The 60,948-nt window shown below is 37.9% G+C and overlaps 4 protein-coding genes across 7 annotated transcripts; all 4 read right to left on the bottom strand.

The window, feature by feature from the left end:
- Positions 1-635: 635 nt before the first annotated feature.
- On the bottom strand, positions 636-3,054 carry LOC143610928 (uncharacterized). Its single transcript, XM_077085273.1, has 11 exons — positions 2,701-3,054; positions 2,488-2,586; positions 2,136-2,252; positions 1,968-2,051; positions 1,758-1,876; positions 1,563-1,664; positions 1,326-1,442; positions 1,172-1,237; positions 987-1,053; positions 849-902; positions 636-764 (listed from the first exon to the last, which is right to left on the bottom strand). The coding sequence occupies exons 1-11, from the start codon at positions 2,758-2,760 to the stop codon at positions 636-638; spliced, it is 1,014 nt and encodes a 337-aa protein (XP_076941388.1). The 5' UTR covers positions 2,761-3,054.
- A 2,274-nt stretch (positions 3,055-5,328) lies between these two features.
- On the bottom strand, positions 5,329-13,321 carry LOC143612691 (katanin p80 WD40 repeat-containing subunit B1 homolog KTN80.1-like). Of its 4 annotated transcripts, XM_077086629.1 has the most exons (19): positions 13,248-13,321; positions 10,364-10,494; positions 9,828-9,945; positions 9,423-9,649; positions 9,247-9,349; positions 9,043-9,113; positions 8,882-8,956; positions 8,653-8,796; positions 8,373-8,535; positions 7,867-8,280; positions 7,732-7,788; positions 7,412-7,656; positions 6,806-7,228; positions 6,599-6,730; positions 6,380-6,454; positions 6,182-6,294; positions 5,924-6,040; positions 5,775-5,843; positions 5,329-5,696 (listed from the first exon to the last, which is right to left on the bottom strand). In XM_077086629.1, the coding sequence occupies exons 1-19, from the start codon at positions 13,270-13,272 to the stop codon at positions 5,636-5,638; spliced, it is 2,763 nt and encodes a 920-aa protein (XP_076942744.1). In that variant the 5' UTR covers positions 13,273-13,321; the 3' UTR covers positions 5,329-5,635. The 4 variants fall into 4 exon arrangements, with proteins under 4 accessions (XP_076942744.1, XP_076942739.1, XP_076942732.1 ...); XM_077086624.1 differs by having other exon boundaries at positions 6,806-7,656; positions 7,867-8,274; XM_077086617.1 differs by having other exon boundaries at positions 6,599-6,724; positions 6,806-7,656.
- Positions 13,322-32,776: 19,455 nt separating this feature from the next.
- LOC143612720 (E3 ubiquitin-protein ligase JMJ24-like) lies at positions 32,777-37,336 on the bottom strand. The gene is made up of 13 exons (XM_077086637.1): positions 36,730-37,336; positions 36,441-36,583; positions 36,262-36,361; positions 36,066-36,198; positions 35,924-35,978; positions 35,215-35,839; positions 34,793-35,122; positions 34,375-34,707; positions 34,219-34,291; positions 34,035-34,120; positions 33,720-33,839; positions 33,566-33,636; positions 32,777-33,118 (listed from the first exon to the last, which is right to left on the bottom strand). Exons 1-13 carry the CDS (start codon positions 37,237-37,239, stop codon positions 33,022-33,024), a joined length of 2,676 nt encoding a protein of 891 aa, XP_076942752.1. The 5' UTR covers positions 37,240-37,336; the 3' UTR covers positions 32,777-33,021.
- A 4,751-nt stretch (positions 37,337-42,087) lies between these two features.
- On the bottom strand, positions 42,088-49,098 carry LOC143611948 (protein STRUBBELIG-RECEPTOR FAMILY 3-like). Its single transcript, XM_077086046.1, has 16 exons — positions 48,987-49,098; positions 47,092-47,221; positions 46,930-47,001; positions 46,790-46,855; positions 46,624-46,695; positions 46,485-46,556; positions 46,329-46,400; positions 45,999-46,064; positions 45,840-45,905; positions 45,408-45,760; positions 44,534-44,865; positions 43,578-43,849; positions 43,359-43,497; positions 43,148-43,269; positions 42,769-42,925; positions 42,088-42,211 (listed from the first exon to the last, which is right to left on the bottom strand). Exons 1-16 carry the CDS (start codon positions 49,096-49,098, stop codon positions 42,137-42,139), a joined length of 2,178 nt encoding a protein of 725 aa, XP_076942161.1. The 3' UTR covers positions 42,088-42,136.
- Positions 49,099-60,948: the final 11,850 nt, after the last annotated feature.

Raw genomic sequence — 60,948 nt, forward strand, 5'->3', positions numbered from 1 at the left:
ATGGCGAAGTATAGCGAGGGCCAGGGGTGCCCCGCCCCCCTGTTTTTTTACGCAGTAGTGTAAATTTACACGTTTTTCACCCGAAATTTGTTATATGTAGTGTAAAGTTAGCTGTTTTCGACCGAAAATTTGAGTCCCCCCCCCGGCGGTTGTTAGTCCAAGCTTCGCCACTGGGCCAACGGGTTGGATTTAAAATCCTTTTTAAAGTGTATTCATATGCTTGCAAATTCCTATTGGATTATCTTTGTTCAATAATATATCTTTGAAATCATAATTTTAAAACCAAATTATAAATTTTGAAAATAGGTTGACCGGTAAATCCAACCGTTACTCAACCTGCTCGACAGATCCAGTTTTCCACCTCTAGTAAATAATATAAAGATGGAAAGGGAGTTGGAGGAAAGCAAAAGAGGAATACCTTAGTTATATTGACTTCATGTGAAGTCTGCAACAAGAATTTAAACATTGTTAGAAATTAACTTGCTGTAAAGACAATTAACTATATTCTTTTTCAAAATTCGGTTTCTGTTGGTTATTATGCAAAAGCCAAAAATCAATATAGTGTATAATGTAAATGCGAAGAAACATATTGCTTGAACAATTTTAGTTCAAAATTGTTCATTTGCACATTAACATTAAGTCAATAGTGAATATAAGCGAGTATAAGAAAGACGATACACCTTATTAGCAGATGGCCCGCCTAATGTCTGTCTTCCCTGATGTAACACATATTCACTATCGACAATTCCCACATTTCTCATCCCCTAAAATAAGCAAAAAGATTAGTCCAAGTATTGATGGATCAATAAATGTTTAAACTTGTTTATCAACCCGAATATAGAATTTACTTGTGCACAATAACCGAGTTTCATATCCATTCCCCATCCGTGCACCAGGTCATTCTGGAAATACATGAAGAAAGTTATAGATGGCCATAAAATGATAACATATAAATAAATATTAAATAATTAAATAATAAAAGTAACCTGAATAAGATGCCAAGCACAATGCCATGCAGCTCTGGAGAACACGGGAACCATCCCTTCTACAAATCTTAAAATTAAACAAAGACGAAAAACATTTTCAAACAGATTACTAGTTATTGAACATTTTCATGAAGCATAGCTTAAAACAAACTTAAAAAATAACATATATCATATATGCGACTTACCCAGTACACGGTGGACCCTCGCTTGCACTTGTACATTTCACGGTACTTTTAGTGTCATAAACCCTTCTTTATATAAATAAGTATATGAGCATTAGTGTACCAAATGAAATGAAGATGATATCATATATGAACTGACAATAATTATTTTGTTCACCTATGAAACTTTAGTTTTTTTTTCCGGACTGTGATCCGATGATGTATGTCTGTCGATTTTGAATCTAAAGCTGGTTGAGATATCTCCAGCCCTTCTTCTTTAACAATATTTAAATATCTGCATATATCAGAACTATATATTATAGCTGTGCTTCTTTGTTCTGAAATCCTATTATTATTAACGGTGTTCTTTCACCAAATAAGGTATCAGAGAATATAAACGGTAGATCAATTGTACTTTTTGGGGTTAAAATTCTGCACTCCTAGATCTTCATCCCAAAGGAATATATAATCATACAGAGAAACAGCAGCCGGATGTAAAAACCTTTTTGCAAACCACCTGAAGCACCATTAGATGCATTAATTAAGAAACTCATAATTTATGCGTGTTAGTTTCTACATGAAAAATGTGTTTGAAAAAACTGAACCTTACCACTTTGTTTGGTTATACGCTACGATATGTACCGCCTTTCTACTCCACTTGAGATCCCACCATCCGTCCATTTTCCCATCATAATGGAATAAAATAACTGTAAAATTTTCTTGAAGAAACTGAAAACACCAATGCTGGTTCAGTATTGTTCATGTGATGAATGAAAGCTATAGATTGAGTTATGAATATTACAATACTATCCTCGCATACCTTTTGAACAATGGTATTAACGTTTTGCTTCTGTTTCAAACCGACAGGCATTGCCAGCAAGTTATGAGAAGGGGAACGATTAGCCTGACATGTGATATCGCCAGATTTTCATGTAAGGTCAATTAAATATTTACATATAGCATATAGGACTAGAGTTTTGGCAGATACCTTTAGTTTTAGTTTTGAATTACTTGTTGACCATATCGGTTTTAATTCGAAGTCGGATTTATCTTCAATAATACCCGTGGGTAAGCCCTTCAAGCCTGTGTAAGATAATGGGAATACCTAGAGAATCACAAGGAAATCACATTAATTTCATGCCATAATAAAACCTAAACATAAAGCAGATAGATAATGCCATTCTTCTAAAAACAATGCCATAGTTCCCTTTTTGGCACATCAATCAGATTCTGAATTTATTTGTATTTTAAAATAAATTAAATCAATTTCCATAAAAATCAGATGACTGGCAAGCTGAATATAAATGCACTTAACGAACGTGTCACTAGCATTGCAATACCTTTGTTGAAAGCTGAAAATTTGTAGTTCTGTATGCAAAATACAGCATTATTGTACATAAAACTACCAAGAATGTTTTCTTCTTCGATCGACAAAGTCCCTGCATTTATTAAAGCTCTACATGATTAGAATCCATCTAGCAATTCCAATAATATATATCAACATTAATTTCACAAAGGAACAAACTCGAGATAGTATAGCAACATAAACTTACCCAATCATAACGGATGTGTCTTTTCCTTAAAAGATTCCTCCACGCTATAAACTTCCTCATAGACACCTCTTTTTGATGTATACTGTCTCATACCAAGCTGCATCCATCATCACAAATAAAGCAACTATTAAGCTCATGTGATTGTGAAGATAAGTCTACGACAAATGATTATTCAAAATAGGTATAATATTTAGTCGCACTCGATTTAGAATACATTTATACATCATTAACAGTAACTGGCTAAATCTGCAAAAGCATTAATAAAACTCGTATCACAGACGTCTTAAGATTTCACAATAAACAGGTGGTCATAGATTACTAAATTAAGACACTGGCCTTCTCTCACAAGCATTCAGAAATGACGCACAAACGGACACTTTGATTTCATGTAAACTGCATAAACAATATTATCACTTATATCATTACTTTGCATCCTAGTTCAATCTAGAAAAAAAAAAGGCAAGTTGATCAATAGTCAAACTTCAATATCCAGAGGCAAGACCACTATAGTAGCTAGGGGTGAGCAGTAATTGAACCATTAACCGGAACCGAACCAAACTAACCTAGTTTACTGAAAATCGGTTATCGGTTTCTTTTGCACCCTTGGTTAACCAAATATAACCGAACCATTCGTATTTTCAAACACTTCTAGTTTTTATGCCTCCAAATAAACCGGACCGAAAACCAATTGGTTAATAAACTAGTTAACTGATGACTTCGGTTTCAGTTGAGGCTAATAACCGTACCCGAAGCAACCCTTACGTGTGCACCAATAGTAGTTGCTACCAATGCTATTAAAGAACAAGATATAAGCTTATTACTACCAGGCTATATATCTACTATATGTACTCAACATGTAAAACTGTCAAATCAGAACCAATTACCTACACAGTATAATACACACACACACACATATATACATATATATGTATATGCACAGTACGAGGAATAAATTAGAGGCAAATTAACCTAATTGCAAAGTTATTACGTACGTCGTGTTCCGTATAATGAATTAAATAAATAATCTTATATCATAATATAATAACTCACCGCAAAATACATAAATCAACGATCACATTAATTCGCATATCAATCATCAATTTGTAGAATTATAAGGTACCTGAAGGAACACTGACCTCCGAGACTTGCTGACGTGTCTCTGTAGAAAACTTTATAATTCAGCAACTACGTGTAACGAATTCACCGGAGAATTAAACAAACTGACGATCGATTGTAATGATAATGATGATGATGATATCAGAGGCCGGAAATCAGTTGCTTTCGATGCGTGTTTTTGTTTTGAATTCTAGAGAGATTGAGAAACATCAAAGTGCGGAATTGCATGTGTTTTCATTCGTCGATGGGCGAGGCACGGCGAATGCATTATTTATTTATTTTTTTTAGAAAGGGGATTTTCATTTGTGTTTAGGAAACCGCGCTCTCCGATCGTTGTCTCACTTTGGATAGACTATGTTTTTTTAACTGGATTCACATAGACTTTAGAGTTTGGGTCCGGTTAAGACCATACCACCGGCTGCCACAAGAGCAGGACTTTTTAGCGTAATATACGGTGAGACAAAAACCCGAGTGGGCTCGGGATCCGAACTGACAACCTCGCAAGGGCTATCTCAAATCATTCATTGACAGGATCCACCCGAAGTGACACAAATTGAGATCCAACTTGAATCTCTACTAAAGAGTAAAGTATCAAAGTATTCCTAATACTAGGCTATAAGTGACGGATATAACTTATGATCATTTAATTTATATTGTTTAAGTGAACTCTAACTTTCACCTTGGTTGTGAATAGTAATACAACTCAAAAGGTTATTATTATAGGTTTTTGTTAGAACAAATATTTGTATCTATTGGTTTAAATGCATTACACCACATGTGATTTGTTATAGTAAAAGGTTTGTGGCAAAAGTTTCATTACCAATGTTAGGTTCAAAAAGTAAAGATGTAAGATGAGAGATCAAAAGTTTTATTATCAAAGTTGAGGGGTCAAAAAATAAATTTGTAAAATAAAAGTTAAGGGGTCAAAAATAAATATATAAAACAAAAGTTGAGGGTTTAGAAACGTATATATGCTAAACCTAAAGTTGACCAAATTATGACTATAATTAACTTAAGTATCAAGATTAATGATATAACTTAAGAACATTATAGATGCATTTTACACATGTGCTTGACAAAGAACCCTAAGGTAATAATTTTTTTTTTTTTTGTTTTGTATGCAATTCTTTTGTAAAAGCGTCAACAACAATAGATGAAGTCGAACAGTCAAGTCACCTCAATTGCCACTCTCCCTCTGGCCTCCCCTTTATCCTCTCCTAAAACCTTCCTCCTCCCAAAGTCATCCGAATTCCCAAACGTTTCTCCCTTCCACATACTCACTTTTTTCTCTCTTCTACGAGCAATACTTCCATTGTTATGGATGCTTTTAAGTGTTAATTTTTTAGAAAATTAAAGGACACAAATAAAACATGTTTCAATTAAATCACTTTAATTCAAAAAAGTTTCATGTTTATAAATAAACTTACAATAATAATACACTGATGATAAATTACAAGCATGTTTCTCATACTTATAAATACAAGTCAACTATAAAACCTTCTTGAACCATATTCTCAATTTTAAACAACACATTTCTCTTCCAGAATACAATATTTAGTATCAATTTTTCTTCTACTTTACATATCATAATCATCTACACATCTTTATTCACGGATACAAATTAAATATCACAATCATCATCAATTTACACAAAATATTACATACGCTATGATTATTTTAGCACGAACTCATGTTCCATCCGCACTGGCTTCCTTCGATCATCCCCAGGCCGGCATAACTTTTAGTTGCAGCCCCGACCCGAAGATGTTGTAAAATGAAAGAAGACCATTAAACAAAACTGTGAGGTGTTTAGAAGGAATTATGATTTTTGGAGAACCATATTTAGTTCTTGAGCACATCTTGCTGGCAAACCGCCTCGCCTACATAACAAAGATCATGGTGTTGAAGATTTTTAGATACCGTTAATATATCGTTAATCTAAAGAAAACATGTTTTACCTTGTAATATCGGGGAGACACTTGCGAATCTTCTGAAGCTGAACGTGACATTCATTGCAGCATTCAAGTCTGTCGTTATGTTTCAGAAGATCGTTAGTTGGTGTTTAAGAACTAAGAAACATTAAAAGAACGGAATCAACAAAAGATACCTTTTTTCTGCGTGAAGATCAATACCAACAGTTGGAGGTGCGGACACTGTAGAGCTGATTACGGGCCCAAAGACCGCCACAAGCTTTAATAACAGTTCCAGTGATACACTAATATGCCTGTGTGATCAGGAATTACTATTCAGAATCCAAAACCATGTTTTAAATTTTTTAAAATCCATTTGCGAATCACAGAATTTATATTATATTTTAATAAAAAATATATTAGTAACATATAGTGTGTGCGAATATAAACAATACCGCTCAGTTTTGCTATCCAGTAGATCTAAAAGCACCGGAAGCAAGGAAGAGAAGTGATCTAGTGTGAGGGACTCCATTTTCTCCATCAGGACATTGACCACATCTGCCTGAACCTGAAATGACAGTCAACATTCAGATTTCAGAACGTCAAACTTCAGGCGGTTAAAGTTTCACCAAAATCAAGCAATGAATACTTACAGCATGATCTGGCAACTTCCGCAAGGCGTTAATAGCACCCTTCGTGTCATTTTGCCCCCAAAAATGTCTTACCACCTAAAGAGCACAATAACATTAATCATGGTTCACAAATAACAGAGACTTTACATAGACGATTCTGAAAACGTTAATAAGAAACTTATGAAAGATGAATCATTGTTTGAAAGTAAAAAAAATATTCATGAACCAAATGGAAGCTACCTGGAGTTTTGTTAAGCGAGCCCGGAGGCTACTTACGAACACATCATGATTTTGCATCAAATCATCCGCCACGTCATCCTCCTTTTTAGACATCAAAACTCTCCCAGTAGTCTGTGGGCCATCATCCTGCAACTTGCCAACATTATAAAAAACTTTAATATCAGTTGAAACTAACAAGGTTGTTTTACATCCAAAGAAGAATGTTACCGCTAATAGAGATGATTTAGCTTTCTGAGAAATCATGCGAGTGGGAGGATCGTGTCTGGGGCCCACTACCACGGGTGAGGTTTTTGTTGTTCTTTCAGGTATCATGCGAGGGGAAGCATTGGATCGTTTTGTAACTAGCATTGGAGAAGGTCTGCCTCTTTCTTGCATTACGCGACGAGAACTCACAGATCTCTGCACGGATGAGACCTTACCTTTCTCAGGGAATAGCATACTAGGAGCGGTCCTAGGTCTCACAGGGGACGCACTAACTTCCTCAGATTTAATGGCCGGGCCCACATCACGTTTCGTTACCATCGGGGATGATTTAGCCTCGACTACCACATTAGACACCACATCAGGTGTCTTTATGGACATCTTGGGTGGCTTAGCTTCATGTTCTTCAGAAGCTAACACATCAGGCGTCTTTACTGACATCTGGGAGATTTTAGTTTCGGCTGTATTAAATGACTGATTTACCCTTATCGGCATCTTGGGGGGCTTAGCTTCAGGTTCTTCAGAAGTCACTGCATCAGGTGTCTTTACTGGTATCTGGGAGATTTTAGCTTCAGGAATTTCACTAGGGGCTGGATTAGATGACTGATTTACCCTTATGGGAATCTTGGGTGTTTTAGCTTCAGGTTCTTCGGAAGCCACCACATCAGGTGTCTTTACTGGCATCTGGGAGGATTTAGCTTCAGGTATGGCACAAGGTACTGCATTAAATGACTGATTTACCATCTTGGTAGGTATATCAGCGTTGGTATCAATGATTGGAGTTTCGTCAGTATTCAGTTTTTCTCTCTTTTCAAATCTCTCAACTAGACTGCGAGTCCTTCCATGCACAACTGCCACTGCATGATTGAAAAAAAATGGTGCACAATTATTATTTAGCTTACTTGAGCAACACCAATAAATTTGATGGCTACCTCCATTGACGTATTTAACAGGTTTCAACTCTTTGTTTGATTCAACAGACCTATCACCTGAAAAGAACAAAACTATTGCAAGTTAACATCACATGATTAAGGCTCTTATTTGCATGGTTAACATGTGAGTATTACGGTTTTCGTGTGGAAGTGTATCTGGAGATGAAGGCTTTTGAATCTCTTTTGTGACACATGTAGAGATCGAAGCTTTCTCATTGGAAGAATCAACAGCAGGAGCATCTGTTACAAGCCTTTTTTGAAAGTTTGCATGTGTAGCAGTATCTGATCCACTTTTTAATCCAGATTCAACAGTTAATGATATCCCTTCTATATCTAGTTTAGTAGTTGATGGCCTTCTCCTATGAGACGGTGGCTTAAGCGATACAGCAATGTTTTCCTGTTCATTGGTCATTGATTCTCTTGAAGCAAATTTGGCTGCAGGAATTGGTTTTTGGGTCGTCATATTATCAGTCTCTTTATTGATTTGTGGGATCATAACCGTCGGTAAAGACCCAGACTTTCTTGAAGAAACAGGTGTCATACCTGCAGCTTGACATGAAACCACTAATTACAGCCTTGCAGACTACCTGTTTGCCCCTCATCATCAAAGAAAACTAAAAAAGGCGAGCTAAATAACTTACTGTCCACGTATATATTCTTTATATCCTTTGTGTCGTCGTCTGACGACATGGCGGACCTTCTGGGACTCTCAATTCTCCCTTTTGAATCTTGTTGGAGATTTACTTTTGACTGCACACGGGTATTTTCCTCAGACAAGATGCTATGCGAATGTGGTTCGATAAGCTTCACAAACCAAAAATCACAAAAGATAATTAAAATTATATTAAGTAAAAAGAGTGTAACCACTAAAGAGTCTAACTTGAAACCAAGAAATCAAAATTCAGATCATGGGATAACTACCGAAGTGTCTGCCACCCAAACTGCAACAGCATTCTGATAATATGAGCATCCTAAAAGTTTTCCATCATCAATGCAGAGGTCACCTAATGTTGACCACCCCATATCAAGAGCATCATGACAAACAACCGGCTCCCATGAATATACCTGAAATTCAAAAGAGTGTTTACGTGTGGTGTGTACTGTATCTTTCTAGGAAGTAAAAATAAGCTTAACGGAAAAGTTTTAATACCTTTAAACTGCCATCTAACCCGCAAAAGAGAGTCCTCCCATCTGGATGGAAAGTAACTGCTCGTACGCCTGTTGCCTGAAAAATTAGAAGAGAATTATTACTTGAATAGCACATATATATAGAATATTAAGAATAAATAAGGGAAATGAAACAATTGGTACCTCAGGTCGAGTTGATCCAATCAATTCAAAGGTCTCCAAGTCCCAAAATTTAACAGTTTTGTCTGAAGAACCTGGAACAAGTTATGTATAAGTTAAGCAAAGTGATCATGGTCGGTTTTTTATTTTTGCTTCTTTATATGTTTCATGGTTCATATTAAAGAATGTTATCAAGTAAAAAAGTAAAACAAACAAAATTAAACATACCTGTTGCTAAAAGAAACTCAAGGGGATGAAAGTCCATTGATCGAATATGCCCTTCATGAAACTTGAACTCGTGTAAAAGTTTGCCAGCTGTTAAGTCCCATATCTGTCCAACAAGCAACGGTTAAAGCTTAACCATAATAATGATTCTTGGTGCTGAAATGACTGAAAGATCATACCTTTACAACATTGTCAAGTCCCCCTGACACCACCCAACGACCATCAGGACTAAATCTGATAGTACTAACTGCTCTTCTATGTCCTTTATATGTGTGAATACACCCTTTCTTTCTAATATCCCAGATCTTTAAATTAGTGTCCATGGAACCCGATGCAAAAAACTCACCGAAAGGATGAAATTCAAGAGCAGTACAATAGGATCGGTGTCCATTTAGTGTTCGAACCACTGCATTGCAAGAAAGTGTTAGAAATTAAGAAAATTTCATGTTTCAACAAGCATGTGTGTGGTATATATGTATATGTTTTTACATGACATCCTACATCTAAATGTAATTATATTATACAGTTCATTTCAATTAATGATATTAGCTTTCACGTAAGAGATAATCCATTAATCAACTTACCCTTTGTTTCTTCAAGATCCCAAAGTTTTATCACGCCAGAAGAAGCTCCAGCAGCTACTAAAACTTCTGTTGAGTCAAAAGCTACAGACTCAATAGGGCTTGTGTGGCCACTTAGACTCTGCATCACACCACAAAGAAAAACTATCATACTTCTAAAAGACTCATGACTTCATCACTTCATCCTATACTTACAAATAGGAATTGAAAGAAATATCCTATTTCAGCCATATTTATCTTAATGAATGTATAATATAAGGATTATATGAACAATGCCATAAATTATTTTAGTAAGTAGCTCATATGTCTACGTACTGAATGTCTTCAAACTTCACTGGAGTAATAGACCTTAAGACATAAATATAATTGATATCTTATAAGTTGTAACATTATAGTTAAAATGGTAGATTCTTGTACTAAGTTACCACTGCCTATAATTGAGTTGTTTGAAGGAAACTATATGCCGAATTTATAAATAAAGTAAGCATGAAATGTATACGCAAACGGAACTGTTATAACTTCACAGTAAATTTACTAACCGTTGTAGCAGTTGGTTTCCCAATTGACCAAAGATTAACTTTCTCATCATCACCACCTGTAATGAAGTTTCGACGCGTCTTCTTCCCGATCTTTAGACAATTCACATTCGCTGTATGCGCCACAAATTCCTCTATATTTATTTTAGTCAAGAAATATAACGCATACACCGTAAACAAACTTTCAACCGCTATTAAACATTTCCATCCCTATATATCCCAACGAATTAACAAACACATTCAAAATCTCATAAGACGCCAACTAAGTTCAATTAATCCCAATTTTGGCCGGATTTGAAAATTGACTGACTAATTGACCAACAAGCCCAAAATTAATTAGTGGCATGGGGACTAGCGATTAATCGGGGATTAATCAGCGCCTAGTCGGGATTTTTACACACTGGCTTTAGAAATAGAGCTCGAAACGAGCCGAACTCGAGCTTTCTGTAAGGTAAACGAGCCGACACAGGCAATTAATCAACGTAGATAGTAAGTCTGTTCTAATTAACACACATTTAAAACTCAGATAATTTCCACAAAAAAATGCCAGGTTCAATTGTGTCTCTGTGTCTCTTACATTCTCAAAAGGTAGTCACAAGCAACTAATTAGCACACATTTAAAAACAAAGGCCATAAACAAGTTATAAGTCGGGCTCGAGCTTGAAAATTTACACACGAGCTGAATTCGAGCTTTAGAAATAGCGCTTGAAATGAACCGAGCGGACACAGGCAATTAATCAACATATATAGCATGTCTGTTCTATCTCAAGCATAAACTAAATAGCAATTACTAAAAATTAGGGCCATAAACTACCAAAGTGAGCCAAAAACACCACGAATTCTCAACAGAAATCAAATACTATTGCTATTGGTGTTGAATATGTATGCATCCTAAATCTTCACTAATCTAGCTCGAGCCAGCTTGTGAGCCTAAATAAGCCAATTATTAATAACATTTTTAACATATATCAATCTAATTATTATTATATATAAACTACACTTAAATATTTATAAAATAACTATTAAACAGAAAAGGAGTAGAGCTCGAGCTTGAAAATTTTCTCATGAGCCGAGTTCCAGCTTTAGAAATAGAGCTCGAAAAGAGCCGAGCTCGAGCTTCAGCTTGAGCTCTTTGTAAGTTAAACGAGTCAAGCTCAAGCTTAGTCGAGCTCGGGCTCGGCTCATTTATATCCTTCCACAGGCAATTAATCAACATAGATAGTAAGCCTGTTCTAATTAATTTCCAAAAAAAAAATGCCAGGTTCAATTCTGTAGCAGGCAACTAATTAACACACATTTAAATCATATATTATTAATATCAGTGTTTAATTTCTATATATCCCCAATCTTCTACAAAAGTAGCCACGGGCAATTAACCAACACATATAGCAAGTCTGTTCCATCTCTAGCACAAATTAAATAAAAATTACTCACTAGCCGAGCGCGAGCCTCAAAAATTACTCACGAGCCTAGTTCAAACTTTAGAAATAAAGCTCGAAATGAGCCGACCTCGAGCTAAGTTAAACAAGCCGATCTCGACCTTAAACAGGCAATTAATCAAACACATATAGTAAGTCTGTTCTTTCTCTAGCATAAACTAAACAAAAATCACTAAAAATTAGGGCCATAACCTACCAAATTAGACCAAAAACATCACAAATTCTCAACAGAAATCAAATGCTATTGCAATCGGTCGATGTTGAATGCGTATGTATCCCCAATCTTCAATAATCAAGCTCGAGCCAGCTCACGAGACTATTAGTTTATATAACATTTTTAACTTATATTTATCTAATAATTATTATATATAAACTACACTTAAATATTTATAAAATAACTACTAAACAGAAAACGAGCAGAGCTCGAGCTTGAACAATTACTCATGAGCCTAGTTCCAGCTCCAGCTTTAGAAATAGAGCTCAAAACGAGCCGACCTAGAACTAAGTTAAACGAGCCGAGCTCGACCTTACAGGAAGCTAATCAACATATATTGTAAGTCTTTTCTATCTCTGTCATAAATTAAATATAAATTACTAACAATTAAGGCCACAAACAAGCCGAGCTCGAGCTACCAAAAATTACTCACGAGCTGAGTTCCAGCTTCAGATATAGAGCTCGAAATGAGCCGAGCTCGAGCTACTAAATATTACTCACGAGCTGAGTTCCAGCTTCAGAAATAGAGCTCGAAATGAGCTGAGTCGAGCTTGAGCTCTCCGTAAGTTAAGCGAGCCGAGCTGGAGCCTAGTCGAGCTCAGGCGCAGCTCATTTACATCCTTACACAGGCAATTAATCATCAACATATATAGTAAGTCTGTTCTATCTATCTCTAGCATAAATTAAATAAAAACTACTAACAATTAAGGCCATAAACAAGCCGAGCTCGAGCTACAAAAAATTACTTACGAGCTGAAATCCAGCTTAAAAAATAGAGCTCGAAATGAGACGAGCTCGAGCTTGAGCTCTCTGTAAGTTAAGCGAGCCGAGCTGGAGCCTAGTCGAGCTCAGGCGCAGCTCATTTACATCCTTACACAGGCAATTAATTAACATATATATAGTAAATCTGTTCTATTCTATCTCTATCATAAATTAAATAAAAACTACTAACAATTAAGGCCATAAACAAGCCGAGCTCGAGCTACAAAAAATTACTCACGAGCAGAGTTCCAGCTTCAGAAATAGAGCACGAAATGAGATGGAGCCTAGTCGAGCTCAGGCGTAGCTCATTTACATCCTTACACAGGCAATTAATCAACATATATATAGTAAGTCTGTTCTATTCTATCTCTAACACAAATTAACCAAAAATAACTAATAATTAGGGCCATAAACAACCAAAATTAAGCCAAATTCATCACAAATTCACACCAGAAAGCAACAAAAAGGATACGCAACTTATATCCGCGTTTCGCCATCTCGAATCTCAATTGAAATAATTAGGTTTTCCGGTGTCGGTGCGGTGCTGAAGCTGCTGCTGCTACCGACGGTACATACATACACCTACACAATTATTATTATTATTATTATTCAATTAATGTGCGTAGATTCGCGAAATCGTTGATATACATATACATATACACTAGAGTCCAATACTGAATCAGAAAAGTAGTGAATCAGATTAACCGGTGAGAGATTGAATGAATCGGTTGCTTTTGCAGCGAGTTTTGTTTTGTTTGTTAGATATATGACGTGCGCACAACGTGTAGTGTGTGAGAGAGAAAGTCTTTAAACTTAAAAGAAAAGAAGAGCGTTGTCTAACGTCTTCACACCATGATTGACGTTAGATTTGGAATGACCAAATTACCCTTGGGTTTTCTTTTTCACTTCTTTTTTAACAGCGTTTTCTCTGAGCCTGAGTCCGTATGTGACGAGATTTTAAGTCTTTCTAGTTATTTGACGTTTTATGTTCGGCACATATATCCCTAATAGGTGGAAATCCTAACAATGGGTAAAACCGTCCTCCAACGCAGACGCTGATGCTCGAATGCTAGAAGAATCAACGATATATGGCAATTTAATTTTGACATGGTGAAAGTGTCCTTGGGTTTTTTTTTAAAAAAGCTTTTTCAGTTTATCTGTAATGAAATTTTGGTCGTTCTTAGTTATTTGACGCTTCAGATCCGACTCGAAAATCCTTCGTGGGCAAAAACCGAACAACTAGGTAAAACCCCCTCTCCAGCATAAACATCGAGGATAGAACCGGCAACCTCTCGTAAAAGAAGCAAGCGGGGTACCATTATGTCATAAGACACGTGGTAAATTGCCCTTGGGTTTTAATATGAAAAATGGCCATTTAACTATGATTTGTGGAAATAATCCTTGGGTTTTTAACAGTGTTTTTTTCGAGTCTATATGTGACGAGATTTCAACAATCACTCTCGGTTGTTTGACGGTTCGGGTCAAACTCAAAATTTCTAGTAGGCGGAAACCCAAAAACTGGTAAAACCGCCCTCCAACGTGTGTGTTAAAGTTTGAACTGACGACCTCTTTCAAAAGAAGCAACTGGCCTACCACGATGATATACCGACTCCGGTAAATAATTGTCCTTGGGTTTTAAATATCATTGATGGTGATTTAATTTTGAATTGACGAAATTGTCCTTCGGTTTCTTTAATGTGATGTTATGGTTTTAATTCCTGAGGTGTGAAATTGCGGATACATGTGATGTGGTCTTGCAGGGATTTTTCCATGGCTATAAAGAATCTTTGTAAAAATAATTGTTTTTTATATTATTTTTTAAAGTTGAATTGGTGTGAATCAAAATAATATTATCTAAATAATATTATTTTTCTTGTTGACTGAAGGCATGTTTAATGCTTAACTAAATTGTTCCATGGCTATAAAGTTCTTATTTCTTATTAATTAAATTGTTTATAACACGATAATGATATTTAAGACAGAACATTTTTTATAAACATAAGATTTCTCAAGCTTGTAAACAGTTTTAAACTTACGTTGAGCGTTACAATCATGTTTATCTTATTAGTATACGAGTGCTCATTAATTTGTATCCGTGGTCCTTTGTTTAGCTTCCTAGGTTTTATCTTTTTCGGTTAAAGAAAAACGAAAGCGGATTCATAGCTAAACCAAATTTGAGTTAGGTTTGGTTTCGGTTTTAAAATCTAAAAAGTCGATTTTATCTATTAACTCGGGTTAAAGTATTTCATAAAACCGAATATAATGAAATAATATTTATAGTGAACAAATCAATCTCCCATTATGTTACTAAGTTTATGAATTTGTGAAGAATTTTAAACATTTATTGTTTATTGGTTATTGTATTTTTTTTTCATATATTAGATAAGAAATGCAATATAAGAGATGCATGTGGAGTAGAAAAAAAAAACTTAAAAACAAGTAAATGGGCTTGTTGATGTAACCACTAAAAGCTAGTGGCAAGTATTTGTTCCACATAGTTTCTGTTATAGGTCATAAATACATGTCATATTTAGAATTTGTAAAATATATATGATGATGACATGTTACACATAACATCATTTTAATAAATCTTTTGTAGACATACATTTGAAAGATGTGGTTATATGTAAGGGTGAATGTCGAAAGAAATGATCTACATGATACAAGAAAAAAAAGTTCTCTGTTATATTTCATAAACCTCATTTTACAGTTGTCAATCAAGTGACATCGTATATTTTCGGACAACTAGATTATGTATTTTCAAACCAAAAATAAAAAAACAAAAAAAATAAAGTGAGGCGTTTTATAGTTGTTTACATTGTAAGTGTTTTCTTTAATCATAAATTGTATGTTATTATTAAAAGTGTGTCAAAGTTTACGGTGACCCGATTCAATGAAAAGGTCCATTTGAACATCCGAAAAAAACATAAACATGTTAACATGAGTAACAAAGTTCATTGATCCATGACGGATACACATGTATGTGTATTTTTCTATAATATAAATATAAATTACATAAATGATGAGGGTACACTAGTCTTTAGGGATTGAGTTTATACCAAATGGTTAGGCAGGTGTACTTTCTTTCTTGAGGAAGATTTGTTTACCATCCTAACTTGATTCATATGCCTTAAAAAGTAAAAACTACTCTTGTACAACATGAAGAGGTATGTACCCGCCTCAACACCGAGCAAGGCGGGTCAACCCACAAGATAAAGACATTATGAAGGCACAAAGCCAAAACCTATGCGCATGGCGCATACAAAACATGCTCAGGCATCATATGCCCAGGCACACATATGCTCGCGCATCACATCAGCGCGCGGCGCATATCACATGCTCGTGCATATCACATCTGCCCAGGCACACATATGCGCGCAGCGCATCAGCGCGCGGCGCATATCACATGCTCGTGCATATCACATCTGCGCATGAAATATCTGCGCGTGAGAATAAAGAGAAGACCTCGCGCATCCTCAGGATGGGCGCATATCACACGTGCACATAATCAACCTCGTCCTTATCCAAATCAGGATTAGGGCAACCTTGATTGTGCACGTCAGACAACCTTCCAGAAGGCATCTTTTTAAGGAGTAAGAATATGCTGATGTTGACAGCTGCCAAATGAAAGGTCGACAACTCAGCATGACACATGTGTTACCACGTGATTACAACCAACGAGAAAGCGCCAGGTGTCCCAGAGGACACGTGGCGCAGTGCGATTGGAGGAGGCCAACGAGGTTGAGCCCAATCAGTGGAAACCCTAGCACTATAAATACAGCATCAACTCCACTTTGATGGACACATTCATACTCAATCATTGACAGTTACAGGCAGTGATATCACATTCAATCATATTGAATTACATTCACTCACAGTCAGTTACATACAAACACACAGTCTCACAATCAGAGGGTATTCAGCTATTAAGCAATACTCTTGAGATTCTCTTACACACATTATCATCTTCTCCACAATATACTGATTCTCACGCCGGAGGGTTACCCCAAAGAGGACCCCTCTGTCCCTTTCTGAGGGGTAAGTAACGGCGCTGTTCATTTTGTAGGTGGAAGAACACGGATCCAGAAGAACCATCGGTGAAATAGTATAATCACACCCGAGGAAAGTAGATCTGCTACCAGCGAGTAGATCCACGTTTCTTAATCAGATCTCATCAGATCTACATAAAAAAAATCAATCACCATGGTTTCTGGCGTTCGCAACGTTGATCAAGCTCTGGAGGATATTGAACGTGAGGGTGTTAACGACGGACAACAGGTTCTGAGGGTTCCGCGTGATTCTACGCGTACCACCAGCAGCCGTCCCTTCGTCACAACCCCTCACGGCCAGACTGAAACTCCTCCAGACGATCTCATGTTACAAAATATGGCCGGCGCGAAACTGAAAGGACCAATGGGTCCAGAAGAAGAAACAAATGATCCGAATGAATGGCTCATAAACGAGCAGCGGCGTCTGATGGAAAAGTACAATGAAATGGTCAAACAGAAGAAGCTAGCCGACCAAACACAAAGGCAAGCGTTTGATAAGCAGACTACAAAAAGGCCGCGCGCGCCGGAAGAAGGACATTCTATTCACACTGCACACACTGAGTTCAGTGATGAAGAAGTGCATAGCATGAGGAAGACGCGGGATACTCATGCAGGAGGCTCACAGCTCCGCGCGCCTGTGAACATGGCGTCTGGAGCCAGAGCCGATCTGGATCTGCACATGCCGTACAGCCCACCAGTCAGAGGGCAAGTGGACGTAACCACACCCTACAGACCAGCCATCTTGGTAAAACACTCAAAGTTCACTGCGCGCATCGCGCAGGCTCCCATCCAGCACAAGACCAAGATGCCAAGTGGTTTGGGTAAGTATGACGGCACGACAGATCCAGACGATTTCTTGCAAGGTTTTTACAACACGGGAAACCTGGAGAGCTGGACGATGCCAACATGGTGTCATATGTTTGCTCGCTGCCTAACGGGCGCGGCGCGAGTATGGTTCGAGAGCTTGCCGACTGGGCAAATTGATGGGTTCGAGGAACTATTAGAAAAGTTCCAAGCCCACTTCGTACAGCAGCGCAGGCACACGCGCGATCCTGATGACATCATGCACTGCGTACGCAGGAATGATGAAACGATTGAAGATTACATCACTCGGTTCAATCAGGAGTCTCTGGCAATCGGAGGTATAACCGAGCAACTCCTGCGCGTGGCCTTTATACAAGGCGCGCGCAGTGATCAATTACGACGAGCTCTCGTAAGCAAAGATGGCATGCCCACCACGTGGGCCAAGTTAATGGAGGCATCGCGAGTTTTCGCGAGAAATGAAAAACAGATTGCCCAAGATAGGGCAAGAGAAAGAGCGCATCAGGCTGAATCACCGCGCAGCAAGGAGAAGAGGGCCAAACAGAACTCAGTATGGTCCAGGTTGCAGCCAACAAGTTTTTCGTCCGCAGAAAAGCAAGCGCAACCAAGCTCACCCCAGCCCCAAAAAGATGCTCGTAATCGCGGGGAGGGTGACAAGAGGGAGGGCGGCAGAGATCCTAGCAGACCTCTGCCAAGAATATGGACACCCCTCACTAAAACACCTTCACAGGTGTTAAGTACTGAGAATGTTCAATTCAAGCCCCCCAAGCAACTACACTACAAGGGACCGCAAAACAGTGGCAAATATTGTGAATTTCACAGGTCCCCGGGCCACAACACCGACGCATGCCATCATTTAAAGGATGCGATCGAGAAGGATGTAAAATCAGGCAGGCTGGCTCACTTGGTGAAAAACCAAAGAATAGAAGATGAGCAACCGGAAGGAGCCTCTGCCAGCAAGAAATACAAAAGAATCTGTGTGGCTGAGGGGGGACGACAAGGGCAGACGTCAAAAAAGAGAAGCGCGCAAATCCATGGAGATTGGCGCGAGCAGCAAGTCATCTTCCCAAGAATCAGGGGAGGCCCTTCAATAAGCAGTCCTCTCGTCATCATCACACACATTGCTCATTACGAAGTGTCAAAGGTCCTGGTGGACACTGGAAGCGAATCTGACATTATGTATGAGCAATGTTTCAGAAAGTTAGACCCGGCAGACCAAGCGCGGCTCGAAATTGTGAACGCACCAATCTGTGGTGTTTCAAATGAAATCATCCATCCCCTAGGCCAAATTCAGTTTGAACTAACTATGGGGGATGATGAGCATAAGTGAGCCGAAGTTGTCAACTTCTTGGTCTTGCCCACCACGTCATGCCACAATATGATCCTGGGTAGGGGAACGATTGCCCAATTTAATGCTGTACCGTCGCCAGCGCACGGCGCATTGGGGTTCCCTACACCAACAGGCGTAACATTTGTTTACCGCGATCATTTGTGCGCAGTGACAAGTACGCCGCGGGAAGGGAGAATGAAACTTCCAATGGCGGACAATGCGCCAGAGAAGTGGATTTTAAACCCAAAATTCCCAGAGCAAACGGTCACAATTGGCGCTACCATTTCAGACGAAACGAGATTGAGAATGAAAAGGTTGCTCACAAAATACACGTCGGTTTTCGCGTGGCAGCACTCCGATATGACGGGGGTCCCGCGAGACCTGGCGCAACATTCTCTTAACACGTTCAAGTCGGTGGAGCCAATTGCTCAGAAAAAGAGAATCATGGGGGATGAAAAGGCGAAGGCCATGAATGAGCAAGTGGAGGACCTGTTGCGCGCAAACATCATCCGCCCGATCCGATACCAGACGTGGGTAGCCAATCCTGTGATGGTAAAGAAAAGCAACGGGTCATGGAGGATGTGTATTGACTTCAAGGACCTCAACAAAGCATGTCCGAAAGACTGTTACCCCCTCCCAAACATCGACGCAAAGGTGGACTCCGTGGCGCCATTCAAGCTCAAATGTTTCCTGGATGCCTACAAAGGCTATCACCAGATTCAAATGGCACCACAAGACGAAGACAAGACGGCCTTCAGGACCGACAAGGGTGTTTTTTGTTACACAAAAATGCCCTTTGGTCTAAAAAATGCGGGCGCCACCTATCAGAGACTTATGGATTCGGTTTTCAGTGAACAAATCGGAAGAAATCTAGAAGTCTATGTTGATGATTTGGTGATCAAGAGCAGGGAGGAGAGACAAATGCTCAAAGACATCGAGGAAACTCTTCAGCGCCTAACGGAAGTTAACATGAAGCTCAACCCGAGCAAATGTACTTTCGGCGCGGAAGAGGGGAAATTTCTTGGTGTAATGGTCACTAAGGATGGTTTCAAGGTGAACCCTGAAAAGGTGGAAGCCATCCTTGACATGCCTTCACCATCCACCATGAAAGAGGTTCAGAAGCTGAATGGTAGACTGGTGTCAATCAACAGGTTCCTAGCGAACCACGCCAGCAAATCTACTCCATTCGTCAACACTTTGAGGAACTGCTTGAAGAAGAGCCAATTCAAGTGGACGCCTGAGGCTGAGCAAGCTTTCACTGAGATAAAAGAATGTCTCATAAAGCTGCCCGCGCTAACAGCTCCACTTCGTGGCGAAACCCTTACATTGTACCTGTCAGCTGGAGACCGCGCCATCGGCGCAGTATTATTGGTGGATCGCAAGGGGATCCAAACGCCAATATACTATGTGAGTCGGGTTCTGACAGACCCTGAGACGCGCTATTCCATCATGGAAAAGTTAGTTTTGTCACTAACACACGCGTCGCGCAAGCTCCATAGATACTTCAATGGTCATCCTATTGAAGTTCTGACTGGCTACAACATCCAGCAAGTCTTGCGACGTCCCGCGCTCTCCGGAAGGCTGACAAAGTGGGCGCTAGAATTAGGTGAACACACGATCACCTATAAGCCCCGTCCAGCAATAAAGGGTCAAGTTTTAGCGGATTTCATCACGGAAATCCCAGAGGGAAAGATCGAAGAAGCTCAGCGCGAGGTAGACCCTCCGCGAGCAAATGATGAAGAAGATGTTTGGAGGCTATTCACTGATGGGGCCTCCAACAACGAAGGGTCCGGCGCAGGCCTCAAACTGGTGGACCCTGATAATCATGAATATACTTATGCTATTAGGTTGGACTTCAAGAGTACCAACAATGAGGCTGAGTATGAAGCCTTGCTGGCTGGTCTGCGCATTGCGCGCAAGTTTGGGGTTAAAAGGCTAGAGGCCCATGTTGATTCTTACTTGGTAGCTGCTCAGGTCAACGGCCTATATGACGCCAAGGAGAACACAATGCCTCTATATCTAGAGCAGGCAAAAAAGCTCGTTGAGCAGTTTGACTTCTTCAGAATCATACACATCTCGCGCAGCGAAAACAAGTCCGCTGACGCGTTGAGTAAAATGGCGTCAACTAATTTTGATCACTTTGGCAAAGATGTCAGGGTGGAGGTAATGAGCAGCCCGTCAGTGCAAACGCAATCGGTCCTTGTAATTCATACAACCCCTTCATCCTGGATAACTCCAATAATGGAATTCCTGAAGGAGGGGAAGTTACCGGACGATCGCGCACAGGCGAGGAAGATAAGACACAAGGCGCAGAACTATGAACTACTTGAGGGTACATTATATCGACGCTCTTATCTTGGACCGCTCATGAAATGCCTGGATGCTGAAGAAGCAAGCTATGTGATTAGGGAGATTCACGAAGGAATCTGCGGAATACACGCTGGCCCACGCATGGTGGTTGCCAAGGCAATGAGCGCAGGCTACTATTGGCCAGGCATGTACTTGGATGCGCTAAAAGAAATCCAAAAATGCAAGGCATGTCAGAGCCACGCGCCAAACACCATGCGGCCAAAGAACAACTTGATTCCAGTGACCTCCGCATGGCCTTTCCACAAATGGGCCATTGATATTGTGGAGCCCCTGCCGCAAGCGCAAGGGCGAGTGAAATTTTTGGTAGTGGCGATAGACTATTTCACGAAATGGGTTGAGGCCAAGCCACTAGCAAAAATCACAGCTGAGGCGATGAAGCAATTTATCTGGAGCCACATCATTTGCCGTTTTGGCCTTCCTATGGAAATTGTGAGCGACAATGGCAAACAATTCACTGACAGGAAGATATCCAGCTGGCTCAAAGAATTGCACATCAACCAAATCTTCACTTCGGTCTACCACCCTCAAGGGAATGGCCAAGTGGAGCGCGCGAATCAAAGTTTGTTAAATGGGCTGAAGAAAAGGTTGGAGGGAGAATCCCATTCTTGGGTCGAAGAGTTACCTAATGTCCTGTGGGCGCACAGGACATTAAGCAAAACTAGCAATGGCGAATCCCCGTTCAGCCTAACCTATGGGACAGAGGCTATGATCCCAGCAGAAATTGGATGCCCATCCCATAGGGTACTCATGATGAGCAAGACTGATAACGAGCGCGAAAGAAGATTGGACCTCAACTTGCTTGAAGGACGCAGAGAAGCGGCTATCATCAATGAAGCCAAATACAAGAAAAAGCTAGAAAAATATTATAATCAGCGCGTTAAAGAATGCCACTTCAAGAAAAATGATTTTGTCCTTCGAAACAATGAAGCTAGCCGCGCGATAGCCCCAGGAAAAATGTCCCCCAATTGGGAGGGACCTTATCAAATTTCAGAAGATTTGGGGAAAGGCGCGTACACTTTAAAAGATTTGAATGGAAAAAAGATACCGCGCGCGTGGAACGCGGCACAGCTTAGAAAATGCTTCATGTAAAAGTTCAAATATGTAATCAAGGCTTTTAAGCCATCATGAATGATGATTCGCGCTATCTTTCAATATTTGTTCTATTACCTTTGCATACATGTTTCACACTTCCTTTATTAATTTGGAGCAATATGACAACACTATATTGACTTCAAAAACAAAATAAAACGAAGTCAAACATACATGCGCGAGCCTTAGCTCAAACGCGTTAACGAGTCTTAACTCTAAAACGTCAGGGCCTTAGCCCAAACCTACGAGCCTTAGCTCAAACACGTTAATGAGTCTTAACTCTAAAAACGTCAGGGCCTTAGCCCAAAACAAAGAGCCTTAGCTCAAAACACTCACAAACATCCATCTTACATCCCGCGCAGCCTGATCATAAAAATCCTTAAACACAACTAAGGCAAAGTACATGCCATATCATAGTTGTTAAGGTCTCAGGTCGAGGTCGCGCGAGGAATCATAGTGGATATCCGAGTAACACATGCTGACATGTAATGGCTAAAACTCATACTTCCATATAAAAACCGCGCGACAACGACGCGCAAAAAAAGGAATTGTGAAAAGTTAGCGCGCATGTCAGCATAAACAAGATACTGCGAAACCACTTACAAAATAGAACAAAGGTTAAGTGAATAATTTCCTTACAACCTTGTTCTTATTTTAACGTGCAAGCATATCTTATATCTATACAAACAAACATGAAGAGATGAATGGAAATGCGCAAGATGAGAAAAAGAGAAAACAAGTTTCATTCCATAGCATTGAAATTTACAAGTATGATGAGTTACAAATTACAAGTATAAAAAAATATATATATAAAATTTGATGAAGGGCTTCTCAAGTCTCCACGTCGACGTCAGCCGCTTCATCACCCTCATCATCTCCCTCAGCATCTGGCGCGGCCCGCTCCTCATCTCCGAACTGACCATAGTCAAGTTCTTCCTCCTCATTGGAGTCTTCTATCACGACGGTGTCAGGAGCAGGTTCTTTCGCAGCGCCAGAGCCGCTGGCAGGGGCAACATCCCCCGCGCCACCATCATCGCCACCAGCCCTCTCGCATTCATCGAGCAACTTCTTTAGCGCGCCGAGGTCGGGCTGGTCAGCAAGCGCAGCTATCTGCAAATCATTAGAAAAGTATTGAGTACAAAACACTTGGAAAATTAATCAAGAAAAACTCATTAAGGTCGACATACCTGCATAAGGATGGGGATGGGAGTATTCATGTACTTCTCCCCCACCGCGGCCATGTCCGCGCAGGCCGCGTCGCTCTTGTAAGGGTACTCGGATGGGTTCTTCTTCAACATGCCATATTCATACCCATCCGTAAACCCTTCAGCGCGACCCACCAAGCGCGCGGCAGCATTGCAGTCCATCACAAGGGCCTGAAACTCGGCGGAATATTTCATCGCCAAAGCGCAACGAGTCATGCCCTGTGACACCAGCCATTGGCGATCCTGCGCGAGGCCAGCAACAGACGTCTCGAGGGCAGGAACCTGGGAGTTTAATAACTCAACAGTTTCCTTGGTCTTTTTTAGCTCCTCTTTATCAGACGCTGATGCCGCCAAAATTTTTTCTTTCTCCGCCTGCGCAGCATCAAGTGCTTCCTGGCTGGACGCTGCCGTCGCCAAGGCCTCATCTCTATCGGCCTGCGCGGCCGCCAACTCCTTCTTCAGGCGCGCAACCTCGCTCTCCAGTGATGATTTCTCAGTGATACTCTGGACAATAGCTTGGTCACGCGCCTCAGCCTGCTGTTCCAAGACACGCACTCTCCGCGCGTACTTGGCAACTTCGGCCTCCGCCACCTGCTGCTTCTCCCGCGCAGCTTGGAGCTCATGCCCGCGCTTGATAAAGGCGGTGTTGGCACTTGCTCGGTTTTCGCTGAGCTCCGCCTGGAGTTTCTCAGCTCGTGCGCGAGCATCAGAAAGGTTCCAGGCGGCCACCTTAGCCTCTCGCTGGGCTTCCACAAGAGCATCGCGTACTTTAATATAATCACGACGAAGCTCCTGGGAGGCAGCAAAGAAAGCTGACCCAGCGAAAATATGGTCATTCAGCAAGTCCGCGCGGGTGCGCTCCTCCTGATACCTCCTTTCAGTAGAAGGCACGGCATGAGCCCAGAAGTCCTCGCATACGCCCATGGATTGGAAGGAACTGTCTTCATTAATATTCCATCTCGGGCGGTAAACGTGGTCACCTTCCTGCAAAACACAAGAAATGTTCTAAGTCATAAAACATACTTATATGGAGGTACGCGCAGCGGAGCAACAAATTAAAACATACCTGCGGGGATGAAGCAGAAAAGTCAGCGCCAGCCCCACCAGAAGTCTGCGCTGCGAACTCTTGTGGCATCGCAGGGCTGGCGCGGTCTCCCAAGGAGTCTTCAGCTTGAGCCCCCTCATCCTCCTCATCTTCTTCAATAGGCCTCTTCTCCTGTGACCTGGAGGGCTCCAAACCAGTCTCGCGGGGAGGGCTGCGTGTAGGAGGAGGCGAGGGAGGTCTCGACGCCGCCAGTTCGGCGCGCAATACGGTTTCCTGCTCCTTGGTAATCCCAATAAGGGGAGACTCAGCACTAGCAGGAGCAGGAGCAGAACCAGCGGCGCCGGCAACGGCGCCAGGAGTGTCACCAGCAACTTGTGCGCCAGCTACAACTCCTATGAACAAATCAACAAGGAAAAATGGTTTATGACTGAATCCAAAAGAAAAAATTCAGAAGACAAATGAGCAAAACATACCTTGGCGCAATTCTGTTCGCGCGGCGAACATCGCCATAAAGTTCATTCTACCCTTTTCAGAGGGTAGAACAGGGGACTTCGAAGCAGCCCCCGGCGCAGCCTCAGCACCTTGTGGCGCCTGCGGCTGAACTGCGACCGTTGCCGGTCCTGCAAACATTCAAAGGAGCAAAGGTTTAATAATAATTCAATCAGATGAAGATAAGCAAAGTATACCTGTCGCAGGCGCGGCACCGCTTCTCTCTTCAGCCGCGCGAACGGAGGAGGTGACGCCACCATACCTCAAGTGGACAGGAGGTCTGCCCACTCTCACAGGCAGGGAAGCTAAAGAAACCTTGGTGGTAAACACCTGGGTTTCCTTAGGTCCCTTCGTTTGAGCATGGGGATGAGCGACAGGGGTGTCATCTTTCTTCTGTTTCTTACTGGCCCCTGCGCCAGATTTCCCCTTAGCTTTGCGTTTTAGTAGGGGCGCCTCCTCTTCCTCCTCCTCCTCCTCCGCGAGCTCCAGCTCGTAGTTTTCGAGCGCATCTGCAAATACAAGCAACACAACTGTTAATAAACTTTGGTATTCTAAAGGAATAAGCATAAGTGCGAAGGCATACCAGGCGCGTCACTATCAAAGTCAAATTCCAGATCCACTGGGATGAACATGTCATCGAAGCGATCTGGGAAACCAACCTCCCCAGCGCCAAGCGCGACGGAGCCACCCTCCACTTGATCATCATAAGCGGCGTGGATATAATCCTTGGTGACTGCGCAAAAACAAGTCAAGTGATATCAGCAAAAGAATTATGTTCGCGCAGAAAAAGAAATAAAGCAATGAAATAAACTTACACAACCCGTCGACTTGGATAACGGGCTCAAGCGCGCTGTCAGCCCACAGCTTACTCATGCCGACCCCCACCAGCGCCTCCTCGCGAATTTTCTTGGCGGGGGATGGTTCGGCGATCAGTTTCTTAACCCAGGCGCCGGTTGGGTTCTTAATAACATCCGCATCCGCGGGCGCAGAATCGATCGCGCGCATCGTCATGCGGATGGGGATTACACCAGCCCTGATGTAGAAGAACCTCTCAGACCAGTCATGAAGGCTCTTGAATGACACGGTGCTGCACTTAACCTTCTGACTGCGAGGAATAAAGGAGATCCAAGAATCTTGGATCTTGGGCTTGTAAAAAAATTGAAAGCGCCGAGGGGTGGGCTCCTCGCGCTGTGATTTGCACATGAACTCGAAATGAGTCATGCGCACAAGTCCAAACGGATGGACTTGGGATATATGAATCCCGAAAAAACGTAACACCGCGCCTACAAACCTTGTCATCGGAAGACGAAGGTTGCAGTGGGTGAAAAAATGGGTGTACAACGAAATATAGCCGGCAGGCGGGTCCGCCGCCGTTTGCCCGGCCCCAGGCAACATGCAGCCAAACAGGGTGGGAAAACCCTGAGAGGCGATGAGGCTGTCGAGATCGGCCTGCCTCAATTTGCAGGGGATTTCATTCCACCTTTTGGTGGCCTTGGTCCTCCCTACTTCCTCCGATGTGGTCTCAACAACCCTCTTCCCCTTCCCCTTTTGCTTCAATGTCGACATCACCACAGATTTCACACGGCGTCTTCGAGAGGCAATAGAGGTGATTGAGGGGCTAGACGAGTCTGAACTATCAGACATACAACTGCAGCAGCAAATAATAGAAGTTTTGAAACGATGAAAACACTAAATTCAGAATATGAAAGGCAGAAACTCGAAAATTAGCAACAATGAAGATGAAGATAAAAAATTTCCTAAGGGCCTGCTTTTATAGGCCCAGGAGAGAGAAATGTGGCAACTGATCGGATTTCACGCGCCCCCACTCGCAGGTGCAAGCCAACGAGGGCGCGGCACGTGTCCCTAACACTGTTGAGGGGACATAAAAATGTAACCGACCTGCCACGGAGCAGAAACGCGCCCCCACTCGCAGGTGCAAACCAATGCGAGCGCAACACGTGTTCCAGACAGCTGTGCGAGGGGACATGAAAGGCAACTGTAGCACCTCGAGCACACGAAACGTCTGACACGTTTACGGCGCACGTCACCACCAACCAACCACGTGTTAGGACCCTTCGTTTCAACCAAATGGATAGAACTTCGCGCAACCATGGAAAAAACCAGGAAAACGACAAAACCCCATTAAAAGACCAAAATCAGTAAGTCTAATATCTATCTTACCGCGCTCGCGCGAGATAAGACACACATTAGACTGGGGGGGCTTGAAGAGGTATGTACCCGCCTCAACACCGAGCAAGGCGGGTCAACCCACAAGATAAAGACATTATGAAGGCACAAAGCCAAAACCTATGCGCATGGCGCATACAAAACATGCTCAGGCATCATATGCCCAGGCACACATATGCTCGCGCATCACATCAGCGCGCGGCGCATATCACATGCTCGTGCATATCACATCTGCCCAGGCACACATATGCGCGCAGCGCATCAGCGCGCGGCGCATATCACATGCTCGTGCATATCACATCTGCGCATGAAATATCTGCGCGTGAGAATAAAGAGAAGACCTCGCGCATCCTCAGGATGGGCGCATATCACACGTGCACATAATCAACCTCGTCCTTATCCAAATCAGGATTAGGGCAACCTTGATTGTGCACGTCAGACAACCTTCCAGAAGGCATCTTTTTAAGGAGTAAGAATATGCTGATGTTGACAGCTGCCAAATGAAAGGTCGACAACTCAGCATGACACATGTGTTACCACGTGATTACAACCAACGAGAAAGCGCCAGGTGTCCCAGAGGACACGTGGCGCAGTGCGATTGGAGGAGGCCAACGAGGTTGAGCCCAATCAGTGGAAACCCTAGCACTATAAATACAGCATCAACTCCACTTTGATGGACACATTCATACTCAATCATTGACAGTTACAGGCAGTGATATCACATTCAATCATATTGAATTACATTCACTCACAGTCAGTTACATACAAACACACAGTCTCACAATCAGAGGGTATTCAGCTATTAAGCAATACTCTTGAGATTCTCTTACACACATTATCATCTTCTCCACAATATACTGATTCTCACGCCGGAGGGTTACCCCAAAGAGGACCCCTCTGTCCCTTTCTGAGGGGTAAGTAACGGCGCTGTTCATTTTGTAGGTGGAAGAACACGGATCCAGAAGAACCATCGGTGAAATAGTATAATCACACCCGAGGAAAGTAGATCTGCTACCAGCGAGTAGATCCACGTTTCTTCACAACATGTGTATATGAATATGATTAATGATACCAAAAATAAAACTTCACATGCATGCTATAAAACAAATGCACATCAATTAAATAGTACATACATACTATAATAATTTTCTTTTAGAATTGTGAATTTCTGAATCATTATCGCTTGTGGGACTTGAACTATATTTAAGCAATTTCTTTAGTATTGTTGTCCGTAAGACTTTAACTTAATACTTCAAAACCCATGTGGTCCTAAGAGTGGTGGCAATCGTCACGCAACCCCGCTCATTATTTTTGGCAGCTAGATGGGAGGGGTGGTGTTCCCCCTCCTTCCCGACCCAAAATCCAACCCCCCATCCCATCCCGGTCGTCCTTCTCGTTGCTCCATTTTCTTCTTTGTTCGGCATGGCATCCGACACTACTCCCTGCGACAACTTAATTTCTCTCAGTACCACATGGATTGGGGCGGTGTTCCCACTCATACCGATTGGTACCGTCTTCCATGTTCCCGTCCATTGTCACCACCCTAAAGGCTTTGTCTTTACCACTTGACTATCAACCTCATTAGTATACTATATTAACTAGGATATAGCCCGTGTGATACACGGATGGTTAAAAAAATAAAACAAAATGGAAGGTTGTGAATCTATACCAATTAAGAGAAAGAGAATGCTAACATGAATTCATCCTAGTTGAGTTGGTAAACCACAAACATTTTAAAAAGCAAGGTCCTAAGTTCGATTCCCACTAACATATTTTTCATTTTATCATTCATGAAGAATAAATTGTAAAAATAGAAATTTATGGAGGGTCTAATTGTAGATTAGTAACCATATATCTTAATTGTTAATTTATTTTGAATTATTAATCTGAGTATAACCCTAACCTTTGAAAAAAGAATATTCTTCATAAAAATACATAAAATCTAGAGGCATGTTACTTTTGTTGTTGAGATTCTCTTCCTTTTGTCTAGGAGAAACCTTCACTGCAATATTATAAGTAAAAGAAATACTATTATTAAGTAAAAGACTTATTAATAACTTTTAAAAATATTAAATATTTCTTTATTAATAATAGTGCTTTTTCTAGAAAGGGATCATGGGAGCACAACCTGTCTCTTTGCCCTCTGTTTCCTCCTCAGCATTTTATTTTTGTTTAATCAAATAAATAAATACAAAACACATGTCAACAAGAAGCTAGCTAAAAACATCATCTTTTCGTTCACTAGAACCATAACTCTCTGTGATTTTTTTTTAAATTTATATTTTTTTTTTCATATTAATAAAATATGAAGTTTATTTTAAAAAAATAATCAAATATCAAAATTTGACCTACTATAAGAAAAAATCTTTGTACTTTACAAGCTAATTAATATATTTTTTCATTAAAAAATATATTAATAACATTTTTACATATGCAAATTGGTCATGCTTTTTAAAATGCATTTTGTATAATATGAATGAAGTAGTTTAAATTCGCACATAGTGTTACCATGGTAACACTTTACCCAATTTATCTAGTGATGAAAATTTTTTATTATGTATTAATGTACATTAACCAAAAATTAATTTTTTGAATTACAGATTTAACACTGCATCATCGCATCATCGCCATCACACACACCACGTAATCCACCCACGCCTGTGGACTGTGGTCCACGTGCCTGCGAGACAGTATTGCACAGTGTGGTTTTTCATTTTTTTATCATAGCAAACCATCGCGAATTTTCAAGGACCATAACCAATGATGTTATAACTCCCCTCATACATTTTATAGTAAATAAATAAATATTTCATACTAGATCTTGTTCAAGTAACGTGACTTATGTCTTTTGAAACTCACCGACATTTGTATTGTTTACTCACCAAACATACATTGAACCTAAATCCACACATGGGATCTAACTCCCCACATGTGGTCATCAAACCCCATCTCATGTTATGTCCAATAACATTTATAAAAAGCTAAGTTTTTAATATTGTGGTTAATAACTATATTATTAGATGGGTCATCATACTATTAATAAGTTATTTACACTAGAAAAAGAGAGCACCACACATGCATGGATTATATTAAAACTTATGTTTATGCATAGCCATCCAACAATGTTAATGATAAAAAAATATTATAAATTGGGTAAAATTGCTACTTAAATGTTTTTTTTTTTTGTTTTTTTTAATCTTGTGAGTTGTGCTGAATCATTAAGAGACTTCACCGATTTAGAGGTAGTCTCTAAATCATTCAACATGAAGATAAAGCCTGCCCATTAAAAGGTTTCATGAACCGTTACTAAACACACTCCAGCTCTAACCGATTTAGAGTTAGCTTCTTAATAAAATTATTAAAAGGGTGCCAAAAAGGAGGTGTAAGCCACTTTTATTCATTTGATGCATTGCATCAATAAACTATACTTATTGGCTCACTTTTCATACAGATTTTTGGAGGTTATTAGGTTTGTACACTTTTAGATACTACAATAATATTTTCTTTTAAAAAAAAGGTGAATGACCAAATGCCCATTTGGCTGGTCAATATTGACAAAATGTCTATTTGACTAACTAATTCCCATAATTTCCACTCTAAAACTCGTCACCCCGATAAATTTTTAACCAATACTCTACGGATTTTTAATGATATTCTTCCAGAAGCCCAAAAGATCTCGTCGGAAGCCAAAATAAATCTCGTTGGACGTCTAAATAATCCCATCAGCTCCGACGATTTAAAAGAAAAACAGCTCCCCGACAGTTTTATTACACTTGACAAAATCTGGTTGGTTAAAAATCCCATTGAGCACTGATTAAAAAATGATCGATCAACTAATTCTTGGGTGCACATTGTAAGAATTGTTTGTCGAATGAACATTTTGTCCGACTTTGACAGGTCAAATGAATATTTTTTATCTTTATCAGTAAAAAATATCTTCCATTACGACCAATCATTATTAAGGCCACCAACAACGAACGGATGCCAAGTCCAATCAGATTGGTTGCACAAACAGTTAGATTGTTAGAAGATACACAAGACCCACAACCCATATCTGATATGGGTACAAAATGCCTTCGCTTTTTCAATATTATGATCTATACTACACGTGCAATCACTTAGGAAGCGCTCATTTCACAGGATTCGTGAGAATTCAAAGAAATTGTAATTAAAATCCCATGGCGTGTTTCGTTGGAATTGGAATCTTAATTCCATTTTAATGTGTTCGGTTGTCAAAGAATTAGAATTGGAATTCAATTTCTTCAAATTCCTTTAAATAAAGGAATTTTAAATCTTTCCAAAATGTGAAAAAAATCAAGTAAATTCATTGGAATCTTTTCTCGAGTTTTTTTTTTTTTTTTTTTTTTTTTTTTTACTTTGTGCTTTTTTCGAACCAAGAATGGAATTGAATTTCAATTCCTTCAAATTCCAATTCTTATTGGAATGTTCAGATTCCATCTAATTCTTTTCGGTTCCAAATCCTATGCAAATTTTAATTTCAATTCCATTTCATTCCATTCTGTTGAATGAATGCACCTTTATGGAAATCAATTACCTTTTTGCTTGGATTTTGATTAGTGATAAATAGGGTGTGATCACGTAAACAGACGGCCCGATTTAAGCTTTATTACAGAAAGCTCGGCTAGTTTCAAACTTTATTAATAAAGCTTGAGCTTGATATGCGAGTAATTATTGAAGCTCGGGTGGGGTTCATCTCGCTAATAAACGTGCATATTTATATTGATTACTTTAAATATTTTAGTTATCCTTATCAATTTTGTATAATATATCATATATATTACTACTTATTTTTATCATAATGTGTAATAATTGTAAATGCGTACTTAATATATCAAATAACATTTACTAAGCATGTAGCCTTACAAGCCTAGTCGAGCTCGTTTATTGAATGAGCTTTAACAGTTCTTCAAAGTTCAGCTTCATTCTAGCTTTTAAACACCGCCGATAACTACAAAATACTGAATAAGTTACTTCACTTAGTTTAGAAAACTTTTATATTTCACAATAGTTTCGTTTCGCCTTATAAAAAACTAATGTTCAAAAGTAAAGTCTCAATTTGTACCTATATGTACTATATGGGGGCATTCAAAAGTAAAAAACTATGTAAAAATCTCTATATGTATCTATTGGTACGGCTTAAAAGCCCCACATGAGCCAAATTTCACATTCAATGCAATTAGGGCTCAGGCCCAGCCATTGTAATTTGAGTAATAAGTACCTCTATGTATTTACTAGTAGATTCGGATCAAATGACCACCATTCTACTCAATTGCAGAAAATGTTCTAAACCCACCCTAATAGCATAAGTGTTCGGTCTGAAATTGATTAAACCGAAGAGCTAGATTCAAATTCGGTTGAAACTGAAAACCAAACCAAATTCAAATTTGGTTATTCGCTCAGTTTGAACGTTACTGAATCCACTCCAGTTCGATTCATCCCAATAACAGTAAGAATTAAAAGTCGCTAACTCATAATGCATAAAGCGGTCTAAATTTAACAAAGCTCCTAAATGCTATAGACTATAGTTGAATCTTTCTGTCATATAAATACAAGACTTGCTGCAAAACATGTCAAAGTAGGCAAGAATATAGTTTATAATCATATATTTAGATTACACTTGCAGAATTAAAACCGCACGTTTAAGCACACGCCACCTGTCGCTTAGTCATCTTCTCGAGATTCATTGAAACCGTTTCCGTTAGGTTTGGATCTTCAAAAGCAAGCTCTGCACCAAACCTACAACAGAACAACGCCGAATGTCATTTTCGTTGTATTTGACGCATTCAAGAGTTGTACAATATTAAAGTCGGATTGGATTATCTTTAACTAGAATGAGATAAATTTCCTAAGATTCAGCAGCTCCTTTTAGTGGGCCCGATTTTATGGTGTAAAGAAAGTCAAGATGGGGCCCACCAAATGAAAAACGTATTACAGAAGTGAAAGTCTAGTAAGTAATATTAAGTTTCTTGGATATTCCTTTATAGATAGAATATCATTTCACTTTTATGAAAAAGGTGATAAGGCCCATATGTGCACTAATTATAAACTTTAAAGATAAAGCACTTATTTCTGATTAATGATTATTAAACAAAATGTGCTGTAAAGCATGAAAGACCACTAAAAGTATAGCGTCAAAAAAAGGAAGCATATTAACATAATAAAAAAAGATTCCGAATGTCTTACTTTGGATCCAACACCAATTTCTGAACCTCCTTAATGGATGAACTTGCTGCATACAGAGAAATTTTACCAGCCTACAAACATTTAAAAGAGAAGGCGATAATAAGTAAAAGATGACGCTGGAAGCGCAAGGGCACTATTGGAAAGAAAATTTGACCTCTAGCATTTGAAGCTTTGCATTATGGTCATTCGGAAGTTCACGGATTTCTCCAGCTAATCTTACAGCCTCGGATAAACTTTCAGGGAAAAGAAAATCAAGGCCTAATTGAACCGTTGACTGTAAAATATAAAAAAATAATGAGGAACATGACTCCATAAGTCAAGCACTAAATCTTTATAAAAAATTAGAAAAATGTGAATTGATATTATTTATTTGTTACGGTTTGGCACACGATTTGACTTGAAAGCCATCAAAACTAGACCGTGAACACCTCTAATTTTTATTTAGTTTGTTTAATTGCTGTGAACTCACCTGCAGGTTCCTCACTTGAAAAGGACATCCAGTGGGGATGAATATAGCAACCCCTAAATGCTGCTCAATTGACCATGGCTCTATACCTAACAGAATTGACCAAAAAAATTTACAATTAAATAACAACGTTTTAATTCAAATATGGAAATTATAGAAACGAGTCTCTCTTGATAGTAAAACCTACCAAATTCTTCCTTTAGTTTCGTTTTATGGTGACTGTTCAAATATGTCATTCCTTCATGTAAAGGTTGTGGTACCTAAGATACATAGAACACGCATAGAACATCAATTCTTGCAATTGTAAACATCAAATAATACAGAGATGTGATATTGGACTTACAGAATCAATTATGATATCATCTGGTAAACCAAATTCATTCCAATGAAATCTCATATACTCGATCAACTTTGGAACATCTTCACGGCGAAAAATGTCCCAAATTGTCCCTGGCTGGCTAGTTGTAAACATCTCCTCACAAATTGTGTTTAAATCTTCACATTTAAGAGCTTTCTCGTTATTAGTATTACCAATCCCTATACTTTCAGTGGTGTCATCTTCAATTAAATCTATATTTATCTCATCATTTTTCATGTCATGTTCTACAATTGATGATTTTGATGCATCTGTTTGTAACTTGCTCTTCACTTCGCATGTATGAACTAGCAGGTAAACCTATTTTCATGCCACATGGATACATAACTCAAATTAACAACTTTAAAAACAAAACACAGTTCAAAATGAAGATGAGAAAACTCACCACATCACGTGTATTGAAACGGAGCATGTTGATCGAGTCACCTTGACCGACGTCATCACGCATTCCATAAGAAATCAAGATTTTAGGGCCCACATCATTCTGCACGGAGTAATGAGGTAACTTTGCAGCAAGATTAAGTAGACCCCACTTGGAATGAATATATTCGAGCAAGGGTAGTTTGGTAATAAACTCAGGTCTCTGGTATAATAAAAATTCTTCAGAGGCACTAGGAGAAGGCCAGTTTTTTAAAACCAACATTCGTGGCATATTATTTTCCTGTATACTGCCCTCAGAGTATCCTCTGATAAATTCTCCAAGTTCAATATCTATCTGGTATAACATATAGGTAAAATAGATATATGTCAAAACCACTAGATAGCAGAAATAGCAACTATAATATGATTAAAAGGTTTGAAACCTACCTCGGATCGGTCAAAGCAATCTATAGCCTTCACAATTCTGTTATCTTCCTTAGTTCTTTCATCAGTTGTTTCTTGAATTCCTTTCCACATTACCATAGGGTCCCAACCTAGCATTGATGACTCATCACAAACCGCCTTAACTATAACGGGTTCACCTTTAATCCAATGTCTTCTAAATTCTCTAATCCCTTCACTTTTTATATCTTCACAGGATGGAGCATACAAGATATTGCTTAAACTATTTATAGGGCTGATGTCATACATTTTACACCCACTAACCATTTCATCAACATTTTTCACAAGTTTTGCGACCCAGTTCATTTTAAAGATACGTTTCAGCATCAAAGGTGAGTTACCACAACCACCGTGTTGTTTTGGAGGACATGGAACACTACCATCAGTGTTGGCTTTCCAATCACAAAGCTTATTGGATAATCTCATTTGTTTTAATGGCTTTTCTTGACTTTCAACAATATTTATATCTTCATCTTGAATTCTGCTTGTATCTGGTTCACCGCCATCTTTTGAGGCTTTTCTTACATCTTGGCAGCATCTAAGACATATGTCATTTGAGCATTCCACACAGTGACGGTGATAATCGATAATTGGTATTCTGCAGAAGTCGCTGCCACACAACACTTCTAAAAGTATTAAAATATTGTTTAATATTATTTTTTATGGTGTTATGAGTGTATAATAATGACATTACCAGCACATCTGCTCATCGGCATTTAATCTGGTCCTGGGAAGATCTATTCTGTTTCCTGAATCAGATATAAAACAAACAGAATATTAAAATGGATGACTCAGCAAACATGACTTAAAATATTCACATGTATCTTAACTCTTACCTCGAAGCTTTCTTTCAAGTTCTAATTCAGAGCACTGGTCAAAGTGGATCTGTTTGACCACAGGAAGCACAGAAGACAAAAGACAAAATAGATGCTCTAATTTATCTTGAACAGGTATTTCCCGTATTTTTCCCTGCAAGACAGTGAAAAAAATCAGTTTTCCTTTTTTTAGTGATTATGTCCACAAATTATTTACCTTTATCACATTATCACCACGTAGACACATCTTGCAATTACAGCAACCTCGACATGCAGGACAATTTTTGTTGATTTCTTCAGCTGGAATGTCAGGATACCTGCAGAACAGGGAAAGAGTTTAATAAATTGTGGATCACAACAATGTTGTATCGGCATTCCTAATGCAGTCAATCATACCATGTGGAAATACATTTATCACAATATCCTCTTCTGTCACATTTAAGGCACCAAATAATATTCTCTCTATCATCCTGTCGGCATTGGTGACAAATTTGTCCACCTGTATCCTCAGATGATTCTGAACTCGCATCAGACGTTTCCTGAAACAAGTCAAGCGATATTGTATTCAAATACAATTCAAAGTCGTCACAACCAGATAAAAGCAGTTTTGTAATGCAAATCAAAACCCTCTTAAAAAGATGTTGAATACTTATCACGAAAAACAAACTTTTGCAACTCTACTTACAGTCATAGCACTGGCGTTATGCATCTTCTCAGATCTGCTCTTTGATGAGTCAGCAACAGAAGATGGTGTCCTGTAAGCCTTTGGTGTCTCTTCCGATTCATCCATATCTCTTTGCAGCTCATCATTTGATTTTGAAGGCATATGAACAGATGAATTCTTAAATGAAGGCGTTTCAGGTGAATAACTTAATTGTTTCTTTGAGAACTTTTCTTTCTGTATATCTGACATTCGGTAATCCACAAGAGGTGAATCCATATCATCACTTTTACTCTCTAAATAACTGTCACTTTCACCTACAGGTTTCCTCTTTGCTTTCTTGAGACTGGCCCTCATTGCAGAATTTGCAGCTCTTTTCTTTGCTTGAATGTAGTGTTTTTCACATACTGTTTTGTCTGGCATAGACATTGCGTGACATCTCCATTGTTTACCATCTGATCTTTTGCAACGTAAATCATCAGGAATTCCATTATTATCATCAGCAGTCCCAGAGTTTGATCGTGTTGGGTCCATTATAGTTATCAAATATATCTAAAAAGAAATATCTTGTACTAAACCATGTGACTATATAAACCTGTAAAAAACAGTGGATGCATGTGTAAAATATACAAAAACTAGTTAGATCTAAGTTGTCCCAATTGAAATATTAACTGGTGCAAATGTGAGCGTATTATTCAAACATACAGCATTCCATTTAAGGTTTTATGGTAATGGTAGTAGATTACAAAGTCACCCCACAGCAAACAAGAAAGCTTAAGGTTAAATCAGATAAACCAACAACTGAAATGTATATTTGATTTGTCACCGATAGGAAGTTAAATCAGGATGAGTAATGTATGTTGATTGTTTCATATACCTCAGATAATAGTATTACTGTTACATGCGTTCTAGACGTGATAATTAGATAAAAAGATAAATAAAGACAAACCTTAACTTGTTAATTACAGACATTAAAAAGGAATTTATAACCTTTCTGTCAAGTCACCTACCAAAAGTTACGGAACATCAGCGCAAAAAAACAAGATACATTTGCTTGAAACAAAGGAAGAAACATCAAAAACCAAACAATAAATAAAAAGGTGGCATATACTGAATTCGAGCACACCCATTTACATAATTACATATTCCTGGTCATCCACAAGTGAGCCGTACCGTATGACTGGTTAAACTTTCAAATTGAATTTTTAACAAAAAATAGTCATAGAAAATGATCAGCAACACTTTCGTGATGTTTTTAGACAGGATAATATCAAACTTAGGCAATTAACTTGAACTCACTCTAGAATTCCAAATGCAGTACTAAGAGATCCACGTATCAGAAACATAGAATATACATATTAATTAAATTAAGCAAAATACTTACATATAATATAACTATTTTTCACTAACTTTATCAATCAAACTCCTTTAATTATTAATTAACTCCAACCTTCTTAACCTAATTTGTAAGACTATCAAATCGAGAAAACTGAACTTTGTATAAACAAAAATAGCAAACGCTGAAACTACAATTGATCACAATAAGCCAAATACCAAAGTAAAACAACTTAATCAAACAAAGCAAAATACCTAGAGATAGTTATTCTAAACCAACTTAATCAATCAAAAACCTAATACAAATCAAAGACATTCTGATATGATCAAATCGAGAAAACTGAACTCAGTATAAACAATATTGCGGTATATCGATGCAATTTAATTGATCACAATAAGCCAAATATCGATGCAAAACAACTTTTCCCCAATCTTAATCAATAACAAACCCTAGATTACCAATCAACTCGATTCCACTAATTCCGTAACACATCGAGTAAACTAATAACATCATACTCAGTACATGAAAGCAATGGAACAAGAAGCTGATTCAATAATACACGCAATAAGATAACTAAAAACCTAGAGTCTATTATAATAAGCTAAATGAGAAAACTGAACTCAGTATAAACAATATAAACACATACCGGAACAGCAATTGATCACAATAAGCCAAATACCTTAGCTAAACAACTTTTCCCCAATTTCAATCAATAACAAACCCTAGATTACCGATTAACTCAATTCCGCTTATTCCGAAACACAAAACCGAGCAATTCAGTAACAATTAAGCTAATAATACCAAATTCAGTACACGACAGCTATGAAACACGAAGAAGAAGTAATAATACACGCAGTAAGATAACCGTAAACCTAGGTTTTATCATATGAAACAAAATTGAGATGAATTAATTATACCTACAGTTTATCATCATCAATTAACTTAAAGCATCTAAACCTAATACAAAACTATATCAAATTGAGAAAACTGAACTCGGTATAAACAATATTAACACATACCGGAACTGTAATTGATCACAATAAGCCAAACACCGAGATAAAGCAATAGCAAACCCTAGATTACCAATTAACTCGTTCCGAAACACAAAACCGAGCAATTCAGTAACGATTAAGCTAATAATATCACATTCAGTACATAAAATCACCAGAACAACAAGAAGGTTTAATAATACATGCAATAAGATAGCTGCAACCATATAGTTTATCAATTAACTTCAAGCATCTTAACCTAATGCAAAACTAGATCAAACTGAGAAAACTGAACTCAGCATAAACAATATTAACCAGAACAGCAATTGATCACAATTAGCCAAATACCTTAGCAAAACAGCTTTTCCCCAATCTCAATCAATAACAAGCCCTAGATTACCAATTAACTCGGTTCCGCTCATTCCGAAACACAAAATTAATAAATTCAGTAACGATTAAGCTAATAATATCATATTCAGTACATAAAATCACCAGAACACGAAGAAGATGATTCAATAATGCACGCAGTAAGATAACTAAAATCCTAGAGTCTATTATAATAAGCTAAATTGAGAAGACTGAACTCAGTAAAAACAATATTAACACATACCGGAACAGCAATTGATCACAATAAGCCAAATACCTTAGAAAAACAACTTTTCCCCAATCTCACTCAATAACAAACCCTAGATTACCGACTAACTCGATTCCGCTCATTCCGAAGCACAAAATTAACAAATTCAGTAACAATTAAACTAATAATATCATATTCAGTACATGACACTATGACAGCAATGAAACACGAAGAAGATGTAATAATACACGCAGTAAGATAACCGTAAACCTAGGTTTTATCATATGAAGTGAAATTGAGATGAAATAATTATACCTACAGTTTATCATCAAATTGAGAAAACTGAACTCGGTATAAACAATATTAACACATACCGGAACTGTAATTGATCACAATAAGCCAAATACCGAGGTTAAACAATAACAAACCCTAGATTACCAATTAACTCGTTCCGAAACACAAAGCCGAGCAATCCAGTAACGATTAAACTAATAATATCAAATTCAGTACACGACAGCTATGAAACACGAAAAAGAATCAACAATACACGCAGTAAGATAACCGTAAACCTAGAGTCTATTACATTAAGCGATAATTGAGATGAAATAACAGTGAGAGATGTTGAGATTACCGATGGATGATGATTGATGAATGATGAGATCGTGTATTCTGCAATGGACGTTGATTAATGTTCGAAGTTGAAGTTTAAGCGTAAATGTATCGTTCGGTAATCGGTTTAACGCTTTGGTGTGCGAGCAGGATGAACAGGAAGGGACGCAGAGGATGATGCTAAATTACTTTCGTGCCCTTGGTAACTGTGTCCGTAAACGAATCGAATCTTCGGTGAACTGTTTGGCGGAAGAGCGTTTCGGTACCGGTATTTTCCCTAATTTTTTCAGGAAATACTGTTACCAAACCGATTCCATCACGGAACCGAACATTTCGCTACCGGTACCAAATATTTGGGATTTTAAGGATCGAGATTTTCGAGATTGGTCCTGGTCGGTACATGAACCATCCCGAGCTCATTCGTAACTAGAGGGGCAAAAAAACCAAACCCAGAATCATACCCAATTTGTATCCGGTAATTTCCGAAAACTGGACCGGTTCCATACCCAGAATTGAGTTTTTCCAATACCCGAAACCAAGTTTTTCAAGTATCCGATATATAGCCGAAATTATCTGAAAAATAGCCCAAAAAAGTGTAGCCCCTTAAAAAAACCCAATCTATACCTGAAAAGAAAACCCGAAAATAGAGTATTTAAATTTCCATGTTCTATACCCGACTCAAACCTGGAGCAGAGCGCATGGTTTTTAGAGACAATACTACCCGAGCCCGACCCGGTTATGGCCAATACCCGATTTTCCAATACCAGATCATACCTGAACCTGATTCCATACCCGAAACCGAGTACTAGCAAAACGTGATTTGTGCACCTCTACCTTCGACATGAACAAAAAGTATGTGGGCATTTAATTAATGTTCGTGAACACTCGTTTATCTTGTTCAATTATGTTTCATTTACGTTTGTGAACTGTTCAACTAGAATTTAAGTGAACGGACATAAACGAACACGAACATGTTCATTTTTTAAGCGAATGAACATGAACACAAATATTTGTCCAATTAAATATTCGTGTTCGTTTAAAGTTAAATGAACGAGCACAACATGTGCTTCTTCCCAGTCAAAAGTTGTATTTTTCTTATATATCTCATATTCATAGTATGTGCTCTTTGTAGCGTTTGATCAAATTTGTTGGTTTGAAACTTTTGGGAGACACGGAAATAAAACTATGTATTTTGATTGATTGATTTTGTTCTTACGGAAATTTCCATTTAGCTTGTCTATATACTTTATAAACATTCGTAACCAAAACGGACATATTAAGCTTAATTCATCATAACCACTCGAGTTCCCGAGAGTGAATTCCTTGAAGTAATCAGGGTCTTCATACCTTAATGTGTTTGGAGTTAAATTAATGTTTTCATTGATGTGTGACTCTCAAAATAATAATGAAATGACAAACTCTTCACACTCAACACTCTTTACCATTATTACTAGCGTGGGCGAAGCTTAGTGATGGCCTCAGCCCCCCTGTGTTTTTGCGCAGAAGTGCAAATAACTTGTTTTCGGCCAAAACTGGACCCCCCCCCCCTCCCCGGTTTATGAAAATTTTCATATAATTTGGCTCATCATCCCGGCGTTTTCGTCCAAGCTTAGCCATTGATTACCAGCGTTATTATTTTATCCAAGAAATACATGATAGAAATACACAACTTCATAAATAACATAAATGAAAACTGATAAAATTAGCTTCACTTTAAAAAATAAATGAATACTTACACTTGAAAACCATTACAAAACATTAAACAAACAAACTGAAAACATAACTACAACAAAACTTAAAACATATCCTTGTGTAAACTAAAAGATTTAGTTACAACAAACACATTCTCAACACCGACCATCACGTCGGATTGCTCGTTTGGTTACAACCTCGTCTTTGGCACGTTCCATATCTAAATCTTGTTTAAGGATTTCTTTGAATCATATGCAAGAGACTTTGCACGATCTCTGACATTGGTGGCCTAAACTCCGGTTCAGGCTATAAAGAAAAAAAAGTTTAAATATATGAAAATAATAGGGGTGCAAACGAGCCGAGCTCGGCTCGTTTAACTTACACAGAGCTCGAGCTCTATTTTCAAAGCTCGAGCTCGGCTCATGAGTAGATTCTCAAACTAGAGCTCGGCTCGGGCTTGACTCGTTTACTATTTATCAATTATTTTTTTATATAATTATAATTATTTTTATATTATAATTTTATGTATAAAAAGTTTATATTATTTAGTTATTTTTATTTATTTTTCCATAACATTATATATATATTAATTAATAATTATTAAATATATATTCTAAAAAAATATATAAATGACAGGCTCGTTTAGGCTCGCGAGCCGGCTCGAGCTTGATAAGTGAAGCTCGGGCTTGGGCTCGATTATTAAACAAGCTTACTTTTAGGCTCGAGCTCGGGCTTGATTAAGCTCGGCTCGACCGAGCTTTTTAACGAGCCGATCTCGAGTAGCTCGCGAGCAGCTCGGCTCATTTGCAGCCCCAGATAATAATATGCAAAACGAGAGTGGATTTGTTAACATCGACACTAACCTGAACACAGAGAGAAATAATATCTGCAAAACGAGATAAAGACTTGGAAGAACACGCAGAACGTAAATAAGGATCGACCATTCCCGACAACGCTTCTATATCATGTAACTGAGATATCGCCCATCTCACGAGAAACTGCTCCCCCCGCGGCCTTAAACTATATAAAAGTCAACTTTTCGTTGTTAGCAATTTTTTTTATAAAATTACAAATATGACTAGACTATATTATTAGTGTGGGCCCACGGGCCCACCATTAGGTATCTAGAGAATGGGATCCAAACAATACCTAATGGTGGGCCCGTAGGCTCACACTAATAATATAGTGTAATATTTTTATCAATCATCATACAACTTTATGTAAAATAATATGAAGAAAAACCTGTCAAAAGCTTTTCGGCCGGTGAAAAGTTCTAACATAATGACTCCAAAGCTATAAACGTCACTCTGGTAAGTATAACTTCCGGACTCAAGTTCGGGACCGCCATATCCTGAACTTTGCAACTGATAAAATGGAAGTTGTGTCATGTCCGCCTATTTAAAAAATTTTAAATAACTAAACCATGTGACTCAAGTTTTAATGATACGGTTACCTGGCTAACGTGGCTAGACGGTAGTAGCGGAGCCAAACCGCAATCTGACACACGCCCATTGAGCTCGTTGTCGAAAAGAATGTTTGTTGACTTTAAGTTGTGATGTACAACAGGCGGTTGACACACCTCGTGCAAGTACCTTAACAGAAACAAACGTTAAATCATTCGTTCGCACCAAACTTTATTTAAAAATTAAAATCACAACAAACGATTGCTTACTCGAGGGCTCTTGCGATTTGAAGTGCCACGTGTACTCGAGCGTTCCACGAAAGCCTTTCGTGAATTTCGTTGTTTAAATGCAGAGCTTCATGTAAAGTCCCGTTTTCACAATATTCATAGACAAAAAGTCTTTGACCATGTTCAAGACAGTAACCCTCGAGTCCGACTATATTTTCATTTCTTAGTTTAGATACGTTCGATAACAACTCCATAAAACGTTCATCGCTCCACTTCCGAGACGTTGCATTGTCAAGCTTCTTGATCGCTAGCACCTTAAATCATAACTCAAAATATAATCAAAAACAAAAAAACTAAAATATTTCCTCCGTTGTCCTCGTTTCATAAAGATAAAAAAAAATTTAAAAAAAACCCACCGAGAAATCGAACCGAAACCGAAAAATCGACGGAAATGAAACCAAAAGCCAAAACCAAACCAAATTAATCGAAATCAAAAAAAATAATCAAAACGAAACTAAAAAAATTGAAACCGAACAAAAACGAAACTAAAAAAATTGAAACCGAACAAAAACGTAACTAAAAAAAGGACAAAAACGAAACAAAAAACCAAAAACGAGTCCGGAATTGACCAAAAAGAAACCAAAACCCAACCCGTCATGTGTGAAAACTCGTGTTGGCTTGAAACCTGAACCAAACCCGTTCCGATCTGAAACCTGCACATTTCCTTAGGACACTAACCCGCATCGACCCATTTCTTTGAATATGTCGACCCATTTTGACCCGAAAATAACAAGATGAAATTTCAAATGACCCATTTTAACCCATTTAATTAAAATATCTGACCCAAACCAACCCATTTAATTTTTAAAACAGCCCAAATTGACCCATTTAAAATGGTTTGGGTCAAGATTACCACCCCTATATAAAAGTAATAAAGCCAACATAATTTCATAAAAACTTGCCTTATATTAAACCAACATAAATTTAAAAAATCTTACCTTTCCGTTGGGAAGCTCGGCTTTGTATACGGTAGCAAGCATGCCACTTCCAATAAGATTTTCTTGAGAGAAGCTATTTGTGTAATCTTGTAGAGACGCAATCGAGAAAAACTTTGCAGAGTTTACGGTTTTCATAGTACGGCGGGAGGTGGATGGTGGGGCCGCAATCGGTTTTACAATGACCCCTTCGCGAGCAGAAGGTTGAGGAGGTAGTGTTGATAAAGTACTTGCATTAACCTTTGTCATGTCTATCACATGATCCTCCTTGGTTTTAGAAATCGTTTCGACTTTCTCGCCTTTTGATGAGGATCTTGTCAATGGATTATTAGTTCCTGTATTGGTTAAAAAAAAAAAGAATTTGAGATAGGATATTCATTATTATTATAAAAATGAATATGAAATTTTTGGGCCAAGTTTTCTATTAGCACTATTTACAACTTTTGGGCTACATCATTTATTAATTTTAATATAAATCACCTAAAATTGGTTTTTTCGGTTCGGTTTTGGTTGATGGCAAAACCAAACCAAAAAATTGGTTTTTGAAAAAATATAAAACCAAGCTGACGGTTGTATTGCGTTTGGTTATTTTGGTTCGGTTTTTTGTTGATAGCAAAACGAAACCAGAGCGAAAATTTGTTTTTAAAAAAAATAATAAAGCCAAACGAAACTAGAGCGCAAATTATTGGGTTTGTTTCTTTCGGTTCTGTTACGTTGGTTATTCTGGTTACGATTCGGTTATTTAGGTTTACCCTGTCAAAGAAAGGTACATTTTGACTTTTAAGGTCAAACATCTACCCTTGAAGTCAAAGTAGGACTTCTTCTATTTGAACCATCAAAGTTACAATAATAAGTGAAAGGATAAGTGTGTAGTTACTATTATCTCCATGCTCGGATGATTTTAAGATGTTAAGAGTGGAGTTCTTGGCTAGCCCGTCTTTTGAAACTTTGACCACTGACTTTTGTTTACGACTTTTCGACATGCAAAAGCAAAGTCCAAATGCAAGTATGACAAGAATCAAGAATCCACCAATTGCAACCCACACAACTTTTTTACTCATCGAAGACTTTAGTCCTCCAGAAGAATGTGACGGCACTGACGTCGGTTTCCCGAATACTTGAATCCCCGGGCCCACTTCCGGTGGTAGTGGGCCGCCAAACGATGATGGTGATGGTGATGAGACCGGTGGAGACGGGATAATCGTTGTATTAAAGGGATTTCCAGTGCTTCTGCATTGCATAGTTGAATGTTGGAACACAAGTTGAGTTTATAGATAACATTTAAATTAAGAGTTTTTTTTTACTTCACCTGAAATTTGGAATGGTTAATAATTTGGGAGGTATGGGACCCGAGAAAAGATTATTTTCCACGTCCCTGTATCACAATAGGCTACTATCATTAAAATGCATAAAACACGTAGTTTAAATTAAAAAAAAACATATGGAAAAAAAAAGCAAGAACATTTACAAAGCTATAAGCGGAAGATCTTGCAGCACGTCAAGAACCCCTATAAGATGATTGTCTTGTATGTGCCTGCAAATATTAATAACATCCAAAACATTTATTTCCCTTTTGACTTTAAATAGTCAGACCAAACACTTTCCAAACTAAGATTTGACATCAACTTTTTTTTTTTTTTTACAAAATGTCATGTGAATACTCGTGCAGAAATAACATGTATATTCTAGAAAATATAAATAATTGTTTTTAGTTTAACTGACTAAAAAGTCAGCTGTTACTTTTTTTTCTGAAACGAATAGTGTTATTTATGTGAAACCTGAATATAAATCTACTCACAATGTTGTTAATAACGACAAGTTTGCCATGGAAGGAGGCAGTGGGCCGGTTAAATTGTTGGCAGACAAATCCCTGCAAAAAGACGTATAATAAATATATTAAAAAAAAACATTACTATGCACATAAACGTTGAGGATAAAGGAAACGTTGGCGTACATATTTATTAAGGGTGTAAGCTGTTGAAAAGAGTCTGGAATTACTCCCGTCAAACGGTTGTTGTTCAAAGATCTGAAAAAAAAAATAGTTAGAAAATATAAAAACACTACAAAACATGATATTTTTACAAGATACTTACAAGTCGGTCATTTGGCCTAACAAGGAAATAGAGTCGGGAATGCTACCCGTAAGCTGGTTTCCTGAAAGCATTCTAATAAGAAAACAGGTTTCATAAGTCGAATATAACTTTAAAATTTTATTTTAAGAAGTTGTGGTAGAAAATGTTAAATATTTAATATGCATACAAGTTCTTGATGGTGAATGGAAGGTTTGATGGTATATGGCCTCCAATATGATTATTGCTAAGATCTCTGCACACGAAAATTATAACAAAATACTTAAAACATTTAATAAGAACGATTTAAAAACGTTGATGACAACTTACATTTGTATGATGGAAACGAAGGCTCCCAAATTCTCGCCCAATTCGCCTCCCAAATTAGCACCATTAAGAATTCTATATACATTCATAAAGTAGAATTTAGACGATAAATAAAAATTAAGAGCATTTGAAAGATTAAGATTAAGTTAAATTTAAGTGTCATACATTCCGGTTATGTTTGAGTTAACACACTGAACTCCTTGCCAACCTTCCACACACGGGTCTCCACCCGACACTAACCACCCCGGAAGAGGTGGATAGCCAAGAGCCGCATATAGACTATTTATTGCTAAGACTGAAATTCAAAAAAAAAATGAATCTCAAATAGTACTAAAAGATTTACAGTTTGCAAACAAATTGTCTAATGAATTATTCGCAGTTTTTGGTCATTTCTTGGTAAGTCCTTAAATAATCGAAGTCACAAACACTCAAAAAGACGATTATTTGGATGACAAACAGAACAGAAGCATATATCTACACATTGTCTCCTGCAGCCACTTTGTAACTAGGGGTGCAAAAGAGTCGAGCTACTCGAGATTGAATCGATATAGAGCTCAAAACGATTTGAGGTTTATTGAGCCCGAGCTCGAGCCATGTATGGAAGATCATTTAGGCTCGTTGAACCTTAACGAGTCTCGTGTGTTTTTAATTTTTAACTCTTTTGGGCTTTAATGTACTATTTTCACATTTCACAACCGAGCTCGAAGAGCTATGGCTCATTTAAGGTACTACACAAGCTCGAACCTAGATAAGGCTCGTTTAAAGTTTTTCTCAAATATATAAAAATAATTAAAAAATTTATCTATGAGAATTAATATAATAAACAAGCTGAGCTTGAAAAAATGACTCATGAGCGGAGCTCGAGCTTTAGAAAAAGTGCTCGAAACGAGCCAAGCTCGAGCTCTCTTAAATCAAAACGAGCCAAGCTCATTCACACCCCTATTTATAACAAACTTACAACTGATTATTTATTTATGATTATTCCATATGCATAATCACTTTCAAAACACAATCCAAGCAACCTCTTACCATAACAACTTTTTGGCAAGTATTAAAGGTGTTAAAAAGTTTCAATATGAAACATTAATAACTTTCACCTAATAAAATATTTGTAAACTATGTATATTTGTGTTAAATGTTATGGAGTTTAGAAGTTGCAAATAAATTATATAAAGTCCTAAATAACTCAAGTAAAAAAAATCAAACAGATTTAAATCGTGCATGAAACCGAAAAAACCGCTCCGAAACTGAAAAAAAAATTGATTATTTGGTTTGTTGTTTTTGTAAAAACCGAACTGTAATAACAACTGAAGTTAGCAGAATTGTAGATTTTTATTTTTTTTTATTCTAAGTAATTTATAAGAATTTAATAAACATGTAACTCAAACTATTTAGCTCAAATGTATAATAATCAATTATTTTTTAAATAACAAAATGATTTTGGTCCAAATTCATTATTTTGAGTCAAATTTCTTGTTCATCCCAAAAACTTTTGAGGCTCAAATGGCAAAACCGAAACTGAAACTGAAAAAACCGAAAACCTAACAACTTTCAAAATTTCAAAAACCAAAGTTTCAGTCTTTTCCCAAAACCGACCCGAACTTAACCGTGCAACAGATTATGAAAATTAAAAAACCAAAGTTTCGGTTTTTCCCAAAACCGAACCATGCATTAAATTTTAAAAATGTAAAAACCAAAGTTTCGGTTTTGCCCAAAACCGACAACCGAACCGTTCAATAAATTATGAAAATTCAAAAACAAAAGTTTCGATTTTTTCTTTTTTTTTTTGGTTTGCCCAAGCCCGAACCGTGCAATACATTATAAAAATTAAAAAACTGAAGTTTCTGTTTATGGTTTGGTTTTAGCCCAAAATTGACCGAACCAAACCGGACATGCAATAACTTATGAAAATTTAAAAACTTTCAGTTTCAGGTTTTGCCCAAATCAACCCAAACCGAACCGTGCAGTAAATTTTAAAAATGTAAAAACCAAAGCTTCATTTTTTGTTTCGGTTTTAGCCCAAAACCGACCGGAACCGAATAATAAAAACCAAGACTTACTATCCCTAGGATCAGTATCTCCAAAGCAAATCCGAGCAGACAACATCATCATCATCATCAACAACAAACCCACAAATTTCAGCATCAAAAGCTTCAACCTTGAATCACCCATAACCACCGATTAATCGATTATCCTCTAATTAATTACCAGCTGCAAACAAACCCACTAAGAAGCTGAATGAATAACCTGTAATAATAATAAATTTATGAAATTGGAGACACAAAAGAGTGAATTCGAAAGTAAAAGCTGTAAAAAGACAAACAAAAAGCAAAATAATAAAAAACCCACTAAAAAAAAGTAAATTGAAGCACGTTACCCCAGAATTGAGTCAAAAGTATGACGAATTGACTGATAATTAGAAGCTACAGTACTTGAATTTGGATTATGTGAGAACTAAGAACAGAGGCTTGTTGGAACAAAGAAGACGGTGTGGGTTATTAATATTAATAGCAATAATAATAATAATAATAATAATGATAATAATAATAATATTGGGATTTGAATACTTTTTACTAATATTAGACCGTTGGGTGGGAGCTTGCTAGCCAGCTCAAGTGGTGGAGTGGATTGATTGCTTTTCTTATTATTATTCATTGAACGGCCAACAAACCGAGAGAATTCTGTAAAGATCATCGTTAATTTGAAATAACTGTTTGGAGCCTTTAAGCATGTCTAAGTTTATCTCTAGGGAACACCCACCCGTCCGAAGACTCATCGGTGGTAAAACACATACGCCTTCAAGATTGAACTGTGGATCACAAAGATCTCAGTCTTCCTTTATTAAGTCAATGATGCCCCCTCTAAAGTGTTGTCCATAGCGATCGAACTTGGGTCTTCATTGAATGCCGAGACTTCCCAGTTTCTATCACTACATCACATTGGAAAGTACAACGTTTCAGTTGTTTAAAACCTTGTTGTTTTAAAAAATAAAAACATGAGAAAAAGTTGTCACTTACCAAGATGGATTTATATCGATTCGTTTTGGTTTTGTAATAGACTAAATGTTTTGTGGGTAGTTCAAATATAGAAATACATAGCCTGATACATGTAACCTGTGTTCCTCGGTTTTTACCGAATCAATATTTCTTGAATTGAAATCCAACTTATTTAGTTATTTGGCTTCAATTTAAAGTTGGATAAAAAAAACGAATATGTAACTCAGTTCGGTTAATCATATCTTTATTGCTTACGAGTTAGCTCAAATATTGTAGAGTTAGGTCTCGTGATGTGTGCATGAATCAAAATCAAATATGTTGTGCATAATTACATAACAACAACAATACAATCATACCCGGCATATCTCACAAATAACTAGCATTATTCGTAGGGTATGGGGAGGGTGGGATGTAGACAGACCTTACCTCTATCCCTAAGAATAGAGAGGTTGCTTCTAATGAAACCCCCAACTCAAAAATAAGTAGGTAAAAAAATAAGAAAATAAAAAAATAAATAATAATAATACAAAATAAAAAATAAAAGAGAATAGTAGTATATAAATACTATACTAGGAACAATAAACTAGTGGTAACATTTAAGCAGCATCTATAATAGGTAGACTAAATAATAATAACTATAAATATAAAATGAAAATACTAATATTGAAAATAATAGAATACAAAGTTATAACAAGAAATAACCCCTCATTCTATGGGTCCTTAACCTTAATTCTACATCTCCAGAAAGTCCCATCCTGAACCATGTCCCCAGAGATTTATTAATAGAAATGTATTGCATAATGTTTATTACTATTGAATATTATTTATTTTTATTTATTGATTAATAAATATTATTTTATTAATAATAAACATTAAATATTTATAATAAAAGATAAGATGCTTGATAAATTGATTGAAAAATGTCATAAGCCAACAAAAAAGGCAAAAGGAAGGTGGGGAGTGAAATGCTGGGATTGATGATGAGATCACCCAACTCTTACTTCTCTCTTAAAGCAAACTCTTCATCATTAGGTCTTGCCAAATTTCATAAATAATCATTCTCCACACCATAACTATTTACAACAAGCTTTATTGTTATTAATTAATATAATTGTTAAAACATAATGATGATAAAAGTAATATCTAAGCTAATCTATAAATAGACATTCTGGTTTATAGGAAAAGGTATAATAATTAGTCCACAAAATGATAACTTTTCTGTATCTTTTATTACCATGATAAAAAATAATCAAATCATTTAATATTTAAATCGTTTTTAACTCGTGTTTTGGTTAACTTCAGTTATTGATCAACAGTTTGGATTGAGGCTAGTGGTGTAAATGAGCTGAGTAGTTTTAAGTTAGTCGAAATTGGTTTGCTACTTTGCTAAAAGGTTAAATATAGCCGAGCTTTACTAGTATGAGATTCACTTATTAAACTAAGCAGATTCGTGGTCTAAAAGGAACTATCTTTTTTATAATTTTCATTAACACACTAAATATATGCATTTGCATGATAGTTATTATTATAATAAAATTTTTATAAATAATTGTTTTTATACTTGATATAACTTTACTTATTATAGTTATAAAGAAGGTTATAACTAATGTATATAGACAAATTAATAAATGATAGACAAGTTAAACCTGAGCCGAGCTAAAACTACTCACGAGCTAAGTTTAGGATTTAGAAATAGATCTCGAAATGAGCCAAAGTAAAACCCAAACTCTCATAAACTAAATAAGCATAAGCATAGATAAAGCTTTAGCGAGCTTAGGTTTGCTTGGGCCCGTTTAAACCCCTAGTTGAGCCCCAATATGTTGCTAGGTACATATCTATTTATCAAACCATATATAATCATAAAAATTAAATGATTTATATGGTTAATCTCGATTCATTCGACTAAGTTTTTAAGACAGAATCACCAAACCAAAGCTTTTGGTCGAGCATAAAACAAAAAACCGAACCCTCATATTTTAGCTTGACAAACTGGAAATAAATAATCTCACATTTTGTGTATTGACCGATAATATTCTTACCTTTAAAAATCACTACAAACGGTCCAACCTTTCAACTATTTTTGTCTCAGCGATCCTCCGTTAAAAAACACTTAACGTCGTTACGTTCTTTCCGAGTTTCAAACCGATGTTTTAAGGCTTTTGATCGAAAGAATGATATGGATCAACTAATGTAAAACTTATCTCAAAACATTGTATCAAATGGATTAATTTTTGTTAATTGAAAATTCAAACACCAAACTGAAACACTATTTCGTCGTCTGGATAACTGTTTCGAGATAAGCTTTACATTAATTGACCCGTATCCTTATTCGGATCAAAAGCCCTAAAACATCTGTTTGAAACTCGGAAAAAAACGTAACGGCGTTTCGGAGGACCGTTGAGAAAAAAATAGTTTAAAGGTTTGATCGTTGATAGTAATTTTTAAAGATGAGATTATTATCGACTAATGCATAAAAGGCAGGATTATTTATTTCCAATTTGACTTTTAGCTTTGATTCAGTTATTAATAGTCCAAGACCTTTTCGGACGAAGTCATGATTCACGATAGACTTTTAAAAAAACTATCTGGCTAATACTAGTTAACTAATTAAACTAGTAAAACAGTCATACATAGAAAAAGCCACTTTATGAAAGTTTTTTTATGTTGCTTGAAAGCATGAATCACACTGAGATACAATAATTGAGATTCATTTATCCTAATGAATAGTAAACACGTTCTGTAGCTAACTAAGCTTCGCTCGTTAAAAGTTTGAAATTAAGTCGATCTTAAATAAGCCCGAGCTTTGCATATCAAACTTGACTATGCTCATGAGTCAAAATAAATTTGCTATTTATACGAATATAGTAATTTTATTTTATATAATAAATATGTGGTTGTATATAAATATTATTTATATAAATTTATGATTAAGATAGCTAAATAGTATATAGGAGAAAGTTAACGTACAAATTAAATTAACGTGTTAATATGATAATTATATCGTAGTGTAATTACAATATGCCGTAATTACACTACACTATAATTACATTATGTTGTATATATAATTACGCTACTTGATTATAACAGTTAACATGTTAATTTAATTTGTACTTAATCCAAACGCATAGTGTGTATAATATATACAATGAAAATTAGTTAACTATTTCATAAATAATAAACAAGTCAGGATCGAGAAGAGATCAAGATTATTGAAATAATTATCAAACCAAACTCAGCTTTAAGTATAGAATTCAAAACGGACCATATTTGAGCCCAGGCTCTTTTATACTAATCGAGTGAAATCAGATTTTAGATGGTTTGACTCGGCTTGACTCATTAACCATTTTCTATTGATGGTAAAATTGGAGAATGGAGGAAAAGAAATTAAATTTCTGAAATATCTTAGTAAAGTTTCGTTTCTTCTATCAAAACCCTGTCCTTTGAATTTTTGCATAAAACAAATCACAATGCATAACTTTAGGGCTGTAAACGAATCAAACGAACACGAACAAGGCCTTGTTCATGTTCGTTCGTTAATAAAATAATGTGTTCACGAACACTTACCGAACGGGATTTTATGTTCGTGTTCGTTCATTAAGGAAATTAATGTGTTCACGAACGATTCACGAACACAAATAAAATTGGCAAAGCCTAAAGATTGAGACCTATGTATTCATCAATGTGAATAATGAAAGCCTATAAACGAATCGAATGAACACGAATAAGAGCATGTTCGTATTCGTTCATTTAACTTTAAAAGAACAGGGACACTTAATTAAACAAATATTTATGTTCATGTTCTTTTATTAAAAGGGGACATTTGTGTTCGTTTGTTTAAAATTTAAACGAACATAATTGAACAAAGACAAACAAACGTACATGAACAAATGTAAATGAACACAAACAAACATAAAAGAACTTAAATGAACACCAATTAACAAATATAAAATCTTTAAGCAAATGACCTATTTAGATAATATTTAATTATTTTATATTAATACATAAACGAACATAAATAAATAGACATAAACGAACATAAACAAACGAACATAAACGAACGTTCATGAACATAAATGAACGAACGGAACATATGTTCATGTTCGTTCGTTTAATTAAACGAACACAATTTTTTTGTTCATGTTCGTTCGTTTATTAAATAAACGAACATAAACGAACTTCCCGCCGAATGGTTCACGAATGTTCACCGAACGTTCTGTTCGTTTACAAGCCTACATAACTTTATTTTCCAATATTCATTTCAATATTTCATACTGATAAATAACGACACCCAACTCCATTCATGTCCTTATTTTTTGCAAATTACAAGTGCTATGCTTAGTGGACTTCACACTTCGTTGACTACATTAAAAATAAACTATAGGTTTATTATATAACTTTTTTACATTTTTAAAATTGTTTGAAATGTATGGATATTTCAGTTTATTAGCAAGCAATATTGAAAAATATTAATGAGGTTTTTTTTGTTCTAATATTAATCGTGTGTATTTTGTATGTTAACTGTTAAAGAGAAGTCCAGGGCCGGTGCTTGCTATAATTGATGATGGGCTTGGAAGCTGATGCATGCTTGTGGTGTTAAAAGAAAACAGACACAGGAATGTAGACAGTATACCAAAATTATCTCTAATTTTATGACCTCTCATTTCGTCTCTCGGAATCATCTCGGTTCTTGTTTCCAAGGGCTTCATCGAGCAGATGATTCTTGTCTAGCATGTGAATTCGTTGTGTTAGAGATCAATTTTTTTGTTTTTTAATGCTTCTATTTCTTTATTTTTGTTCATTCTTTTGGGTTAAACATATGTGGTTTGGAATTAATTATATGAGATTCATTATTTGTGGCAAACATCCGGATTTATCACAAACTATTGGTTAATTAATTACTTATAATATATAAATGAAGTTTATAAATTAACCAATAGGCAAGAATATGAAATTTATTAGACAAGCAATTAAAAAATGGCAACCTCACATGTGACATGAAGTATCATGGTTAAAGAAACGTGCTTTGGTCTTATAGCAAACAAAATTTCAACTCATTAGTATTGTAATATCACTACAGTACAACTTGTTATGTAGAAATTAACAACACTATCATGTGTATTGTATGTTTTGTGTTGACTTGTTTTCTTTTTTCCTAAATGCAATATGTTAATCAAATGGTAAATCAATTCACTTGTAAAGCAAACATGGGTTTCGAAAAACCATGCTCGATTCATGCCCGAAACATTTCGTGAAAATGGCATGCACGCCGTTGAAATGTGTCAGGTATGCTATGTAATTAGTCATCCGAAGGTGTTAAAACTTAAAACACCGAAATAGGTTTTATTGTAATCTTCCGATTTGTAAAGTCTGAATGTTGTAAGCCTCCTAATGGCCAATAAGGAGCTACCTCTTAATGGTTTAGAACCTGTTAGTGACTATTCAGACTTAAGGTTACCTCTTAACCATTAAGAAGTAGCCTCTTAATGGCAATTAAAAGTCTACAATACAGCCAATAATAAACCACACTAACTCTATCTAGACATTATGGTTACGTGTATGTTTTCAATTCAGACAATAAACCATGCATGGTGATTAAGTGTTCGCATTATTAGTTAAACTTATCCTTTAAATCTCTAATAATAATATCTAATAATATTAAGGTACGTTGGTCCTGACTCTCGATCAACGGTGATGTTAAAGTATATGAATAATCCAATGTAGCAAGTATTGTATCATCATCCATTGTGACTCTTTACCAAAGTCCTATCAAGTAATATAATGATCCATAACGTTTCATACAAACTTGACAAAGGAGTGACAAGACATGTCAAAACTCCATGTTAATATCTTATACATGCACTTAAAATTAAGGACGAGATAGATATATTTCTCGAACACCAACATTAGGTCATCAGCATCAAAGTGATATATATTGTATGATATTCGGTAACCACTTTTCTCAAATTCGGTGTATATGGTAATTTAATTATTTGGTATCGACGGAAAAATGTAAAATTTTTCTTTGGTATTGGGTACGGATATCCGTATGTTTCTTTATTTTTCATTTCAATAGAATTTGATACAATTTTAGAGATTTCCCTGTGTTTTAGTTTTAGTATTATGGTTTCTTGATTACAAATAAGTTTGTTACAATTTTCAATTTCTAAATTTCTTGTAGTTAAGAATGAATTTGATACGATCAATGGAAATTAGGGGAAAAAAATACCAAAGTGGCTACCATACCTAAATTCCGGTACCGAACAAATACATTCAATACAATATTCGATACATAGTTTTCTTCATATTCAGTATCGGTATTTTCTATACGGATACCCGTACAACACCAATTTCATCCATACTTGAAATATTATTCAGTAAAAAATCTGGTTTTGTTAATATGTCGCATGTGTCTATGTACGAATTTTTTTAATGGTATTAGTCTGGTTGACATGCCTCCAAATAAAAGCTACCCACTAAATGACATACACTTATAAGAATCAAATCGTTACTTCATCAAAAGAAAACCTTATAAACAGTGTTTTTGTGACCGAACCGGTTTAGCCGGTTCGATTGGGTTTCGGTCACCTGACCAGTCCAGTTATATATAGTTTGTTCGGTTCTTAAAACCCGGTCGGTTCAAAGCGGTTCACCGGTCCGACCGAATAACCGGAGCGGTTGAACCGATTCACTATGAAAAAAAAAACATTTTTTTCTACTTAAAATTTTTTTTCAACCTCAACTATCATTTTCTAGACAAAAGTTGTTCGGTCGGTCTAACCGGTTGAACAGATGAACCGATAACTTGTCCGGTTCGCTGTCCGATCCAGTTATGAAAACATTGCTTACGAAAAGCCTTTGAACACCCGAGCAAGCTAGTGATGTTACAACTTGCAAGTGTGTATGTATGTAGATTTAGATTTGTACTACCTCTGGCCAATAAATACACCACTCTCCACACATACATATCTTCACCTACCTTTCTATCTCCTCCTATTCACCAACACCATAAACCACCACCACCACGTAATAATAATAATATTATTATGGGGTGTTGTATATGCACCAACAACAAAACCAAATACTGAAGAGGTAGGTCCCAGCAGAGCCCAGTTGGACCCGCAAGACTCACCTTGAAGAGGGACGTCTGCGCAAGGACCAACTGCTTCCGCAGGACCCACCATGCCCAGAGATGAAGACCTTACGCGCAGTACGCCAGCTGTTCCCGCAAGGAAAGCCTCCCAATGGTGAAGTACCCCGCCTGTTCCCGCAGCTGCGGATACAAGCCATCAGGGAAGGCTACCCGCACTAATAGCAAGGCTACACGCACAAGGCACTAACTCTTGATACTTCAGTAATGTCACCTGACGGAATGAGCAAGGCGGGAATACTCCCGCCCAAATGAGCCAGTCCGTATACTTCTGGAAGATCTTTTGTACTATACCTGCGAAGTTATGGGCAAAATAGACAAGATCTGACCAAAACAGCCCATGAACCAATCACAGGGTGACAGCTCACCGACAACAGTACGAGGAGGAGCACCCTCTAGTACTGTTTGTCACTATTAGCCGCTGCCTACTCACCAACCCCCACTGTGGGACGTGCGTAGCCTACAGTTGGTGGAACAGTGCATAGCCGGCAGTAAAGGAACAGTATACAGCCGGCCTTGTCACTATCAGCCGCTGCCTACCCACCAACTACCAGCATGGCATGTGCGTAGCCCACAGTCGGCAGAACAGGAATACTATTCAGCCGGCTGTACCTTCTTGGAAACCTACCTTCGGCTATAAATACTCCAACACCTTGGAATGGTATGGACACATTACATTATCTTACATGATCTGATATCTCATTATCTTATCTTCTCTAGCAATCTCTTAATATACACTTATATTCAGAGCAATCTAGTCTGATTCTCACACCGGAGGGTGGTCACAAGGAGGAACCCCCCCTTCTCAGTGACGAGCTTACGGTGTCTGTTTTGCAGGTCACCTGAAGAACAACTTTCTTTGCTGGACCTCATCCTCGTGGGAAACATTTATTTAACCCCCAGATTATCCGTAATCTGCCCGGGGTCAATTAGTGTTTCTTCATTGGCGCCATCCGTGCATAAAAGCTAGAACTAATTCTTAGTTTTTTCAAAATTTCTGAAGAAATGGTTAACGTTACTCCGGTCCCAAGGCCAGTAAGTGACCAAGAAACCCCGGTAACCACAACCCCAGCAACTGGGGGGAAAACCGGCGGTTATACAAATTTTACGAACACTACCCCGGTTACCCAAGCCGGGACAAGTGCAGTAAACAATATTTCACTGGGGTTCACTGATGCCCAGTTGGAGAAACGGGCGAGACTCCCTCGCCAAACACTCGATCAAGTTAAGGCGTGGGCCGAAGCACGTCAGAAAGAGTTCCAAGCTGAGTTGGATGAACGCTTGCGTTCACTTCAACAGGCTGACGAATTCGGCAGTACTCGCCAACATCTCAACATGAACAGTGAGTGCGAGTACTCGGACGATGAGCGGGAAGAATTCGATACCGACGCAAACCCTCGCCATAAGGCGAAAGGGAAGCGTAAGGAAACGGACTTCCAACCGACAAGGAATTTTGGAGAAACCTTTAAACCAACGAACGCGGGGAGAAACCCACGTGACTTCTCCAAAACCTTTAGACCAACTGCTGCAAATGCAGGAAAGTCCAAGTTTGCAAGGGACATTGCGGAAGCAATCGCCCCGAGAAGTGCCAAACAAATGTCCAACATCGGCACTTATGATGGTCTATCCGACCCAGACGATCACTTGAACAGATTCATTATGGGGGCAACCGTCAGCAACTGGACGGAACCCACGTGGTGTTATATGTTCCAGATGACACTGGTTGGAGCGGCCAGGGCATGGTTCGATCGTTTACCGGTCCACCACATCTATGATTGGGCGGACTTTCAGAACAAGTTCAGCCAACACTTCAGCCAACAGAGGAAATATACTGAAGAACAGTGGACGATCCTCAACTGCGTTAGAGAGGAGGATGAATCTTTACTAGACTTCATCACTCGCTTCAACTCCAAAAAGCTGAGTCTGGGCAACATAAGTGAAGATCTTGTTCGCGCCGCTTTCATCCAGGGCGCCGAATACCCAGAGCTTATCCGCACGTTGACAGGTAAGGACGGCATGCCATCCACATGGGATGCCATCATGACGGCGGCTAAGCGCTTTGCCGAGACAGAGAAGTGTAGGCCCCCCCGGGGCGTCGCCGATCGATACGAGATCCGCACGAGGTCTAGGAGTGCGGAATCCTCCTAGACTCGTTTATTGGTGTAAAGATAAAGAACACAAACACGTACACGAACAAATACAAGAACGAGATAATCAAATCTGCAGATTCTTATATATAATAATCAACCACGAGACATACAGAACATAAACAGAAAACACGACTGACCCGAGGTGAGCTCTACCTCGGGTCGTCTCACACGACTCTCCTTGTCTCTTACTCTCTCTAAACAAACAAACTGCTCAAAACACACACTAATTTCTGGATTTCTTAATCTAAACAAGACACACGTATATATATATAAACTTCAGTAGGCGTCAGTAGGCGAAGTTGTTCATAACTTCGCCTATGGCGAAGTTGTGATAACTTCGCCTAAGGTGAAGTTGTCCTAACTTCGCCGTTGGCGAAGTTGTTCTAACTTCGCCTAAGGCGAAGTTGTTCTAACTTCACCTATGGCGTCTCCGCTGGTCTGAATTGCATAGCGACGGTCACAAAATGCACCAACAGTCTCCCCTTTGACCGTTGCTCTCAATTCTAACAAACACAAAAGATCATCTGTTATAAAACATGCACCAACATGTAGGTCCCCCCGGGGCGTCGCCGATCGATACGAGATCCGCACGAGGTCTAGGAGTGCGGAATCCTCCTAGACTCGTTTATTGGTGTAAAGATAAAGAACACAAACACTTACACGAACAAATACAATAACGGGATAATCAAATCTGCAGATTCTTATATATAATAATCAACCACGAGACATACAGAACATAAACAGAAAACACGACTGACCCGAGGTGAGCTCTACCTCGGGTCGTCTCACACGACTCTCCTTGTCTCTTACTCTCTCTAAACAAACAAACTGCTCAAAACACACACTAATTTCTGGATTTCTTAACCTAAACAAGACACACGTATATATATATAAACTTCAGTAGGCGTCAGTAGGCGAAGTTGTTCATAACTTCGCCTATGGCGAAGTTGTGATAACTTCGCCTAAGGTGAAGTTGTCCTAACTTCGCCATAGGCGAAGTTATGAACAACTTCGCCGTTGGCGAAGTTGTTCTAACTTCACCTATGGCGTCTCCGCTGGTCTGAATTGCATAGCGACGGTCACAAAATGCACCAACAGTCTCCCCTTTGACCGTTGCTCTCAATTCTAACAAACACAAAAGATCATCTGTTACAAAACATGCACCAACAGTCCCCCTCTTAACTGATGATCTTCTGTTTGTTCTTCAACCAGCCGTGTCTGAAACTGTCCTGTAGCCTCACAAATCTACCAATCACCCAGCGTCTTCCATATCAGATCTTCCCTTCAGTGTAAGCTTCTCCGACTATAACGATTGAGGTCTTTGAAATGCATGCATCCTCGTGCCAATAGATCATCTCAACCAATCACGTGAGTCCATCTGACTTCACCAACACGTGAAGTTGGGCTTCCTCCACAACTTCACCAACTCGTCGGCATACGATAAGGTTTAATCTTCAACTACTCAACATCAAGTGATCAATTTCATCACAAAACCACCTTGACAGAATCTAACACATGACCATTAATTAATCCGAAGCATCTTCAATCACCAGGGATAACGATCAAGAACATAAACACTTTAGTTCCCGATTAAATCCAACTTGTTCCAGAATTTTCACTCTAATAAATAAGCATCACGTTTCAGGATCCAATTCTCGAACGCCTTGAAAATAACATAAATAATATGCTCTGACCGCAATCCAGTAATGACAAAAACCTTCAGTTCAAT

This window comes from Bidens hawaiensis, unplaced genomic scaffold (assembly GCF_021521415.1).
Source record: "Bidens hawaiensis isolate Kalapana, Puna unplaced genomic scaffold, B.hawaiensis_p1.1 tig00002236_1, whole genome shotgun sequence".
In the NCBI taxonomy this organism is placed as follows: Eukaryota; Viridiplantae; Streptophyta; class Magnoliopsida; order Asterales; family Asteraceae; genus Bidens; species Bidens hawaiensis.

Bases quoted from the DNA above. Each gene is read 5' to 3' on its own strand.
- LOC143612720 (XM_077086637.1), bottom strand. From the start codon at position 37,239: ATGGACCCAACACGATCAAACTCTGGGACTGCTGATGATAATAATGGA. The intron at 35,979-36,065 runs GTAAGAGTTAAG...TATCTGATTCAG, and splicing joins ACTTGAAAGAAAGCTTCGAG to GAAACAGAATAGATCTTCCC. The intron at 33,637-33,719 runs GTCAAATTTTCT...AAATGTTTGTAG, and splicing joins CAAAGCTTCAAATGCTAGAG to GCTGGTAAAATTTCTCTGTA.
- LOC143612691 (XM_077086614.1), bottom strand. From the start codon at position 13,272: ATGGCGAAACGCGGATATAAGTTGC. The intron at 9,350-9,422 runs GTATGATCTTTC...CTTGTTGGACAG, and splicing joins GACTTGACAATGTTGTAAAG to ATATGGGACTTAACAGCTGG. The intron at 7,789-7,866 runs GTAATACTCACA...TGTTCTTTTCAG, and splicing joins TACACTTCCACACGAAAACC to GTGATAGGTCTGTTGAATCA.
- LOC143610928 (XM_077085273.1), bottom strand. From the start codon at position 2,760: ATGAGGAAGTTTATAGCGTGGAGGAATCTTTTAAGGAAAAGACACATC. The intron at 2,052-2,135 runs GTATCTGCCAAA...ATCACATGTCAG, and splicing joins ATTCAAAACTAAAACTAAAG to GCTAATCGTTCCCCTTCTCA. The intron at 1,665-1,757 runs GTAAGGTTCAGT...ATGGTGCTTCAG, and splicing joins GCGTATAACCAAACAAAGTG to GTGGTTTGCAAAAAGGTTTT.
- LOC143611948 (XM_077086046.1), bottom strand. From the start codon at position 49,098: ATGGGTGATTCAAGGTTGAAGCTTTTGATGCTGAAATTTGTGGGTTTG. The intron at 43,270-43,358 runs GTAACCGTATCA...CCATTTTATCAG, and splicing joins CGTCTAGCCACGTTAGCCAG to TTGCAAAGTTCAGGATATGG. The intron at 42,926-43,147 runs GTTTTTCTTCAT...ACTTTTATATAG, and splicing joins GGCCGAAAAGCTTTTGACAG to TTTAAGGCCGCGGGGGGAGC.